The following is a 72,089-nucleotide window of genomic DNA, read 5'->3' as shown; positions in this document are numbered from 1 at the left end:
TGCCCGACATTAGAAGAAACTTAGTCTCTGGTTCACTCCTCAATAAGGCTGGTGTCAAGTTAGTATTTGATTCAGATAAGCTTGTAATGACTAAGAATGAAACTTTTGTTGGTAAGGAATACTGTAACGATGGTTTATTCATTATAAATGTATCCAATGACAATAATAAGAAGACATTCAGTTTTGTTTATATCGTTGAACCTTTTTATCTATGGCATAGTAGATTAGGTCATGTGAATATAGCATCTTTGAAGAAAATGAAAAGATTATGTTTATTACCTAATATATCTAATGAAGAATTCGACAAATGTGAAACATGTGTCGAATCAAAATTTATTAGAAAACTCTTTAAATAAATACAAAGATCATCTGTTCTATTAGAGTTAATACACAGTGACTTAAGTGATTTTAGAAATCACATGTCTAGAGGTGGAAAAAGCTATTATATAACTTTTGTAGATGACTACTATAGGTTCACTAGAGTATATTTGTTAAGCAATAGAGATGAAGCTTTAGATGCTTTTTCTAAATACAAAATTGAAGTTGAAAATCAGTTAAATATAAAAATTAAAAGACTTAGAACAGATAGAGGAGGTGAATATGAATCTTCTCAATTTAAAGAATTATGTGAAAAGAATGGAATAGTTCACGAAACTACAGCTCCTTATACACCAGAACAGAATGGAATAGCAGAACGTAAAAATAGAACTCTAAAAGAGATGATGAATGCTATGTTAAATAGTTCAGGCTTACCCTCAAATATGTGGAGAGAAGCAATTCTATCTGCTTGTTATATTCTAAATAGGATTCCTTCTAAATCTTCTGAACAAACACCATATAAACTATGGAAGAATCATGTTCCTAGTTACAAATATATTAAAGTGTGGGGGTGTCTTGCTAAAGTAGGATTACCTGAAACTAAGAAAAGAAAGTTAGGTCCTAAAACGACCAACCGTGTATTTATAGGTTACGCACAAAATAGTGCGGCCTATAGGTTTTTAGTTTTAAAAACTAAGGATAATATTCTAGATCCTAATACAATTATAGAAGCTAGGGATGCAGAGTTCTTTGAGAACATATTTCCTATGAAATCTAAATCTATAGGAATGAAGGAAGTAAATGAATCAGATATTACATCTACTAGTAAAAATGCATACGAGAAAGTAGTAGAAGAGATACAACTAAGAAAAAGTACTAGGGTTAGAAGAGAAACTAACCTAGGAGATGGTTTTTTCACTTTCTTAGTAGAAGATGATCCTACAACCTATATAGAAGCAATTAACTCTCCAGATGCAACCTTTTGGAAGGAAGCAATAAATGATGAGTTAGAATCTATTATATCTAATAACACTTGGGAAATTGTAGACCTACCACCTGGAAATAAACCAATAGGTTGTAAATGGGTGTTTAGAAAGAAACTAAAACCAGATGGGACTATTGATAAGTTTAAGGCTAAGTTGGTAGCGAAAGACTTTAAACAAAAAGAAGGAATAGATTACTTTGATACATACTCTCCCGTAACTAGAATTACAACTATCAGGGTTTTAATAGCGATAGCCTCCATATATAAACTGGTGGTACACCAGATGGACGTTAAGACAGCTTTTCTAAATGGAGACTTAGAAGAAGAAATATATATGGAACAACCTGAGGGTTATAAGATATCAGGAAAAGAAAATAAAGTATGTAGACTAATTAAATCATTATATGGTTTAAAACAGGCTCCTAAACAATGGCATGAAAAATTTGATGGTGTTTTAAAATCAAATGGTTATCATATAAATGATGTAGATAGATGTGTATATAGTAAAATTTCTGAAAATGATTATGTTATTATATGCCTTTATGTTGATGACATGCTTATTTTTGGAACTAATATTAAATTAGTTAATACAACTAAGAAATTCTTGTCATCTAAGTTTGACATGAAAGACTTAGGAGAGGCTAGTGTAATCTTGGGTATTGAAGTAACCAGAAAAAATGGTGTTATTATATTATCTCAATCTCATTACATTGAGAAGATATTGAGAAAGTTTAACCATTTTGATTGTTTACCTTACTTCTTATGATTATAGTGTGACTCTCATGAAGAATACAGAAAATAGTGTGTCTCAATTGGAGTATTCCAGAATAATTGGTAGCCTTATGTATCTAACAAACTGCACTAGACCAGACATAGCTTTTGCAGTAGGAAGGCTAAGTAGATATACACATAACCCTGGAAAAGAGCATTGGAATGCTTTGTCTAGGATTTTGAGATACCTAAAAGGCAGTATAGCCTATGGTTTACATTATAGTGGTTTTCCTGCTGTATTAGAAGGATACAGTGATGCTAACTGGATTAGTGATTCAGATGAGACAAAATCCACGAGTGGATATGTCTTCACTTTAGGTGGAGGAGCATCTCTTGGAAGTCTACCAAGCGAACATGTATGGCTCGGTCTACTATGGAATCCGAGTTTATTGCCTTAGAAAAGGTTGATCAGGAGTGGCTTAGAAATCTCTTAATGATATACCATTGTGGCCAAAACCTATATCGGCCGTATCTATTCATCGTGACTGTCAAGCTATAGCCAAAGCAAAGAGTAAAATATATAATGGAAAGGGCAGACATATTAGACTCAGACACAACATAGTGAAACATATGTTGCGTGATGGAGTCATATCTATTGACTTTGTGAGGTCAGAAAAGAATCTAGCAGATCCTCTGACCAAAGGACTATCTAAAAGGTTAGTCAATGATACATCGAAGGGAATGGGGCTGAGCCTAATATATGAGCTGCCAGTGTCGGCAACCCAACCTATACAAGTGGAGATCCCATGAGATAGGTTCAATGGGTAAACAACAAGACACGAGGTAGACGATTGCACTGAGTTGTATGAGCCCCTTCTATGGTGTACAGTGCGAGCAGCAACGTAGAAGGATGAGTTGTTAGAACTCTTAATGAATCCATAGCCATATATTTGGTGGTGTATACAGTTGCTACATACACTTGATGGAATTCACCTATATGGGTGTGGAGGTGGAGGCCGCTTCCTATGAGAATCTAGGCGAATTCTCTAGAGCACTCATGAAATCCAGGTAATGGTGTATGGCCGAAACGCACCGAACCGCAGAATCACTTGCAGAGGAAGAGTTGTGTGAGTGGCATGTACTTGCGATTTACATTAAAAGGATTCATGTTCAAGACTATGGTGTCACCTGATTCCTGTAGACCTGTCTTGCTTACTCTAATGTCGGTTCAAGTCTATAGTGACACCGGCACCATTGCACAACTATTACGCTTTAATCCGAAAGGGTTTTATTTTAAAACATGTAGGGGATTGTTATATTTTGTTTTAAAATAGTAGTAAAATTTGAATTTTCAAATTTTCGGTAATTTCCCTCCAATTTTGAAATTGTAGTACTTTTGAGTTTGGGGTTTTGTCCCACATCGGATTTCACAAAGTTAACTATCTTGTATATAAGATAGTATTTTTGCTTAGGGCTTGAGCCCCTTTCAGGGGGCATGTGAATTTGGTCCTGTGGGGGGGCTATGCCAATAGCTCTAATCTATGCCATTGACCACACACGCGCGCGCGCGCCGAGCCGAGCCGTGCCGTGCCGAGCCGAGCCGAGCCCGCGTGCGCGACGCGACGGGACGGGACGGGCTGGGCTGGGCGCGGGCGCGGGTGCGGGTGCGGGTGCGGGTGCGGTGTGTGTGTACTCGCGTGGGTGTGTGTATGGGTACTCGCAGGACTGTATATGCGGGAGTGTACTCGCACTTGCGCCTTTTCGTTTTAAACCAGAGAGATGCGTCCCTTCCGGTTGGTCGCCTCGGTTGGGTTTAAACCCAACGGACCTAACCTTTTGAAAAGGGTGCTTATGCACCACTTCGGAGTCTATAAAAAGACATCCGATTCCAGTTTCAAATATATGAAAAATCCTTCTCTTATAAAACACTCTCTGATATTCGGTTTTAAGCATTTTCTACTGAGTTCATCGCCGAGTCAACTCAACACTTTCGGATTAAACCGCAAGTGGTTCGAGCCCGTGTACAAGTGAGTGCACCGGGACCGGGTCATAGTCGTTGTATCCTGGAGGTCGATTGCTCGAAACTGTTGCACTTGGGACGCTGCCCAAGGGGAGCAAATTCGATTTCAAGCCGAGTGACTCACCACGCCTCGACTCATTCAATAAGTTCTTCTTTCTCAAAATTATTTTCCTTTTTGGTTCTCGATTTTTAATAGTCTATTTAATTCAACTAAATATTCCAACACAAACAAGAAAGAAGTGGCCGGTGACTGGTAACCGAGATTGGTCTTTACCCATTTCTGATCTTTAAGCTTCCTTGTGATCTTGTTGGACGATCTTGAATTTCGAATGCACTCGAATATCAAAAGAACACTATCTGCTGACAGAGAAGTTAAAGACATAGGCAAGTCAAAGTGCTTGACTACTATGTGGTAATTCGCATCAAAGCCAACTACAACACCAAGCAACTGAAGCTCTGTTTTATAGCACAGTATATCTTCGCCGTAGTATTCTTCATCGATGAAGGGCAGATTGCTGATCTCTGATGCAGCTTTCCATTCGGGGCCATATAAAATAGACCCCACCGGAGATCTGTCACCATGAATAGTCCGTAGCCAATGCCCGTCTTTGACACTTTTGATGAATTCCTCCCGTAACAAATAATTCTCCTGCATGAACCTTATCATCTGCAACATCGATATCACGTTCCCTCTCGTTAGCCTCGTGGAATTGGCTAGCTTTGTGAGCCAGTCGCCGATGAACTGACACACTTCCCCATTCTCGAACATTACCCCCATTATTCTCAGCTCTTCCTTGTAGTAATTGATCCTGTAGCCATAGAATCCCTGGTCGATCAAGGGGATATCGACCAGCACAGACTCCATCTGATGTAGGCTTCCCCAGTCAGAGCTCAATAGGAATGTTTCTGAGGGAGGCTTGTAACCGACAGACGTTTTCAGCCAACTCCCCTCCTTGATGCATTGCAAGAACCTGCCAGGAATCTCCACCCCCTTAGATATCAAATTCTGAATCCATTCCAAGAGCAGAAACGCATTTTCCTTTGTCAACAGAGATGATACAGTAGGGAAAGCAGCATCAGGAGGACAGAGATTGGGTATGTCAGAAGCTTCAACATAATCCTCCATGAACTTCATCAGCTGTTGCTTGGACGAATGTTGACCTGCAAAATAGCCCTCCTGGATATAATCTTCACTCAGTTCGACGTACTTCTCTCCTCTCCACGGGTTCGAACACAGCAATCCAACCCACTTGCTGCCATCGGCAGGGACGAGGACCCGTCTCCTTTGTGCAGTCACCTGGCTGTAATTATCTACAAGCGGCATGTTGGCGCACAGCTGAGAGACTTCCTGTTCCGAGAAGTATTTCTTTGAGAGGGAGTGATATAAGAAGTGGGTGAAAGCTATAACAAGCTGTCTATCATTCCTCACTGCATTGGCGAGAAGATTTCCGTATCTAAATACAGTCAGACTGCGCACTCTAGCATACTGAAGAAGCCATTTCCATATTGTTTTCTTCTTCGGAGACAATCTGAAAGCCTTGTCTGTGCTTTTTGGGATGAAGAAACAGTCTGTAGCACATCGGAATTCATGGTTCCAATTGATAAGCCACGAAACATGTTTGGCGTTGGATGAAAAACATATCCTATTGCTATGCGTCTTGGCTCCGTAGTTGATGCTTAACAAGGATTGCTTGCAGTTCCGATCAACGTATTTCAGTAGGGGTATGTTACTGATATCAGTCTTCCTGAAAATCTTCCAATTGTCTGCGAGAAAGGATAGCAGCTCCACATAAAGATCCTCGGAAACACCCATTACTAGATTCAAGCTCTTGATGCATGTTGCATACCATTCATTGTCGATTGGCCTCACACCCAAGAAACCCAGGACATCATTGTATTGAGCCTTATGGAATTCTGAGTTCAGAATGTAGGTCCCATGGGATGAAAGATTCTGCAAGCACATGCCTTGTGCCCTCGCCTCGATCAAGATATTCCAGAATGCGGGCATTAGCCGGCCCACTTCACTGGGCTTGCAGAATTGCTTTTGCTGTGTGTATGATTCTTATGGTATTATATTCTCCATCATCACCTTCGCTCTTATTTCCTCTCGCACAGTGTTCAGCTCCTTGAATGAAGAGCTTTTTACTGGCAAGAAATTGAAGATCCACAGGAGGGAAGATGTGGGTTCATTCTCTGTTTCTTTCACAAGAGAGATGAAAGCATTTACGAAAGCGGAGGCCACACAGTCAAGAATGCCTTTGTTCCACACATTATTCAAGGGTATGGTTTCTCTTGATGATGCTAGAATGAAATCTGCCTGAACTATAAATGGAAAGTTCGTGATCATCTCTGTCGGCAGAAATGCATAAATGCCAGGTGTTCTCGTCCCTCGATCCAGGCGTCCCCCGAAGGGAAATGCCAGTGTGATCACCCATTGCTCAACTTCCTTCCTCCTTTCAATTTGGTTTTCCAGTTTAACTGGGAACATTTGCTTCCACATATAGTACATGCATTTGCTCTCTTCACCTTTGTGGTGCTCTTCAGCTGAAAGATGGAGAGTGTAAGACTCTGCTTCCATGTTGTTGCTCCTCTTGAAGTTGATTTTGGTCGAAATAGAGATGGAATTAACTGTACTGAGCTGAGGATTGTCATTGTCTTCCCTGACACTAAGCTGCTTGATTTTTGAAAGAAACAACAGGACCTCAGGGGGCATGCTCAAGAGCTGTTGCTTCACAGCTTTTATCTTTTCGGATTTTAATGGCAGGACTATCGTTGTTGCTGGAAGGATTTTATCAGTGCCATAGATTTTTTGTATGTCACAGAGTGTTGGGTTCTCGTCCACCCATTCAGGGACGATGTACCCGAGTTTGCAGTCCGGATGTGGGTCTTCACTAAACCTTATATGATACCCACTGCTGAAAATATAAGGTTGGCTGGTTACGAGGAATACGCTTTTGAATCCAATACCTGCCAATCACCCAAAATGTCAATTTTGATCATACTAAAAGAAGTTGATAAAAAAAAAATCAGGCAGATAACAGTTAGGCAATTTATTTGAGCGAATTTTGGAATGATGAAAGAAACTGTATGTTTTCAACAGATGTATAGAAACATTCAATGGTTTTGAAAGTGGAAATGATGGCAGGGATCATGTTCAAAACTGCATATTACAAACATGTTTTCAAGGGATGAGGAATTCTCCACCAGTAAAAACACTCCACCCCGTCCTGAGCCTAGTTAAAGGAGGGTTGTGATATGTCTAACACATGTAGGGGTTGTTTGAATAAGTCGACGAACTTTCAATCAGGGCTGGAATCATCTCTTTTGGAAACGTTTGACCTTTTAAAAGTGGGCCCCTGATGGCATAACTTGTGTTGCTTGCACAGTCAGCACTGTGCAACTTTAGTTAACGGACCAGATCCCCTCGTCACACCTCGGATCTTAGTGAACTTAGGCCTGTTGAAAAGATAATTCGATAAACTTTCTAATGATCTATAAAAACAGCTCGATCAGGAACCGTTTAGTCTATCATCATCTAACTCAAAAGTTATGGAAAAATAAAGCGGGACTTGTGCTACGGAAGGTACAGACTAAACAATGCCCCAATCAAGGCAGTTTATGGTTCATTAAAAAGCTTATCGAATTACCTTTCCAACAAGCCCAAGATCACTCAGATTTGAGGTGTAACAAGAGAGATCTGGTCTGTTTGTCAAAGTCACGAAGTGCTGACTGTGTAAGTAACGTGATTTATGCCATTGGGGACTTTGGGCACCACTTTTGAAAGGCTAAACAATCTCCAAATGAGATGATTCCAATCATACTTGAAAGCTCATCAAATTATCTTTCAAAAGAGCTTAAGATCATTGTAATCCGACTTGTAATGAGGGAGTTATGACATTTTCCATGGAATTACATGATGCTAAAAAATATCTTAAGGGCTTTATAGAGTACAAGACATTTTGGTCCCAAAAAATATAATCCCACAAGTGAAGGTGTAGGAAAGAAATTTTTAGAAAGGTGCATGTTGGGGGTCCCATGATACGCTCGTTGTATATAGGGAAAACTAAAAGAAAATGAGCTTTTCATGTAAATACATTCAAGGTTCATGGGAGTCCAAAAATATTACTACTTTTCAAATCATTATTTTTTTACGCCTAAAATACTTTTTCAAAATTTTGGGATGAAAATGCCCCACCTCACTTTTTTTTTACACATGCACTCACACCATGGTGGTTTTTCACCACAATGAGTACTTGAACCGATGACCTCGTGTAAAAACTCTTGTGAGTCTACCACCAAGGCATGAGTAAGGACCCAATTTGCTATACTTTACCTTCATTTATTACAACTTTTCGACTAACTCTTCTTCTACTATTTCACGTCAACAATTTTTTATGCTTTTTGACTATTCTTTCTCGTAGAAGCTCTCACCTTAGAAAAACTACTCCCTCAGAATCTTTCGTGTTTTCTGACTGCTCTCTTCGGCCAAAACTCCTACATCAAAAAAATGGGTTCTTCTTTAAAATGGATAGAGGGAAAGAAAATAGATAGAAAAACTTCACTTTTAGAATATGGGTTCTTCTTCTTTTTGCAAAGATTCTGCTTATATAAGTTTTCTTAGAAAAAAAAAAACTGATGTAAGAAGAAGAAATATATCAAAAACTCCACTTTTAAAATATGCGCTCTTATTCTTTCTTCAAAAGATTATGATTACATTGTTGAAACTTGTGTAATATAACTGGAAATATTTGAGAGATAAATTTGTGTAAAGGAAACCCACACATGTTGAGTAGATGTTTGTTGTCAGCACATACAGATCATAAATAATATGAACAGGCACTGGGTTAAGGTGTATACATGTCGCTATCTTTGATATAGTTCGTGCCCCTCAGTGCAAAGAATAGGTGCAAAAAGTTGTCAACACGACTATCTCCGAGGATACAATTCCCTAATAATATTTCCGCACATCGTCCACTCGCTGCTAGAAAACCAACACCAATAGCACCCACACAACACTCTACCTTCTTTTGCTTTTGCTTATAAAAGATTAGATTTCGTACACACTCAAAAAAAATACCCTACCTCTTGCTTTTGTGTAGAAAAGATTAGATTTTGTACCAAAAAAAAAAAAAAAAAACACAGTCTACCTTCTTTTGCTTTTGCCTAGAAAAGATCGGATTTTGTACACAAAAAAAATAAAAGAGAGAATGGATTTTCTGTTTCGACGATGCTTGAAACCCTAACCCTATTTCCCTTATAACAAGACCCGTTAAAGAGAAACATTCACGAGTTAATACATAGACGCAATGTGCACATGCCCCCACAGATTGCACCCATGTGCGAGCATGCAACTTGGGCATAATTTAACACACTTCACAAGAGTATATGTTAGGCAAAGTTATATAAACCCTTTTACTTCTCATATTCCATCTGATATGGGACTAAAGAAAAGCACCAGAACACAAAAGCCAATCTAAAACATTTGCTTTTCAAACTATCAAAGTTTTGTTGAAATACACGTAACATATATTGGTCTTTTGCCAACGGTTGGACATTGGGCCCACTTTCGAAAAGCCAAACGGTGTCCTAACAATATGATGGGGCTGTACACGAGTCAAGCTAGCTCGAAAAGCTCGCTCGACTCGGCTCGATTCAGCTCGGATTGACTCGGCTTGAAAGGCCGACTCAAGGCGAGTCAAGCTTGTTTATGAAAGTTTGAGTTGAGTTCAAGCCAAGTTCAACCATGGTGTATTTCAACTCGACTTGACTTGAAGCTTGAGCTCGAGCTCGACTTAGCTCGAGTAATATATTTTAATAATATATATATTATATATATTATATTAATATTAAATATATATAATATCTATATTTAAGTTAAAAAAAGAAGTTAAAACTTAAAAGTTTTTACTAAAAAACCCTACCTGACCTTACCTATCCCCATTCCCTCTTTTTCTTTCCCTTACCCTACTAAGGTAAACTCGACTTGACTTGACTCGAACCACTAGCTAGACAAGAACTCGACTCGAAAGCTTTGGCAAACAAGCCAAGCTTCAATGTTGAACTTGAGGGCGAGCTCGAACTTGAGTATAGCATGGACGAGTCAAGCCGAGCTTGGCCAACTCAACTCGACTCGGCTCGATGTACAGCCCTACAATATGATTCGAAAGTCAAATGGAGACAGATTTCATACTTTAAAAGCCATAGTTTTCTACATACACAAATATGGAGTTGTTTTGTGCAATTTTACATTTCTAAAAACATGGAATTATTAAAATGGGAATTCATTAACGTTAATCTTAAAATTTAAACTTTTTAAAACTCGTTTTATTCTGTTATGTTTCCAAAAATTAAGCAGTTGACTCGTGTGAACGCATTGTAAGTAAACACCCCTTTGTTTTATCATAATTATCTGAGTCCTGGAGTTTCCGGAATCGATCTAATCGGGTCCAGGTCTTGCTGGTCCGACTCACGTTTTTAAGGACTTGGAGTCGAGACTAAACACATTAGAAGATGGACCCGAAACCCGACAAGTTTTCTAAACAGGTCCGTCCAAGAAATCGGAAGAGATCTCTGCTTCCGGTACATGGCCCATTTAAACGTGGGCCCGACCATCTACTATCCCTCGCCGTAGGATTTCTATAGAAACTTCAGAACTAGGATGGCCCAATAAATCTGACTTTGGGGTATATGCCCTCATTTAAAATGAAGCCCAAGATTTGCACGGTTTGGATTTAAGTGGTCCAGGCAGGGGCTCTGTGGGGCCCGCTGTGATGTATGAATTTTATCCACACCGTCCATTCATTTTTTCAGATCATTTAAGGTATAAGCCTAAAAATTAGGGAGGTCCAACGCTAAAGTGCAACGCACCACAGGAAGAAATGAAATTCACTGTTGAAACCTTGTCAGGGGCCACCTTGATGTTTATGTGCCATCCAACCTGTTCATAAGGTTATATAGACATGGATGAAGGGAAAACATAAATATAGATTGATCTAAAACTTCTAAAGCTCATAAGAAGTTTTTAATGGTGAGAATTCAATCCCCACTGTGTGGTCCACTTGAGCATTGGATCTGTCTCATTTTTGGGTTCGTATCTTAAAAAGATCTGAAAAAATAGATGGATGCATAAACAAATCCCAAACATCATGGTGGATCCCACAGGGTCCGTCGGTTCCCAAACAAACCCGATTCAGAGTTCATCAAAATAGGCCGACCAATTGTCATGTTATCCGGTTGAAACCTCATCCGGATCATTGACGTGGAGATTAAACACCAACCGGACTGAAATTGAGTAGGAAAAATCAAACCCGAGCCAACCGAGTTAAAATCGGGTCCCGGTTTGAGAACAGCCCAACTAAAAGAGTGTTCAAGAAGTAAGGCGAGTCCGGGTTCATATTCGCAGGCCCACCATCTGGCCTTATCCTATTTTCAACATATATCGCCGAAATTTAAAAAATATCAACGGCTCTGACTATTTCACGATTTTTTCCATGAGTTTCATCTACAATTATTTGTGTGTGGCCCACCACAGTGTTTGTACAACATCCAACTCGTCTAGCAAGGTAATCACACCGTAATAATGGAATACCCCAAAAATCAGGTGGATTCATCCATCAGGTGGGCCACACCACAGTTTATGAACAACCACCCAAAAACCTCCACATTCATGTGAGTTTGATGGATGAGCATGATGTCTGGGGCATCCTATTTTCATTGTGGAGAGGTTAGATGCCATGCAAACACCACAGCTGGGTCCCACACACTTAATTAGTTGGACATACAACTACAAATGCAAGAGAAGTGCTTGTCGAGCATTGCAAATCCCATAATGCTCGCAGCAATGTTTTCTTTTTTTATTTTTTAAGTGATAAAGTGGAGAATTGTTGACGTGGTTTGGGTGGATCTTTGTCAGTGGATACCTGTGGGGCCCACTATGATATATGTTCCATACATCCACACCATCCATCCATTTAAAAAGATTATTTTAGGACATGATTCCAAAAACGATGTTGATTTAAATCTTAGGTGGACCATAGCACAGGAAACAATAGTGATTGAGTCCCCCCCATTAAAAACTTCATGGGCAATAGGAATATTTATTCCCCATCTTATATGTTGGTAAGGCCACAAAGATTAATACGAAGAGATCATACAAACATCATATTGATTTTTTTTTTTTTTAAAAAAAAAAACTCTTATGGCTCATAAGAAGTTTCTAATGATCAATTACCCCTATTTACTGTGTTATGGTCCACCCAAGATTTGGGTCTGCTTCAATTTTGGGATCATGCCTTAAAATGAGCTGTCAAAACGAAAGAATGACACGGATGTAAAACACATCACAGTAGATCTTATAATTAAGGATTCTACTCACCCGGACTCAGGTCTGTAATTCGCGTGATGTTTTTATGACATCTAACTTGTTTAATATATATAATTACATATATATTTAAAAATAATAATAAGGAAATTAGTTAAATCTTAATATAAGGCTAGATAGGCCACTTAAAAATATCTAAATGTACATACAGCTCATTTGGTGTTTTAATCACAAAGACTTTTGGCCTACATGCATGGTTGTTATGTTTGAGTGCATATGTTTGATCAACTTGATGCCATACACATAAAATGTGGGCTCCAAATTTTTTGACTTTATTACTTTTTAAGCATTTACTAGTAACATTTGTTAATGTATACTAATTTTTATTTTTAGTAAGATTTTCCCAAGAAAACCCACAAAATTTGAAAAATCCTCAGAAATTTATAGCTTTGGATTAGGCCCCGCCCAATAAGTTACGGGCCTCGAACTCATACAGGCCCAACAGCCAGACCTTGAGGCCTACCCAGCCGGTCCATGTAGGCCCGGCCCAGCCTAATTGCCAATTCTATAAGAGAGAGAGAGAGAGAGAGAGAGAGAGAGAGCTGAATGAGTTCCATGAGGAATTGTACGTCTTTAGTATACCGCTCGGCGGACAGATAATTAACGGCCCCCGCTAGAGAATTTGGTTTTCCTCCAATCGATAATGTCTCTCTCCTAATATACTCAATGTGCTCTCTTGGCGTTCTCGTCTCCATCCTTTCTCTCAGTCGCGAAATAATAGAATCCTATTTCTTATGCACGAAATCAAAAACCCGGAATGCTATTTCTCTGCATTTCATCTCACTCCATCTCTTTCTCTCTCTTCTTACATAGGAGAAGAGATACTTAAGGAAGAAGGAAAGAACATGGAAAAGCCCAAAAGACGAACGAGAGAAGACCTGAAAAGGGACAGCCGAAGCAGAGAGGGAAATGCTAATCACACTCACTCGAGCGCACTTTGAAGTTCTACTCGCTCGCACGTGGAAATTAGGAATACGTGTGAGAAACTGGGGACTTAGATTCAAAGCTAAAGTCGGGAGATGTATCGTATTAGATGATGGACGCCGATTGCCTACTGACACGGTGCTCTGTGGGCCCACCATAATGCATGTGTTTTATCCACGCCGGCCATCCATTTTGCAAGCTCATGCTCAAACATGAGGCAGACAAAAATCTCTGGTGGACAAGACTACAGTGGTGATTGAACGCCCACCGTTGAAAAAATTCATGGGGTTACACAAGTTTTGGATAAAGCTGATATTTATGTTTTCTCTTCATCAAGATCTCTGTGATCCAATCAATGGGTTGGATGGAAAATTAAAATTAATCTGGGCCCTAGGAAGTTTTCATTGGTAACCATTCAATGAGCACTGTTTTCTTGTGGTGTGGTCCACCTGATATCTAGATCTGCATCAATTTTGGATTCATGTACTAAAATAATGATCCAACATATATGTACGGCATGGATTAAAAAAATATTCATCATTGTGGGCCTACAAAGCACCGTCGAGTAACCATATCGCTACTTACAGGGGCTGTACGCAATCCGCGTCCCATATTGGGACCACTCGTTTACACGTGGAGACGACGCATACGTGGATGATTTCGGGGCCGTTGTCCTTCGATCCTAACTTCGTAGATGGAATGGCCGAAAAAAATCCCGATCGGACGATCATCTTGTTGGGAAAAGATGTTCCTCGAATTTGGACCGTTGGTAGATTTGTACACTTGCTGTCCCCCGTTCGGCCCATATGGTGACCATCTGAGCCTGAATTTTCAGATAACGAACCTTGACGGTGAAGATTAGCGGATTACCTGCTCTGTTTTCTCATACGTGTGCCTTCTTTCACGTGCGAGGCGAGTACACTTGAGCGTTTCCTGACAGGGAGAGAGAGGATAGGAAAGGGATATCTGATTCCGACTCTGTACGGTCTCGTCCTATAAAGGGGACGCGAGTCGAATTGCCACTTACAGAGAATCGCGCGAGGATATTTTGAAGATGTGGATTTCGTCACACGTACCAAATCAAGATATTTCTAAGAGATCATGTCCATTCATTTAGGATAATCTAACGTTATTATCAAAATAAGAATGTATTAATTTATTATGAGGAAAATTGACGGTTAAAATAAAAATTTTGCAATGCAGTGCATCCAGCGTGTGACAGTAGACAGATTGATGACCGTACATTTCTGGATTCTTTTATTGGAAATTTCACACCATTACCCGCCATTTCAATGGTTCGGATCTTTAATATGTGTGCTACGTTAGCTTGTGTTGAGAGATTCACTTCTTCAACCTTTCCTCGCTTGAATCGCTCTAGTAATCTTTCTTTCAGGAATATGCATTTACGCGACCTCATCATTAGCAGTATGCGCGGGTTTCAATTATGACAAGCGGGACCCACCAATCAGTAATCCGGACCATTGGTATGTTGGTTCTAGCTATGATTGAACGGTTCACTTGATATATCTTCCGCAAAACGGTTCACTTGAGAAGCTAGTCCAAGCACGGTTGTAAAACGAACAGTGTCACAAGGCATGGAGAGTAGGCTCCTGGGGGGGCAAAAATCATCCGATTCAACATCATCATCAGCTGGATTAGGTGTTACACGTACATCGGGGCTCACCTTGATGATGTGTTGTATATCCATACTATCCATCTATTTTTCAAGCTTATTTAATGATGTGGTACAAAAATTTAACCATATCCAAATCACAGGTGGACCACACCGCGGGAAATAAGGGTGATTGAATGCTTGCCATTAAAAACTACTCAAGGCCCACTATAAGCAATTCATAATGTTTATTTATCATCCAACTTGTTTACAGGTCAATTAGACCTTGATGAAGGAAAAATACAAAGATGAGCATGATATATAACTTTTTTGGCCTAATTTTGTTTTTTAATTGTCATTTACCATTTTCTTGATTGGTTTACAAGAAATTTGTATCAGCAAAAGTTTTGGATTACATACTAAAATGAGCTGAAGAAATGGATGGGCGGTGTGGATATACAACACATTCATCAAGGTGGCCCCACATAGTAAGGGTAACATGCACCTACTAAGGTGGTACCTGGGTAACAACATGAATAATGTGAAGTAAAAAATATCAACTTGATCCAAAACTTATGTGCGTATAAGAAGTTTCTAACGATGGGCATTCAATCTCCATTGTTTTCTGTTGTGTGGCCTAGCTAGCTAACTAAACTAAAACTTATTATAAATAGTAAAAATGAAATTAAAACAAAATTTCAACCATTGATCTTATGGTATTTCACAAATTCGGCGTAGAAAACCCAACAAAGAGGGGTTGGGTGGCTAAAGTAGCTCGACTTACCTCAAAATCATATACGGGACGTTTGATAGCTCATTTCGGTTTGTGAAATACGTCTGTTTTAAATTTTGATGGTCCGGATTACTTCTATTGTCAACCGGGCCTTTTCTGATCCATCTTAGCCATCAAACTATCCGCGACCCCCTAAACATCACAAAGGATGCCGAGCAGTACATGTGGCAGAGGAGGAGATTCGTAACCACTTGAAAATCAACATACTTTAATGATAATTTGACATTGAAGTAATATAAAAATATCATCATATTACAATTTTACCATCGAAAAATTAAACGCAAGAACCATAGTCAATTGGGCGGCTGCTACTTACGCTGTGACCTTGGACTAGCAATGTGGGTGGTACCTTGATTGTAAAGCTTAGTTCTATGAATGCATTATATGTCTAGACCATCCATTTATTTTGTCAGCTCATTTTATGAGCTAACCCCAAAAATGAAACAAATACAAATTTTAGGTGGACCACACCACAGTGGTGAATGAATAGACATTTATAATCAGGCCCAAGCTCATCCAGGGAGACTCAAAAGTGTGTCAAACCCCGCCTAAGTAATTACCAACCCAAAAGCCCAGGAACCACTGCCCATCAGCAATAATAGAAATTACAATGGTCCAGCACAAACTTGCACTTATGGACCCCTTCATCCCAATGGTCCACTGCTATAAGTGGGCCCCACATGGACTTGCACCTTAACAAGGTAGGAAGAATTTGTACCGGAATACTACTCATCTTTGTCCTGGCCAAACAGAAGAAATTCCAACAGCAAGCAACTAACTTCCACTAACATAAAAACTAACTCCCAAAAGCTTCAAAATCCAAACAAGAAACAAAACAGAGAAACACAAATTTCAAATGATCAAAATCAAAAACAGAGTTTCAGTATGAACCATGATTCATAAGTCTCTATGCAGATAAGAATTCTGACTTGAGGAACTCCTCATCCTCCATGAAAACCTGCAGATTCTTAGTCTTCAGCAAGAAGTCGACCGCCGCCTCCTTGAATTCCAACAAGCACCCAATCTTGATAAGCTTGCGGAGGCCTGCAATTCGATCAGGCTCCTCCCATAACAGCCCTTCAGCTATCACTTCAGAGAAATACGTCGCGAATTCCATGCGGGATTTGTTACCGGACGATTTATCTGTCTTCTGAATGAACAGCTTTGAATCCTCTCTGTCCCAACGAATCATTCGTGCAGCTTTTGTTTTGATGATCTTTCCTGAAGACAGTGTCAGATTGTAGCTTACTGTAATGGGTTCGTCCGAAACAAACAGTTTGACGCCGAGAAGGTTTTTCACTGTATGATGCCTCGCCTCCAAGGGCATCTCAAATGAAGGATTCGAGAGAAACCCGAGTGCAATTCGGAACAAACCGTTCTGGAGCATCTGATATTTCGGATCTAACTTCTCAAATTTGATATTGTTTGAAGCTGAAGATTCATCCTTTCGAACGGATCCAGAAATGGTTTGGACACCGATGCTGCTGTAGATCTTATTGAACATATAGCGAGACAGATAAGGCAAGCTCTGTTGTGGATACCAGACAAATATTGGTTCTTGAGAAGCCTTCTCGAAAAGATCTTTCAATTGCAGGTCGTCAGGGATGAAAACATCTCGCTTGTCAACTAGTCGGAATCCTTCGGAAGCCATCTTCACGGGCACCTTCGAGATACTGCTCAAGAGAAGCTTCTCCACCTTTGAATTCCAATGCTTCGCCACAAATTCCCAGAAAGAATAGCACTCCTCATACACCATTTTGTGGTCAGTTTTTTCCCAATCACTCCACAGACTGCAGTAATCTTCGATAGTTGGATTTGAGCTTACTCCGAGCGTCATGGAGAAGAAGCCAAGTATATCTTTTTTGTAATACTTGTCCAAAACCTTCAACTGTGAGCCGAAGAGATTATCCTTGTCATGAATGACACAGCCTTTCGGATCCACCCATTCGCCCTTAGCGCTTCCGTTCGGTATCCAAATCCAGCTAGCTTCCTTATTGTCTGGGACCCAGTTGAATCTGCTCAAATACTCATAGACTCTAGTTATGACTGTAGATTGAGAATGGCAACTGAGGTGGCCTGCGAGCAATGGGCAACAACTTTCAGCATCCACAGTCACTCCAATCGCATTGAGCTCTTTTCGATATGATGCAATTTCAGTCCCATAAAAAGCTTCATCAATGAATGGCCCATCTTCGCGTTCTAGAGAACCCCAATTCGAATCGAACAGCATACATTTGCTCAGCGATTGATAACCCATATGCGTCTTCAGCCACTCCTTCTTGATCTGTCGCATGAATTCCTCTGGTAAGGCATTGCTCTGCTTCTGTAAGTATTGAATGCATTTCAGCTGTGACAGCATGCTTGCTGAAGTTACTCTGCTCGGGTTTTGAATACTAAGATAGGCAGCTACAAACCTCGACCCGTCTTCGAATTTGACTACAGCGCCAAAATCCTCCAACTCATTTCTGTATCCATGGATGTCTTTTCCATAGCATGCCTTGCTGTCATCGATGAAAGGGAGGTTCGTGATCGGACAGATAGATTCCCATTCTGAATCAAACAGTATCGTTTCCTTTGGAGATCGGAAGCCAAGGGAACGGGTCTGCAGCCATTTTTCTTTGAGTATGCAGTTGAATAGCTCTTCAGGGAATCTACATTTTGCTTCCTTTAGGTGTCGGTAACATGCTAGCAATGCAAGCACATTTTCTTTTTTAACAGAAGACGTCTTAGCAAGCTTTTTGAAACGAAGAGTGACTGCCTTAGACACTTCTTGTAGCGTTACAAATACCCCAACTGCTTTCAACTCATCCTTGTATGAGTGGATCCCGCTCCCATAGAATTGTTCATCAATCAATGGCATTCCATTGACAACCTTCATAAGGCATCCCCATTCGGGATCAAACAAGAAAGAGTTGGCTGGTGACTGGTAACCGAGATTGGTCTTTACCCATCTCTGATTTTTAAGCTTCTTTGTGATCTGTTTGGACAATCCCGAATTTCGAATGCACTCCAATATCAAAAGAACGCTATCCGCTGACAGAGAAGTTAAAGAGACAGGCAATTTGAAGTGGTTGACCACAATGTTGATGCGGCAATTCACATCAAAGCCAACTACAACACCAAGCAGCTGAAGCTCTGCTTTATACAAGAGTATGTCCTCGCCATAGTATTCTTTGTCGATGAAGGGTGGATTGCTGATCTCCAACACGGCTTTCCACTCAGGCCCATATAAAATGGACCCTACTGGAGATCTGTTGCCATGAGTGGTCCTTAGCCAACTCCTGCATTTGACACTCTTGATGAATTCCTCCATTAACAGGTACTTCTCCTGCATGAATTTTATCAACTGCAACATCGATAGCATGTTCAGTCTATTTAGCCTCATGGAATTGGCAAGCTTCATGAGCCGGTTGCTGATGAACTGGCATGCTGCCCCATACTCGAACATCACCCCCATTGTTTTCAGCTCTTCCTTGTAGAAACTGATCCTGTAGTCGTAGAATTCCTGGTCGATCAAGGGGATATCTACCATCATGGACCCCATCTGAAGTAGGCTTCCCCAGTCAGAGCTTGAGAGGAATGTCTCCGAGGGAGGCTTGTAACCGACAGATGTCTTCAGCCATCTCCCTTTCTTGATGCATCGCAAGAACCTGCCAGGAATCTGCACCCCCTTAGATCTCAAATTCTGAATCCATTCCAAGAGAAGAAACGTATTTTCCTTCGTCAATGAAGATGACAGAGTTGGAAAGGCAGCATTAGGAGGAAATAGACTGGGTACATCAGAAGCTTCAATGTAAACCTCCATGAACTTCATCAGCTGTTTCTTGGATGAATGCAAACCCACGAAATAGCCCTCCTGGAGATAATCTTCACTCAGTTCGACATAGTTCTCTCCTCTCCATGGGTTCGAACCCAACAATCCTGCCCACTTGCTGCCATTGGCAGGGACGAGGACCCGTCTCCATTGTGTAGTCACCTGACCGTAGTTATCTACAAGCGGCATTTTATGGCACAGCTTAGAGACTTTACGATCTGACAAGTATTTCTCTGAGAGGGAGTGATATAAGAAGTGGGTGAAAGCTATGACAAGCTTTCTATCATTCTTCACTGCATTGGCAAGAAGATCACCGTATTCAAATAAAGTCAGAAATCCCACTCCAGCGTACTGACAAAGCCATTCCCCTATTGTTTCCCTCTTTGGAGACAATCTGCAAGCCTTCTGCGTGCCTTCCGGGAAGAAGAAGCGGTCTGTGGCACATCGGAATTCATGGTTCCAATTGATAAGCCACAAAACATGATTGGCATTGGATGAAAAGCATATCGTGTTACCATTCATATTGGTTGCATTGTTGATGCTTGACAAGGATTGATTGCAGTTCCGATCAATGTATTTCAAAAGGGGTATGTTCTTGATATCAGTCTTCCCAAAAATCTTCCAATTGTCCGCGAAAAAGGATAGCAGCTCCATATAAAGATCTTCGGAAACACCCAGTACTAAATTCGAGCTCTGGATGCATTTCGCATAACATTCATTGTCGATGGGCCCCACACCCAAGAAACCCAGGACATCGTCGAATTTGGCATCATCAAATGATGAATTTAGAATGTAGGTCCCATGGGATATAAGATTCTGGAAGCTCACACCTTGCTCCTTTGCCTTGATCAAGATATCCCAAAATTCAGGCATTAGCCGGCCCACATCACTGGGCTTGCAGAATAGCTTTTGCTCTGCGAACGACTCGCATAGTATGATATTCTCCGCGACAACCTTCACTCTTATTGCCTCTCGCACGATGTTCAGCTCCTTGAATGAAGAGGTTTTTACAGGCAAGAACTTGAACATTGGAGGGAGGGAGGATGTGGGTGCACTGCCTGTTTCTTTCACAAGAGAGACGAAAGCATTGATGAAAGCAGAGGACACGCAATCGAGAATGCCTTTGTTCCACACATTATCCAAGAGTATGGTTTCTCTTGATGATGCTAGAATGAAATCCGCCTGAATTATGAATGGAAAGCTCGTGATCATCTCTGTTGGCAGAAATGCATAAATTCCAGGTGTTCCCATTCCTCGATCAAGACGTTCCCCAAAGGGAAAAGCTAGTGTGATCACCCATTCCTCAACTTCCTTTCTCTTTTCTATTTGGTTTTCCAATTTAACTGGGAATCTTTGCTTCCACATATGGTAAATGCATTGGTTCTCTTCCCCTTTGCAGTGCTCTTCAGCTGATAGATGGAGAGTGTAGGACTCTGCATCGATGTTCTTCATCCTCTTGAAGTTGATTTCACTCGAAATAGAGATGGCACTAACTGTATTGAGCCGAGCATCGTCATTTTCTTCCCTGACACTAAGTTGCTTGATTTTCGAAAGAAACAACAGGACCTCAGGGTGCATGCTCGATAGTTGTTGCTTCACAGCTGTTACCTTTTCAGACTTCAATGGCAGGACTATAATCGTCGTCGGAAGGATTTTATCGGTGCCATAAATTTTTTGTATGTCAGAGAGAGTTGGGTTCTCGTCCACCCACTCAGGGACAATGTATCCGAGATTGCAGTCTGGATGTGCCTCTTCATTAAACCTTATCTGATACCCACTGCTGAAAATATAAGGCTGGCTCGTAATGAGGAATACGCTCTTGAATCCGATACCTGCCAATCACCCAAAATGTTAATTTTGATCATACTATAAGAAATTTGAACGAAAAAAAAAAGAAGGCAGATAATGGTAAGGAAATTTATTTGAGATAATTTTGGAATGATGAAAGAACCATATTTTTTCAAGAGATGAATAAAAAACATTTTACGGTTTTGAATGTGGAAATCATAACAAGGATCATGTCCAAGAACTGTGTATTATGAACATGTTTTCAAGGGAGGAGGAATTCTTCGTCAGTAAAAACACTCCACACCGTCCCGAGCCTAGTTAGAGGAGGGTTGATGCCAGGTGTTTTGCAAATAAATCATGACAATTCTTGTTTCAGATATTGAGATTGGTGTGTGACAAAGAAACAGGATTGCAGCAGCTGAGTCCAAATAACTCGTATAAGGCTATGATAATGGTTATGATAACGATGTTTTAAAGAGATGAAGAGAAGGTTTTGTGGTTTTGAAAGTGGATACAATGGTAAATGAAACCCTGTTCTTGTGGAGATTGAAATACATACAAAAATTTTCAGCAAATGCAATAAAGATTCTACTTGATTCACACTGGCTAATGGTATGGATTGTGTTGAATATGCAACTGTCTTACTCTCTTTGTTTGAATTCAATAATGAGTCATGATAAGGTGCTGCTTGTGATTTCATCCATTGGGTAGCTTCTTAGGTGATTTTTTGTGTTAGGCATTATATAGGTATTTTTTGTGCTTGTCGCCTGTGTTTTGTTTGTAAGACCCGTGTCCTAATCCGTACTATTCCGTTGGCTTCCGCGGTCCTTCCGGTCAAATTCCGGCAACCTTCGCACCGTATCCGGCATTTGCGCATGATCCTAAGCCAGGTTCCGCGCACCGACGTCGGCTCGATCCGAAAGTTGTATCATAGCGATCGCGTCGTCGCCGCGGTTCCAACGCCGTGACTTGCACACCGAACCGATACCCAGGCAAGAAGATGTCGATCTGTGTTTATTCCGAAAAAACACCGCGCATTACGGATTTCAAGGGAATCTCTACTATTAGTCCCATCAATCAATCATAAATGCAAGCCTTACCTCAAGTACATCAACCCATTCCCTCCTTTTTCAAAAGTCTACCCTCTTTCCACCTCACCACTCCTCTTTTTTTCATTTTCAACAACAACCATGCACCTTTTACAATTTTTCAACCCAACCCATCACTCCATCACCTCACCTCACCCATCCATATCTTCTCTCTCTCCCTCATTTCTCCAAAAAGAAAATCTCTCCCAAGCAACTCAACCCCCACACGTCCAAGCTTTCTCTCCCTCCCAAGTGTGGTCCACCTTCCCATCTTCCATCTCAACCATCAAAAGTCCATCAACCTCCATCAAAGTTGAAGCTAAGGAGCATTGGAGTCTTAGGAACCAAGAAGAAGGAAGATAAGGTGGGTGATTTGCCATTATTTTAAATTTTAGGGCCCACTTGTTGGTGGGACCCATTTGGATGTATGTGATTTAATCAAGAGGGCCCATAGTGGCGGGGTTCCTCTATCTCACCGTATATCCCTCTCTATCTCTCTCTCTCTCTTCCTTTGTAATGGTGTGGATCCCACCAATATGTGTTATATCTATCCGTCCATCTACATCAGACGGTGTAGCCCATCCTATTGTAGGTGATGATCCACACCATCCATTGTTTGGATGGGCCCAATGCATCTTTTTATATGTATATATATATATATATATATGTTATATTTTATATAATATATGTATATAATATATATTTATATATATATATAATATAAGATATATATTATATGTATATGTATATATATTGGTAGGCCACGTCCACGTGGGACCCACCACAATGTTGTGAATATGTAAGTCGTCCAGCGTCCCTGGACGCTGGACGTTGCAAATAGTGAAGTAACTGGCATGTGTGTGTATTTTATTAAAAAAAAAAAAGAGAGAGAGAAAGAAGTGGTGGGCCTCTCATGCAAGCCCCACCTTGATGTATAAGTCAAATCCAAGCCGTCCATTTTGTTCCCCATCTCATTTTAGGCGTTGAGCCGAAAAATGAAGTTGATCCCTTTCCTTGGCGGGCCATACCATAGGAAACAGTATTCCTACCTTCAATTTACTCCCTGATGCTCCTGTATATCAAAAATAGCCCAATATTGGACTCTATGGGCTTGTATCAAGCCACGGGGACCCATGGCTGGAGTGGATGTTGCTGATGTGGGCCCTACCATAGAGAATCCGTAGAAAAACGGTTTTCTTAAAAAAAAAAAAACAAAGGCAAGGGATGCAGCAGCGCTGACGCTGCTGCTGCCATCAGCGCTGGCCGCTGACGGACGGACGTGCTGGGGCTCACGGCCCCAGCTGTGGGCCCCACCTTGATGCCTTTCGACCATCAACACCGTGCATTTGATAGGTCCCCTCAGTCCACACGTCCACCCCAAAAATCAGCCTTATACGAAACTCAGGTGGGCCATACCATGTGAAATCGTGAGAAGACATGCTGAAATATATAAAATCAGTTGGTGGGGCCTACCTGAAATTTGGATGTGACCAAAACTTGGTCTGGATGTTCAGCCAAGTGGGACACGCATAATGGACGGGCTGGATCAGTGGACCACATCACAGTGGGCCCCCAAACCGTGACCCTATGAATGGTTTAGATGGCAAAAAAAAATAAAAAAATAAAAATAAAAATAAAAAATTCCAGCGTAACCCTATCAACCGTCCGATGTAAGTGAACATTATGGTGGACCCTGGTCCACTTGGCTTCGTGAACAGATAGGAGGTAAATAAACATTACAATGGGCTTACCCCCCAGTCCACGTGACCCTTTGACAGGTTGGATGGCAACAAACAGCATTGTAGGCCCTACCCTCCTATCCAGGCCCACGTGACCTTATGAAGAGATTGGATGATAAATAAATATTATAGTGGGCCCTACCCTGGTCCACATGACCATATGAACAGTTGGTTGGAAAATAAACATTATGTTGGCCCCTAGATGGCTTGGAAAATAAACACTACTGTGGGCCCCGGTCTGAATGACCTTATCAATGGGTTGGATGGGAAATAAACATTATGGTAGGCCCCGCATGGGACCCACTTATGTATGTATTATAAACCATACCCTCCATTAGAGTGGGCTCCATCATGATGCATATGTTTCATCAAACTGTCCAACTATTTTAGAGATGATTTAAGGCCCATTGCCGAGGCCTACCTTGATTTGTATAGGGCCCATATTATGAGGCCCATTGTGAAGCATATAAGAATCGTGTGTTTAAGCCCAGCTTGATGTATTGTGGCCTGCCCACTAAGGCCCACTTGAGATATATGAGCCATGGTTTGAGGCACATTTGGTGTATTTGGGCCTTGGGTCGAGGCTCCACAAGATTTATATAAAGTCCATTACAATGTGATTCTATCATGGTTCATGCCTTGGGAACAATGTTGGTTTGACGTCCACATTGCAAGTACAATGTTGGTTAAATGTCCGCATTGTCGCTCTCCCTAAGGCCCATTAATAGGTCCATACCTGTAGTATATAGGCCGTTTAGGCCCATCTTCATTTTGATCAGAGCCCATCACCACATAATATGCAGATCCATGATTCATGATCATACGCATCATATGTATGCCTGATGTGAGGAGTGACCGATCATAGCATATGCCTTCGGGCGGACTGTTTATGGGCTCCCTGATAGGCGAAGTTGCCCCATATGAGTGCATGGTACACGCAGGACTGTTGCATGACTGATAGTGTGATTCATGCACTTGCATTTGTGTGATTGTAGTTACTGTATGCCCTAGCCACATCAGGGTCACAGCCTCCACAGACACATCGTGGATGGCAGGATTGGATACCGAAAATGTTTGGTTCTAGCATACGGGCGCTATAGACGTCCCTGGGTGAAAATTCCTAAACCCGATGGTACCAGAGGATGACTCCAACGTCGAGACCGAGTGGATATATGAGCGCACGAGGGCTGAATACCAGGAGGCCGCGTCTCCCACTGTGTCGTGATCGGTTGGAAAGGAGTGTGGCCTTACTCGCCTGAGGGTAGGGGGCAATACTAGGCTGAGTTTGACCAGCTCGCGAATGGGTCCGCTATCGACGTGCCGGATAGGTATTGGTAGACTATTGGTCAGGCGGATAGTGAGGTTTCTTACCCTTACTTGGACTGTGCGGCTAGGAGAGCGACAGTGCCATTTGGAGTTTCTATCTTTTGCACTACATTGTATTTTTCCTTTCTGTTGTATTGTACAAAAAGTTTTTGATTATAGTGGATTTTGTGGTGGTGTTCTTGTGGTTATTGTTTGTGGGTTATGCTTTTTGTTATGCTCATTATGATTCAGACTGATGATTATAAATCCTCCTTGTAGTATCCCAGGATCGGAATCTGGTGAATGGGTGCCGGGATTCGAGAATGGGGTTCTACGGAGGCTGTCGGCGCCGGATTCGGCGATCGGAAATTTTGTGAGCCCGGTTTCTGAGTTTGGGGCGTGACATTGTTTCTCATATCACAGGTTAGATTGTTTTGCCACATTCACCCTATTGCACATTCCATCAATCCATCCAAGCATCCGTCTATTTTGCAATCTTAAGCATCTAACCTTGCTTTGCAAATTTGAAATGCAAATGAGCAAAGAGATTGGGGAACATAACTGATGTAGAAAGGGTCATGGACAGTTACATGGCTAAGATGGATCAGAAAAGGCCCGGTCGATGACAGAAGTGATCCAGGCCATCGGACCTTAAATCGGGTGTATCTCGCAATCTGGAATGAGTTATCTGACGTAAAATATATGATTTTGGGGTAGAACGAGCTACTTTAGCCAACCAACCCCACTACGCTAGGTTACCCAAGCTAGATTTGTGAAATACTGCCAGATCGACGGTCGTTTCCCTATTTTAATTTTGTTTTTACTATAAATAGTAATTTTTAGTTTGATTATAACTCTTCATCCGTCGGGCTTTAGGAGTTGCGTCCAACGTGAAAAGAGCTTAGAAAAATTAGGAGCGCGGTTTGGTGAAGCCAAATAGGACACTTACTATTTTTGGCCGAAAACCTTGTGCACGACCGTTTACTATTTATAGTAAGTCACGAATTCTAGGAGTTCTAGTTGTAGTTTGATTCTGATTTCTTTCCCATTGCTTGGTACCCCTATTTAAAGGGTTGTGAACTCGTTTTTATTCATTCATTAATCAATTTCGAATTTATTAAAATTTATTTCTATTTTCTGCTTTCTTTCCTCGTGGATTCGAGAAGTCTCTGTGAGGAGTCCAGAGAAGTTCCGTGGATTCAGAATAGTTATCCTCTTAAGGGAGACGGTGCTCGACCTCACGTCCTTCCCTGCGTCAATTTGGTATCAGAGAGGTTTTTCCTCGGATAGATGGCTTCTAACGACGGGTCGGGCAACAATCCCATGGGCGGTGCTCTAGGGAATTTACCTTTAATGGCGGCAGCTTTCGAAGCAGTGCAGTAAGAAAATCCGCAAGCCATGCAAGGGTTTTAGGCTTCCATCGACCGCATAGTGGGTCTTTTGGCGAAAACCCTAGGGCAACTCCGTGTTCCTTATGGTAATCCTCCACCGCCAATTGCTGAAACTCGTAATCGCCCTGATCGCAGGATAGTACCGGCAATGCATCCAACGGTCATTCCTGATGAAGGGGGATCCAGTGAGGAGGAGATCGATGACATAATCTTCCAACACCCCAGACAAGGCGTCGATCGAGTAGATTGAACCGATCGAGAATTCAAGATGTGGGTTGATATTCCTAACTTTAATGGTCAACTACACATTGAGGACTTCCTCGATTGGCTTTCTGAAGTTGAGCGGTTTTTCGATTATATGGACATCCCTAAAGCAAAGAAGGTCAAGCTTTTGGCCTACAAGTTGAAAGGCGGAGCTTCAGCTTGGTGGGAACAACTGCAACTCGCACGAACCAAGCAGATGAAAGCATTAATTCGCACATGGCAGTGGATGAAGCAGCTACTACGTGCCTGATTCCTCTTTAGAGATTATGATTAGGTATTATTCCAACAATACCAAAATTGTCGATAGGGTAGTTGGTTGGTGAGAGAATACGCAAAAGAATTTTACCGCCTGGCAGTGCGTAACGATTTGGTCGAGATTGAATCGCAGTAAGTCGCCCGATTTGACTGTGGATTGCGTATGACGATCCAGGATCGGGTCCAGATGCAGTTCGTCTGGACGATGAATGATGTGATCAAGTTGGCTACTCGAGCGGAAGCGCAACTTTAATGTCCTAACACACGGATCTATCCTACTGTTGAGGGTCAAATATTGCATATTAGACCCTAGTTGTTACTTAAATTACGAACATGATAATGTTTTAACGGGCTATTTTAACCGTGTTTGTGTTGCAAGGTGACTTTAAGAGCCTGGACTGAAAAAGGGTGCTAAATGCATGGAATGACGCTCCGAATTCACCAAAGCATGAGACGGACCCTGGGAGACCAAGATTGATGGATTTGCATGCCAGATATCTGAGAAAATCGAGAAACTGAAGCTCAAGTGGCCTGAAAGTCAACCAGAATGCAAGATCACAGGGTTCCCACCATCTTCTCGGCTTGAAACTTCATACATGGTCTGATAACCATACATTAACCGTATAAGTCGAATTTCATCCGTTGGATCCCTGTGAAAGTGACCCAACGGATAGATCAGACTATAAACCATTGATTTTGAGCTCACTTGCTATCTGGATATGCTTCAATCTTGGTTTCAACGCGTTAAATAGGATGAGGAAGGGAATGGACGGAACGGATTCCACATGTACATCACACTGGACCCCGCATGTACAGCGCGTGTACATGGGGTACACGCGCGCGCGCCGCACCAGACGATCGATACGGTCAACAGACGGTTGACCCATCTTCTTTCTGCACCAGCGTCTAGCGGACGGACGCAGGCTAGCCGTTTTTGGCTACTGGGCCCCACCCATCATCCGTTCAGATGATCTAGACCATCCATACTCTCTATAGTAGGGGCAAAACCGTCTCCTAGCTTTCCTTTTGGTACCATATACGTACAGACAGGCAGATCACCTTTCAAACCCAGGACGGACGGTAGAATAGAAAACGACGTGGGCTACACCGAATCTAATTAAAAGCTAGCCATTTCCATTTGGTTTTTCGAGTATAGTTCAATGATTGGTGTGGATTTCTCAACCGACGTCAATCATGGGTCCACCGACTACCACAGCGCGAATTCACGGGCTCTGTTGTGCAACAGAGGCTGCGGTTGATCGCTGTGGGCCCCAATCATCGTCCATATTGTCAATCAGAACCGTCCATTCGAATTATATGAGGATTTAGACCAAGATCTAGTTGATCTTGGTTTGAAACATGGTGGACAGAAGGTGAAAAAATGGATGGACAGCAGAACTATGTTACATGATAAGCCAGGTGGGCCGCATCAAAAGATGTCCAAACACCATCCATCCTATCGAAATTTCTCCATGAAGCTGATGGACGAAGTGGATGTCTCACGCAACTTTGATCATGGACCCCACCAAGCACCACAGCGTAAATAGCGTGCGCAAGCTTGGTTTCAACGTCCGAAACCGACGCTGTTTGGTCGATTGTATGATCATGGTCGTTGATCATATGGCAGATCTGGACCGTCCATCGTAAAGATCAGTCAAAAACATCCCAGAAGACGTTGATTTCACGGACGAAGTGCAAGGAAATCAGGAGTTTTGAGTCCCCGAGTTTAGCTGCGTAAAGGAGTTACGCGGCTGTTGCTGCGAAAGCCGTTTCAGCACCGACTCCAACACTAGTCCCTTGTGCGTAATAAGGTCGGTTCTTCTAGTCGACTTGCTGCTATTATAAAAGGAAAAGAGAGAGAGAAGAGATGGGATGGAATTTTCTATCTAATTGGAAGCTGGAGGCTGCGAACGTGAGAGAGACAGGGGATAGAGAGTTTGTTTCTTTTTCTTTTTTCCTATTATTTTTATTTTAATTTGTTTATTTTATTTTTAAGAGATCTAGCCATTCATGTCTGGCTGAACCTCTTAGCTAGGGCTAAGAGGTGAAGCCTGTAGTCTGATGGGAGAGACTTTGCTTGTGCCTCTTGTTTAGACTGACTGATGTTGATTTTAGTTCAATTAAAGGAATACTTTCAGTTTTTTTTAATGGTTTGCTGTGACTGAAATTACAATAGATCTGCGATGGCTTTGAGTATTTCTTCCTCCTTTTGATGTTTATGACGTCAGGAAGCCCTGTTGTTCACCATCATCTCATGGGCATGGTCGGATGACAGTATCCTTCCTAACCTTCATGTATTGTTGATTGGTTGGTAATTAGTTTAATTCTGTTGTTTGCTTTGTCTCCTGGGCATAGTTTGGTGATGGAATCCATTCTAATTCATATACCTTTCATCTTGTGAAAACTAGATCAAGTAAGTTCAGTTTAATTTCCATGATTCTTGATGCAGGCATAAGATCTCCCTGACCTCTACAAGTGGATCCTCTGAATCCCTAGTTTCCTTCCTCTGAATTTCTTAAGTTTTACATTAATTTCTCACCATCATTCATCAATTTATATTTGATTTATATTTCATTTTAGGCTTGTTCTATTTCTATCTAGTTTCAGGTAACATACAAGTATCAGTCTCTTGGGATTCGACCTCGGTCTTACCGAGTTTATTACTACATCACAACCCTATACTTGGGGAGTGAACACCTACCGTAAGGATCGCTGCTGCAGGTCCGCCCCAGGGAGCTCCACAGCCCAAGGGGAAGGAACCCGTAGGAGCATGCACTCAACCTCCTATGTCTGAGAGTCGAGATCAGGGAAGCGGGCAAGCTAGACCCTAAAGGGGCATATCGACTACTGATGGTCCAAGTAGAATCTTAAACCCCTATGCTCGACCAAGGCCCGACAACTGTTATCGTTGTGGCCAATCAGGGCACCTATCAAATACTTGTCCCTAGCAAAAAGTGGCGAACCTCGCCATCAATGATGGTAGTACTGATAACGCATATGAAGATCCAAATATTGAAGAACAGGATCATACCACAGAGGATGAGGCAGATGATTCAAGTTGGGTTTAGCAAGATCGCAGCGAGTCGTTCATCTTGAGGCGGCTATTATATGCGCTAAGAAAAAAAGTGCATCCACAACGGCATAACATCTTCCGCACTAGGTGTACGGTGAATCGAAAGGTTTGTGACGTGATCATTGACAGTGGAAGCAGCGAGAACATCATCTCCAAGGTCATAGTGAAAAAATTACAATTGAAAACGGAGCATCATCCCCTCCCATATATAATCGGTTGTTGGATCAAGAAGGTCACAGAAATAAAGGCAACTGAACAGTGCACTATATCCTTTCAATTGGCAAACATTATAAGGATGAAGTAGTATGTGATGTGGTTGATATGGAAACATGTCACATACTAGTTGGTTGACCCTAGCAATCTGACCGTGACGCTACTCATAAAGGGCGAGTTAACATATATATCTTCATCAAGGATGACTAGAAGACCATATTGGCCCCTATAGATATAGAGGGACCACCTGAAACTTCTAAAGTGGAGGGCCGTTTTCTCTTAACCATATGGGACTTCGTGGAAGAATCCAAAGAAACAGGATAGGCTTATGCATTAATTGTAAAAGGGGAAGAACTCGAGCCTACCATCATCCCTGAAAGACTAAGGCCCTTGTTACATGAATTCAAAAAAATCTAGCTCGATGACCTTCCTGATGGGTTACCCCCCATGCGGGATATCCGACACTATATCGACTTTGTCCCCGGGTCTAGTTTACCCAATCGTCCTCATTTTCGAATGAGTCCGAATGAGTACGAGATTCTGCAAGGGCAAGTGGAGGAGCTGATCCGTAAGGGTCTTATTCGAGAAAGCATGAGCCCATATGCCGTACAAGTTCTATTAACTCCAAAGAAAGATGGTAGTTAGCGCATGTATGTCAATAGCCAGGCCATCAACAAAATCACTATAAAATACAGGTTTCCTGTACCTCTGTTGGATGATATGCTGGACATGTTAGAGGGCACAAAAATATTCTCTAAATTGGACCTAAGGAGCGGCTACCATCAAATTCGAATGCGGTCGGGTGATGAGTGGAAAATGGCCTTTAAGACCAAGGAAGGGTTGTACGAATGGATGGTCATGCCCTTCGGTCTTTCGAATGCTCCTAGCACATTCATGAGATTGATGAACCAAGTTTTGAAACCTTTCATTGGGCGGTTCGTTGTGGTTTATTTCGATGATATTTTGATATACAATGAAGACGAAACCACCCATATGGAATACCTCAAGAAGGTCCTTCAGGTGCTCACTGAAAATAAATTGTATCTCAATTTAAAGAAGTGCAGCTTCATGACTGATAGCCTATTGTTTCTAGGTTTTGTCATAACATCCACGGGCATTCAGGTGGATGAGGAAAAGGTGAAGGCAATCAAAGAATGGCCGGTTCCCACAAATATTCATGGACTGGCGACATTCTATCGTCAGTTTGTGAAAAATTTCAGTACCATTATGTCACCAATCACAGATTGCATAAAAAAAGGCAGTTTCAGTGGACTGACGAAGCAGACAGGAGCTTTACCGAAATCAAGCGCAGATTATCCACGACCCCGGTTCTTGTACTTCTCAACTTCAACAAACTGTTTAAAGTCGAATGTGATGCCTCATATGTTGGGGTTGGGAGAGTTTTGTCTCAAGAAGGCAGGTCGGTAGCTTTCTACAGTGAGAAACTTAGCAATGCACGTAAGAAGTGGTCTGCATATGAGATCGAGTTGTACGCAGTGGTCCAGGCATTGCGACACTGGCGACATTATTTGATTCAAAGGGAATTCATATTTTACACAGACCATCAAGCTCTCAAATTCATTAATAGCCAAGCTAATATTAACCGTGTGCATGCTAGATGGATCTCGTTTTTGCAGGAATTCACGTTCATGCTAAAACATAAGTCAGGGCAACAGAACAAAGTAGCTGATGCACTGAGTCACCGTGCAACTTTGTTAATCACTATGAGCAATGAGGTTGTTGGGTTCGAGCGCTTCAAAGACATATATGCCGACGACGACGACTTCAAGGACGCATGGGTTAGATGCCAAGAAGGCCACCCCGGTGACTTACATATGCAAGACGGGTTCCTTTTCAAGGGAAATCGATTGTGCATCCCCAAGAGTTCGCTAAGGGAACGGATAATCCAAGAGCTATATGGAGGTGGCCTTAGTGGACACCTTGGTCGAGACAAGACGCGAGCTCTTGTGGAAGAATGGTATTACTGGCCGCAATTGGTACGTGATGTAGGAAAGACAGTCTAATGTTGTTATATTTGTCGCACTTTCAAGGGGTAATCTCATAATATGGGCCTCTATACCCCGTTACCTATGCCTGATGGCCCTTGGGAGGATTTATCTATGGACTTCATGCTTGGTCTCCCACGAACACAACGCGATATGGATTCGGTGTTCGTGGTAGTAGATCGTTTCTCCTAGATGGCGCACTTTATTCCATGCAAGAAGACTCTTGATGTAACACACATAACGAATATATTCTTCAGAAAAATTGTGCGGCTACATAGGGTTCCCAAGACTATTACTTCTGACCGTGACACGAAGTTCATAAGCTACTTTTGACGAACTTTGTGGACTCGATTCGATACACGACTTTAGTTCAGCAGCGCCTACCACCCACAGACTGACGGGCAAACCGAGATTGTGAATCGCACATTCGGAAATCTCCTTCGATGTATTTCAGGAGAAAAACCGAAGCAATGAGAATTGGCCTTGTCTCAAGTGGAGTTTGCATTCAACAACATGGTGAGCCGCTCGACAGGAAAATCTCCGTTCCAAGTTATTTATGGACGAGTACCTCGCTACACACTAGACTTGGTCTATCTGCTCAAGCTCCCAGGCATGAGCATCACAGCAAAACATATGGCAGACAGGATCATGGGCATTCATGTGGGGGTATAGACCAAGCTACATGCATGGAACGGAAAGTACAAGGAGTAAGCGGACAAGCATCGGCGAAAAAGAATGGTTGAGGTGGGTGACCAAGTAATGGTCCATTTGCGCAAAGAAAGATTTCTGACCGGAACATACAATAAGTTAAAGAATAAAAAGATTGGACTGGTACCAATCATCCAAAAGATCAATGACAACACTTATGTTGTTGATCTTCCAGATGACATGGCGATCTCACAGACTTTCAACGTCGTGGACTTGACTGAGTATCATGAACCAGAGCCAGACGAGAACTCGAGGACAAGTTCTTTTAAGGTAGATGAGATTGATGTAGAGTGGGTCGCGGACAGTTACATGGCCAAGATGGATCAGAAAAGGCCCGGTCGATGACAGAAGTGATCCAGACCATCAGACCTTAAATCGGGCATATCTCGCAATCCGGAATGAGTTATTTGACGTAAAATAAATGATTTTGGGGTAGAACGAGCTACTTTAGCCAACCAACCCTGCTATGCTGGGTTACCCAAACCGGATTTGTGAAATACCACCAGATCGACAGTCGTTTCCCTATTTTAATTTCGTTTTTACTATAAATAGTAAGTTTTAGTTTGATTATAACTCTTCATCCATCGGGCTTTAGGAGTTGTGTCCAACGTGAAAAGAGCTTAGAAATATTAGGACAACGGTTTGGTGAAGCCAAATAAGACACTTACTATTTTTGACTGAAAACCTTGCGCACTAGTAGACATCGTGACTGTCTATAAATAGTAAGTTTACTATTTATAGTAAGTCGCGAATTCTAGGAGTTCTAGTTGTAGTTTGATTCTGATTTCTTTCTCATTGCTTGGTACCCCTATTTAATGGGTTATGAACTCATTTTTATTCATTCGTTAATTAATTTCAAATTTATTAGAATTTATTTCTATTTCTTGCTTTCTTTCCTCGTAGATTTGAGAAGTCTTTGTGAGGAGTCCAAAGAAGTTCCGTGGATTCGGAATAGTTATCCTCTTGAGGAAGACGGTGCTCAACCTCACGTCCTTCTCTGCGTCAATAACTCTCTTTCTCTCATTTTGCATCTTAAAAAAGAAAAAGAAAAAGAAAAACCACCACTTATAGAGAAAAACAACATGAGGGTCATTTTTGCAATGAGCTTATATTGCTTTTCTTGTTTTTTCTATTCCCTTTATATTATGGTTCTTTCTTCTTTTTTTTTTTCCTCTCAATGTTTTAAATAGAAAATAGCGTGTAGCATAGTGTTCACTTCTGTGAAGCGTAAGGCGTAAGCTACATAGTGTATAGTGTAAGCTACAAATTACATCTAGATTGTTAATCAAGGTTGCATGTGGTTGCAATAATTCATGATATTCTACGCCAAATGAGACTGATTAATAATGAAATCAACATAATTTCATCATATTTGGTGCAATCAAACGCAGTCTAAAGTAATAGGAAAGGGCAATAATTAAATATAAAGGTAAAGAAAGAGCAATGAAATAGATTTGATATTGTTACTTGTATTATTTTACTAAAAGCGTTGAAAAGATTTAAGTAATTTTTATTGAAAATAGGATTTCATAACCAATTATTGAAAACATTCACTTTCATGTAATAGTGAAAATTAACATCCAATGTGAGCTACGTGGCATGCAGCGTAGTCTTATGTATCATGTAGCTTACATAAATTATCATGTAGTGTAGGCTACACATGACTTGAGCTATTTTCATGAGCTACATAGCATTAAGGCTAAGCTACGCTACGTAGTGTAAGCTACACGCTATATGGCGTAGCTATTTAAAACACTGTTTCCTCTCATTAGAGATCAATAAAAGAGTTGACAATGTTGTCATCCATGGGAGATATTCAGATTCTTGTTCTTTCTGATAAGATTCATCTGTGTGTGTGTGTGTGTGTGTGTGAATTGATTAGATGACCAATCCCAACACCCCGGAAGAGACCCCTCTTATCAAAGCTATTCACAATACTTACATTTGGTCTAATATTAGACTCGGTTTGGGTAATTCTCTTTGTTGCAAAAAATAAAGGTAGGTGTAAGACCCGTATCCTAGTCCGTCCTGTTCCGTCGAATCCCGCGATCCTTCCTATCGAATTTCGGCAACCTGTGACGTATAATCGACGTTGCGATCGACCCTAAGCCATATACTGTACATTTGAGTCGGCTTAAATCAAGACTTGTACCATTGCGACCGCACCGTCGCCGCGGTTCCGACGCCGCGTCTCTCGCACCGATCCGATACCCTGGTAGGAAGATGTGAGCCGGTGTTTATTTCGAAGAAAACGCCGTGCGTTTGCAATCCCAAGAGAATCTCTACAATATCTCAAATCAATCCCATCCATCACCTCATGTCAAGTACAAGCAACCCATGCTTTCTCTCTCCAAAGTCAACCCTTTCTCACCCTCTCTCTTACACACCCATGCTAGTCAAGTACACATCACCTCACCCATCACTCACATCCATCACTCTCTCTCTTTACATCCCATCTCTCCCTCTCTCTCTCTCTCTCATTTCTCAACTTTATCCCAAGCAACAAGAGAGCTTACGTCCAAGCTCTCTTCCATGTGAGAGAGTGCATGTGTGTGGCCCACTTTCCCATCTCAAATCCTCCATCCTAGCCTTTCACTTCTCATCTTCCACCATCAAAGTGAAGCTTAAGGAGACCGGCATTTCAACGGACCGAGAAGATCGACCGGTGGGTGCTTTTATAGGCTAGATTTTCATGTTCTTATGATGGGCCAAGTGAGGCCTACCGATCAATGGTATGGATCTCACTTTGAACCCTTAATGTGGCTAATGGCCTACCTTGATGCTTAAGATCATTCCATGATGGGGCCATTCTCCATGGACCCCATCATGATGTTTATTTTCATGCATGAATATGGTCATCTAGACCTTCTAGTTTGGTGAAGAAAGGATCTCCACCGTTGATTTTCAATTTGGTGGGCCCATATGCAATGGGACCCACTAGATGTATGATTGGATGCTTGAAACGGAGGGCCCATAGTGCCGGGGTCCCTCCATCACACGTGTATATCTCTCTCTCTCTCTCCCTCCCTTTCTTTTATTCTTCTTTTCTTGTGATGTTGGTGTGATTGTGTGGCCCACCCGAATAGACCCCACCATAAGGCTTGTATTTTATCCTAAACCATCTATAGGTGGGACCCACCTTATATGTATTGTATCCACAACACTCATCATTGGTGGCCCACCTAAACTGGGCCCACCTTATCCGTGTGAAAGGCCCAGACCATCCAGCGTCCAGGGACGCTGGACGTCCACGTGAAACACAAATATCAGCTTGGTTAACAAGCCTTTTGGTGGCCCACTTGTTTAGGCCCCACCTTGATGAATGGATTTAATCCACGCCGTCCATCCTATTAACCATCTCATTTTAGGCGTTGAGCCGAAAAATGAGGTCAATCTGAGATTCTGGCGAGCCATTGCTTAGCAAACACTACATCACAACCCTATACTTGGGGTGTGAACAACAGGCCCAATATTGGACTTGATAAACTTGTTATGAACCGTGAAATCTAATGGTTAGAGTGGATTATCTTGAAGCGGGCCCCACACGTGAAAAACCATAAAAAATACCGTTTTTTTCAAAAAAAAAAAAAATTAAAAACAAAGAAGGTCAGTGGCTGCTGCCACTGACACAGCAGCAGCAGCGTGCTGCGTTTGACCCACGGCTCCAGCCGTGGGCCCCACCACGATGCACATTTGTCATCCAATCCGTTCATTCGATGGGTCACCTCCTGAGGCGGGCCTCCTTCGAATTTCAGCCACATCCAAGACTCAGGTGGCCCACATTATAGGAAACAGTGGGATTGAATGTATACCATTAAAACCTTTTTGGGCCACGGAAGTTTTGGATCAATCTGAAATTTATTTTCACCATTCATCCAGGTCCATGCGACCTTATCAACGGCCTAGATGGAAAATAAATGTTATGGTGAGCCCCACGTAGGACCCACAGTGATATATGTTATTCACACCGTGCTGACGGTGGAACCCACCCTGTGTTTGTGTTATCTCCACGCCGTCCACGGCAGTGGATGGTGGACTCCACCATGATTCATGTATTTATCCACACTGTCCACTGTCTGGACAGTGGACCCCACCATGATGCTTGCGTTGCACCCCAACCGTCAATCCATTTTTGCAAGCTCATTTTAAGGCATGAGTTAAAGAATGAGTCGGATCCGTGGTTCAAGTGGGTCCTACCACTATTATTTGAGGTGAGGATCGGTTGATCCTTTGCCATGATTTTATATATATATATATATATATATATATGTATTTGTGGCCATTTTTAAGGCCCATCTTGGCATTTATAAGGCCCGTGTTATGAGGCCCATTTGATCTACATATGGGGCCCAATTGGTGTGGTCCATTTGAGATACATAAAGCCCATGTGATTAGGCCCATTCTGATATATTCTAAGGCACATGGGTTATAGCCCATTGCAATGTACATAAGGCTCGTTGGTAAGGCCCATTAATGTGGCTCATTTGATGGATGTAAGGCCCATGTGATACGGCCCATTTGATATACCTAAGGCCCATGGATCGAGGCCCAACGGGTTGTCCTTAGGGTCCATTGCAATGTGTGATTTCTCCATGGTTTGTGGCAAGCTATGCCTTGGGAGCAATGTTGGTTTGACATCCACATTGCAAGTATAATGTTGGTTAAATGTCCGCATTACGACTCTCCCTAGGGCCCATTGAAAGGCCGTACTTGTGGTGTGTAGGCCTTCTAGGCCCATCTGCATTGTAGGGATAATTCATCACTTTATAATATGCTTAGTATAGCTCCATGATACATGCCCATACGTATCATATGTATGCTTAATATGAGGAATGTTTGATCATAGTATAAGCCGTTGGGCTGTGACATTTACGGGACTCCTTATGAGACGGAGTGCCCCCACATGAGTGCGTGGTACGCACAGGATTACTGCATGATTTGACGATGTGACTCATGTATTCCGCATATGTGTGACTTGATCACTGCATGCCCTAGCGACATCAGGGCCGTGACCTCCACAGGCACATCGTGGATGGTTGTATCGGATACCGAAAATATTGGCTCTAGCATTGTGGGCACTTAGGATGTCCTTGGGTGAAAGTCCCAGAACCTTTTTGGTACCAGGATATGCTCCAACGTCTAGACCGAGTGGATACATGAGCGCCCGAGTGCCGAATACCAGTAGGCCGCGTCTCCCACTGTGTCGTGGTCGGTTGGAAGGGGGTGTGGCCTTATCCGCCCTAGTGAGGGGGCTATAAGCTAGGCTGAGTTTGACCAGCTCGTAAATGAGTTCGCTATCGACGAGCCGGGTAGGTATTGGCAGACTACTGGTTAGGCGGATAGTGAGGTCTATTCCACTTGCTCGACTGTGCAGCTAGGGAGGAGGCAGTCTGTGTGGAGTGTATTAGACCCCGGTGATATCCAGAGAGGAACTGTACTGATATGTGTACTTGATGAGGACTGACATGCTTGATTTGCATCTTGCATATGACATTTGGCTACATAGGCCTCGCATCACATGGCCTTGGTATGGCCGATAGCATTCATGTCTTGCATCATATAGCTTTGGTACAGCTGATAGCATTCATGGACTTATCGCATATTTCCGCATTACTCTGATACTGTACACTTGGCGCTGGCCTTGCTCACACACTTACACCACCCTCTAAGCTTTTGTAAGCTTATGCACAACCGTTGCGTGCAGGTAGTGTTGGACACCAGCAGTGCTGAGGCAGGAGTGCACATCAGTTTATTTTGAAGCTTTTGATCACCCTGTATTTCCCTTTCCACATTGTACTTAAAGTTTTTGATTTAGTGGATATGTGGTGATGTTGTTTTGTGACTTGGTTATGCTTATAGTTATGCTCCATTACAAAAAAAATTTCATACTGAAAATCCTCCTTGTAGGATCCCAGGATCGGAATCTGGTATGTGAGTGCCGGAATCCGAGAATGGGGCACTACGGAGGCTGTCGGTACCGGATTCGGCGATCGGGAATTTTGTGAGCCCGTTTTCCGAGTTTGGGGCGTGACAATAGGAGTCTAAATCAACAAGGTGTAAAATAATAATAATAATAACAGTAAAAATCCTTTTCACATGAAGATCTATAGATGGCCTATATGTGCCACCTACATTAACTATTCGCAATGAGGAAGGAAAGGTTTGTCAGTTAGAATATTGGTTGTATAAATTAAAACAATCTCCTAGAGCATGTCTTTAGAGGGTTTATCAGAGCATCAATGGAGTATGATTTTGAAGAAGCAATTCAATTCATTGTGTTTAGAAGGTACTGGGTGTTATTATATTGATTATGAATGTAGATGAGATTTGTTGAGTTTAAAGTTACTTGGATTGATTATTTGAAATAAATGATATTTGGTCAGTAAGATCTTTTCTTAAAGCAACAGTTACCCCATTGATGCGGGATATAAAAATTAAATATGATATGCAAGAGTTCAGACTTTATATCATACTAATTTAGAAACAATCACAAAAATTTCACATCCCACGTAAGGTCAAGCATTCAACAAGGACAATCTACGAGGGTCCAAGCCTATACATGTTAGGGCTAAATCAATTAAAATTATAGACCAAACAATGCTCAAAGGAGAATAGATTCATCCACACATGCAAAGGATTACTTCTCAATCCAAGGGATTCACATATTTCAAATCGGGAAAACCTAGAGTTTCCAAAAGTGGAATAGGACTTATGATTTAGGATTATCTAGGGTTAGGGTTAAGGAAATAAGGTGAGAGAGGAGTGAAAGAGAGGAAAGAGAGAACCTGTAATTAGTCCATGCGTGTGGATAGCAGGCTGGCTTGATGCATGTGCGTGGATTACTGTCCACAGTGTGTGGGGCCCACGAACCCAAAAAGGGCCAACTAGGGGTTGGTCAGCTAGGGATGAGCCACCCACACACCAAGTTTCAGGGCAATCGGATGACTGGTTTGAGCAAGGTGTTCCGCTGAAGTTTTGGCCCTCCTGCAGTGCCTGATTCTAGAAATCTGTTGTAGAGAAGGATTGGCTGCAAAATAAAGGTGGATTTGAAGATTAGATGACTGTAGGAGAGGATAACTATTGAGGGTAGGAGGTGGGGGCGATTTGAGGTGGATGTGGCTTCGTACCACGGTAATTAGCCCTTCGAAGAAGGGAGGGTTTCGCACCCAATTAGATTTTCACAACTCTGAGAATTAGAGAGGCAAGAAAATGCAGAATTTTATTAATAATCTTAAATGAGAAAAACCCTATAAGGGGTTGCCTATTTATAAGAAAACCCTATACCCCAAAAGCCGCACCATGTGTGCACTTATTACTTAGATACGAAGTAACAAAAATAACAACTAATCGATGTAATATAAACCGTTCATGATGTTCCTAATAACAATAATAAGAAAACTTAAAATCGTAAATCATCTAGAGCAGTGGGCCACGATCATGAGATCCAATGGTGGGATCCACATGATGATCGGGTCCACTCCAAGGAACCAAAATACAGTCCTTTAACTAGGAGGCCCTCCATAGATGTCGTCATCGATCCAGATCGATGGTGGGGCTCTCCTCCTCCTTGCGTACGTGCGTAGGGGGGGCGTGCATGCGCACGAGATGTCCCCATCACCCATCAACAAAGGGATCTTTTTATCAAAACAGTTTTCAAGTTCCATGAGGTTTCTATGGAGTTTCCAAGATGAAACGGGAAAATCCACCTAGAAGTCAGCAGGTTGAAAGGCCAACATAAAGTAGAAGGAGAGCAGCCAGTCCTACTACTTTGCCTGTTATCTTGAAGATTCATATTTAGAATGCAATCAGCAAAAGAAGATTTGTACATCAACCCAGGGCATTATGATGATTGACACCAAATAGCTAATACAAGTCCATAAGAAAGATATGGCTGCAACTTTGATTGATCCAACTTGAGTTCAAGTCGGGTCGTCAAGGTCCTTGGGTCAGGTCTGGGTTGAAAAATGCCAACCCAATTTGAATTCAGGTTGGGTCACATGAACTTGGGATGGGTTAGGTTCAGTAAGGTTGGGTCCTGTTGGGTCTGGGCTTAAGGTTGGGCACCTCAGTTTGGAATTCAAGCTGGGTTGGGTCTGTTGGGTCCTCTTGAGGTCTGGTTGGACTCAGTTTACCCAAAACCCAAGCCAACAAGCCTGAGTTGCACCCCTAGATCAGATCAACCCTAAAAAGTTGGGATGTGGGTGCGATGAAGATCAACGACAAATAGTTGGGACATGGCTAAAATCAAGATGGACCTCCAAATAGCTAAGATAAGGATATGGATGATCAACCCCAAATAGCTAAGAGAAGGCTTTGGAGAAGATAGACCCCAATCACTGGAACAAGGCCATGATGAAGATCAACCCCAAAATAACTTGAACAAGATATGATGTTGATGAACCCCACATAGCTAGGTCAAGGCTATGATGATGATGAAGGCTCTCAAATTGAGCCCCTTATTCGCAAGAGCATGGTAAGAAGGAAAACAAAATCACTTTGATACTCTGGCAGACTGATGAAGGATACGCGAGCACTTGGTAATTATTTAGAAATTGAATATGTGGTATAAGAGTAATTCAAATCAAAATGTCCAATTACGGGTCCTAGTTTAGATGTATTATGAAAACGTTTATTTGATATCTAACCATTTCAAAAATACCTAATGGTACTATTTCAACAAACAAGTGTCCACATATCAAGGGTTAGGATTGTTCAACCAATTTGACTTTTGGGACTTGATGAATTTGAGCTACACAATATAGTCAGTGTTGTCAGAAGTCTTAAATCTTTTTTTTTTTTTTTTTTGGGTTGCTTGACTGGTCGTGGGTCAGCCTCGACTGGTCAAGGGAGCTGCTCAACTCAAAGTTCAGCGAGCTCACCTTTTGGTGTCCAGGCCGCTCGACCGGTCGTGGGGATAGCTCGACCAGTCGTAGGGGTCCCTCGACCGGTCGAGCAGTCTGCTTGACCAGTTGAGGTTACGCAGTTTCGTTTAAGGATTTGATGCGAACTGTGGAAATTTGAGTCGGTTTTCGCAAGGGTGCGAAAGGGAAGTTGCCTAAACTATAAGTAGGTGTCCCTAGGGCTTTTCTAGAATATGAGAAATAATTCTAAAGCTTTCTAAAGGGGTTCTAGGGTTATCAAAGAGTGTAACAAGGGTGAGATTCGAGGTTGTTCGAATCGGGTAAGTCCTCTCTTTTGTAATTTCTATTTCATAGTGAATTTCTGTCGCTTTGTGCCGTGGTTTTTTCTCACAAGGATTTTCCACGTTAAAACTTTGTGTTCTTCTGAGATTGCTTGTTACTATTGAATTGCTATCCTAGATCTAGATCTGTGTGATTCTGCAGCACAAATCCCCAACAAGTGGTATCAGAGCAATCGTTGGGGCACAGATCTGAATCTACAGGATTAGTAATAATGGAAAACGACAAATTTGATATTGAGAAGTATTCAAGCAAAAATAATTTTGAGTTATGGAAGGTTAAGATGATTAGCCTATTAACCAAGTAAGGCGAGATTAAGGCTCTTAAGGAGCGAAAATCTACCATGAAAGATGATGAATGAGAAAACCTTGATGTAATGCTTTAGCCTCTATCCATTTATGTCTCACGGAATGAGGTTCTCTATAATGTTTTGAGGGAGAAAACTGCGGCTAGTTTGTGGGCGAAGTTAGAGAACATTTATGCAAAGAAGTCGTCTGAAAATCGCCTACACTTGAAGCTACAGTGTTATACCTTCAAGATGGCAGATGGTAGAGATCTAGAAGCACATATCAGCAACTTTAATAAATTGATGTGCAATTTGCTGGATATGGAGGAAGTGGTCAAAGATGATGAACATGCATGTATATTGTTGAATTTTCTTCCTGCATCATATGAGTCTTTCAGGGACATGATGTGCACCGTAAATAAAACCCTAAGTGTTGACATCGTTATCTCAGCCCTTCAAGGGAAGGCTATGAGAAAGTTAAACGACAACATGGGGGCATCTTCCGATGCACTGATTACGAGGGGCAAAGATTTTGAGCAAGGTACAGGATCCTCAAGGCCTAGATCCAAATCCAAGGGCAAGGGCAAAGGAAAATTAAAGTGTTGAAATTGTGGGTTGTTTGGACACATGAAGAAAGATTGTAGAAATCCTAAAGCGAAGAAAGAAAATTCAGCGGTTTCTTCCAAGGAGGCCAATGTTGTTACATCTGATGAAGAGACAAGTGGTGGTGAAGTTCTGTCTGTGTCCATGATCGGACATGTTCACGACAATCATGCAGATGAGTGGATCCTAGACACAGGAGCGTCATATCATATGACTCTTCATCGGAGTTAGTTCGCCAGTTACAAGGAATACAATGGTGGACAGGTTTTTATGGGCAATGACAATGCCTGTAATGTTGTGGCTATTGGCACAGTGAGCATCAAGATGTTTGATGGGATGGAGCGTACCTTGACTGACGTCAGGCACGTTCCTGATATGAAGAAAAGTCTAATTTTTCTCGGTGCACTCGAGGCTATAGAGTGCAAGTTCACCAGTATTGATGGGTCCTTAAAGTTTCAAAAGAGGCGCTCGTGGTTATGAGAGCGCAGAGGCATGGAAACCTTTACAGGTTGATTGGGAGCACTTCAGCAGATGGAACGGCAGCAACTATTGCAGATTCCACATCTCTACTATGTGGCATGCTCGTTTGGGTCACATGAGCGAGCGAGGCATGAAGGTACTTTCTGATCGATGTTTGATTCCAGCTTTTAAAAATTCTGATTTAGATATATGTGAGCATTGTATATATAGTAAATAATCTAGACTGTCTTTTAAATCTGGAAAACATGTTTGTAAGTGAGTGCTTAATTATGTGCACTCTGACGTATGGGGGCTATCGCCAGAAGTTTCCATTGGGGGGTCGTCATGGTTTGTTTCATTCATTGACGACTACTCAAGGAAAGTTTGGGTTTACTTCATGAAACGTAAATCCAAAGTTTTCACCATATTCAAGCAATGGAAGGCAATGGTGGAAAAATAGTCAGGGCGAAATAAAGGTTTTAAGGACTGACAATGGTGGAGAATTTACTTTCACTAAGTTTAATGATTATTGCAAGGATGAAGGGATCATCAGGCACAACACAGTGCGCCACACCCCCGAGTAAAACGGTGTGGTTGAGCGAATGGATTGAACTTTCCTGGAGAGAGCTAGATGCATGTTAAGTAATGTTGCGTTGGGTAAGGACCTATAGACTGAGGCTGTTAACACAGCTTGTTATTTGGTGAATCGATCTCCTTCAACGGCAATTGAATGTAAAATCCCAGAGGAAGTATGGAGTGGTCAGAAAATCGACTACTCAGATCTACGCATATTTGGTTGTGAGGCTTACTCTCATGTACCGTCAGTTGAGAGAGATAAGCTAGACCATAAAGCCAAAAAGTATATCTTTGTTGGCTATGACATTGGTGTGAAAGGTTACAGGTTATTCAACAAAGTCACACACAAGGTCATCACTAGCCGTGATGTCAGATTCGATGAAAGCTCCTTATTTCGCAAGAATGATCAAAAGGAACAAGAGGAACTAGAAAGGGTGATCGTAGACATCCAGATTGAAACAGATGATACTCAGGCAGAGACAGATGCGAAGACAGAGGTACATGATCAGGTGGACCAGCCACCTGTGAGAATGAATCTATCGCGTAATCATAAGTTACCGGCAAGATACAGGGATGACTCTAATATTGCATATGCCCTCATTACAGATGAGGGGGGACCCTTCTACTATTCAGGAGGCTCTTGATGAGCCTGATGCAGAAAAGTGAAAAGAGGTTATGGACGATGAGATGAACTCGTTGCACAAAAATCACACATGGGAGCTGGTGGAGCTTCCTGTGGGCCGAAAAGCGATCAGATGCAAGTGGTTATTCAAAAGAAAACAGGATAGATACAAAGAAAGGTTGGTAGCGAAGGATTATGCTCAGAGAGAAGGAATCTACTTCACAAAGATATTCGTGCTGGTAGTTAAGCAGGTATCTATCAGATTTGTGTTGGCACTGGTTGCCCAATACGATCTCGAGCTAGAATAGATGGATGTGAAGACTGCATTCTTGCACGAGGAATTAGAAGAGCAAATCTACATGAAGCAACCAGAGGGCTACGGAGTTAAAGGGGAAGAAAAAAAGGTTTGCAAGTTAATGAGATCGTTGTACGGCATGAAACAGTCGCCTAAGCAGTGATATATAAAAAATTTGATTCTTTCATGGTGAGTCAGAAATTTACTCGGAGTGAATACGATCACTATGTCTATTACAAGACACTGAGTGATAGAAAATTTATCATCCTAGTACTTTATGTTGATGATATGTTGATCGCCTGTCATGATATGTCTGAAATCAATGTACTGAAGACTCAGTTATCAGGGACATTCGAGATGAAAGATCTGGGGGCTGCAAAGAGGGTTCTCGGCATAGATATTCATAGAGACAGGAAGAGGAGCAAGCTTTGGTTATCACAAGTAGAATACCTTGAAAAGGTATTGATCAAGTATGAGATGGATCAGGCAAAGCCGGTGAGCGTTCCCCACGCGGCTTACTTCAAGCTTTCCTCAGAACAATGTCCTAAATCCAATGAGAAAAAACAGATTATGTCTCATGTGCCCTATTCGAATGCGGTTGACAGTTTAATGTATGCCATGGTCTGTATGAGACCGGATATTTCACAGGCAGTCGGTGTTATGAGCAGATACATGTCAAACCCCGATAAGTAACATTGGAAAGTGGTAAAATGGCTACTTCGATACATTCGAGGTACAAAAGACTATGTCTTAACTTTTGAGAAAACATGGACAAAGTTGGTAGGCTATGTGGATTCCGACTAAGCAGACAGTATAGATTCCAGGAAGTCTACTTCAGGATACTCGTTTGTACTAGCTGGTGGAGCAATCAGTTGGATGTTGAAGCTTCAGTTTGTGGTGGCTCTTTCCACGATGGAAGCAGAATATATGGCAATGACGGAAGCATTTAAAAAAGGTGTTTAGCTCAAATGCATGATAAATCAATTGAGACTTTAGCAGGAGGTCGTGCCGGTTAACTGTGACAGTGAGAGAGCTATCAATTTGGCTAAAAATTCTGTTTATCACTCACGTACTAAACACATTGATGTTCGTCACTACTTTATCTGACAGGTGCTTGAGGAAGGAGGCATAACACTGGAGAAAATTCATACCAGCGTGAATCCAGAAGACATGCTCATCAAGGTCGTTCCTACAGAGAAGTTCAAGTTCTGTGCAACTTGTTTGGGCTTGGCAATGACATAAAAGAAGGACAGTGTGCACGAGAAGTGTTGATTGAAGCTATGATGCAATGAAGTGATAAGAGAAGAGGTCAAGGAGCTACACGGTTAAAGATTGAAGACTTGGTGGAGATTGTTGTCAGAAGTCTTAAATCTATTTTTTTTGGGTTGCTCGACCGGTCGTGGGTCAGGCTCGACCAGTCGAGGGAGCTACTCGACTCAAAGTCCACGAGCTCACCTTTTGGTGTCCGAGCCGCTCGACCGGTCGTGGGGATAGCTCGACCGGTCATAGGGGTCCCTCGACCGGTCGATCAGTCTGCTCCACCAGTCGAGGTTATGCAGTTTCGTTTCCGAATTTGATGCGGACTACAGAAATTTGAGTCAGTTTTTGCAAGGGTACGAAAGGGAAGTTGCCTAAACTATAAGTAGGTGTCCCTAGGGCTTTTCTAGAGTATGGGAAATAATTCTAAAGCTTTCTAAAGGGGTTCTAGGGTTATCAAAGAGTGTAGCAAGGGTGAGATTCGAGGTTGTTCGAATCGGGTAAGTCCTCTCTCTTGTAATCTCTATTTCATAGTGGATTTCTGTCGCTTTGTGCCATGGTTTTTTCCCGCAAAGGTTTTCCATGTTAAAACTTTGTGTTCTTTTGAGATTGCTTGTTACTACTGAATTGCTATCTTAGATCTAGATCTGTATGATTCCGCAGCACAAATCCCCAACAGTCAGCATATTGAGAGTCATATGCTGGAGTATAAAAAACCTCCCTATTCAGACCACAACCAAAATCAAGAACTCATTGAGTAAATAAGAAGCTTACAGTTAGATGAATGCAAGAGCATGTTACATATTATCATACATAACTTCAAGCTTGCAGCAAGAACAGAAAGCTTAATAACCGAAGACAACTTCCAAAATGCATTAGGATTTAAGAACACCTAAAAGAGGATGCATGATAAAAACAAAAACAAAAAAACAAAGACTCTAGAAAATTCAAATATTCAAACTTAAGTAACTCCGAATAGCTATGATTATGAAGATGAAATTGGGGAACTCAGCAAGTTCTTATCTGCTACACTGCTCTCAAGTTGGACAACTATCCATTGTCAAGATTCTTATCTGCTACACTGCTCTCAAGTTGGACAACTATCCATTGTCAAGACCATTCATCAGGTGGGTCCCACCATGCTGAAATTGGAGAGCTCAACAAGTTCTTATCCGATGCACTGCTCTCACATTGGACACGTGTCACAAACATCCATTGTGAAGAACCTTGATGAGGTGGTTCCCACCATAGATAAGGTATTGTTTGCCAATGACACAATCCGCAACCCCACCCGTCCAATTGGGGGACCTTTTCACATTCATCGCCAACAGTTGCCAAATGTCCTTTTCCATCTTCCTTCCGTATGTCTCAACATTGAACCGTTAAGGTTGTCTGAACAGTGGTATTTTTCCACCGTCGAAGATATATGGAAGGACCCACCCAAGTGGAAGGTCAATTACATGGGTCATCTAGGGGGCGTTTGGATCGTAAGTTACTTTAGCTTATCTAAGTTTCTTCAGCAGATAAGTATATTTGGTAAACAACGTATTTATTCATCCAAAAAGTAGAAAAATCATATTTAATTATTTAGTTCCAACATCGTAAGTAATTATCCTAAATGTTTATTTGGACCCACTTACATCCACCGTCCATCATGTGGGGCCAACCTTTGATGTGGATCCTTCATTTGTGTGGGCTCCACCTTTGATGTGGGTAGTCCATCATGTAGGGGCACACCTTTGATGTCAGTTGTCAATCATGCAGTGCCCACCTTGGTTGTGGGCCATTCATCATTATGGGCTGACCTTTAAAGCGCACAGTTTGTTAGGGCCCACTTTTGATGTTAGTTATGCATAATGTGGGGCCACCATCAATGTTATTGTCCATCATAGGGAGCCCCCATCTTCAATATCCACTGCTCACCATGTGGAGCCCACCTTTGGTGTGGATAGTCCATCATGTGGGCCCACCTCCAATGTGGGTTGTCCATCATGCAGGACCCGCATTGGATATGGGCCGCTCATCATTAGGTTGACCTTTGGTGTGGACTGTACATCATGTGGGACCCACCTTGATGTGGATAATCCATCATGTTGGCCGACCATTATTAATTGCCCATCCATCCATCATGTGGAACCCACCTTTGATGTGGGCTGCCCATCATGTGGGTCCCACCTTCAATGTGGGTTGCCCATCATGCGGGGCTCGCTTTGAATGTGGGCCATTCATTCTTAGAGGGGACCTTTGATGTAGATCATCCATCATGTGGGGCCCACTATACCATCTACCCATTAATTTACCTATTCATTGGATGATTTTCCAACACACATGAACTTAGAAGGGGTTGATGGCCATAGATCTGTCACAAATGAAAATGAAAAAAATAACTTATGTTTAGAAGTTGAAAAGTAATTAAAAATAAATTACTTTTTTGTAAAAAAACTACTTATATTTAATTTTAATAACCAAACTAATTTCTTTTCTTTTTTTCAAAAACTAACTTATTAACCTAGGCAAGAAAAAAAAAAAAACTACTTATTTGATAGTATCCAAACGGCCCGGCCCTAGCGACATTTCTAATTTCTAGTGGGAGATCTAGACAATGACGAAATTCATACACAACCACTTTAATTTTTGTTATCAACAAAAGAAATACTTGTTTCGATCCTGGGTCGGATTCACAAGTTTTCATGTTTCATTATACATTATATAATCCATCTCATCGTTTATAGTTTCTTTCCAAAAAGAAACATCTTAAGATCTAAGGGCATCATCTATTGTTACTGGATCATTTCAAGACGATATCATGGCCTCTTCTATTTATCATCCCGACTTTGTTCGAATAACACCGTAACCCCGTCGAAATTCTTGTAATGGAAACAATTAGAGATGTTGTAATTTATTCGCTCCGAAAAAAAAGAAAAAAGAAGGAAGAATCAAGTAAAGAAGTGGTGAGAAGAATAACTGTTACTGAATTGGAATACCTTTCTCTCCAATGTATCCACGTTGCCTCTTCCCTTTCTTTGTGGATCCTCCAACGTTGCATATGGAGTCGATGTTCTTCTCGGAGAAGCCTCTTTCATTGTTGAATAGAAGTAGAGTGGAGTCGGCGCCGGTTTCAGTGATGTCTTTTGATGTGATGACAAACTCCAGCGATGGATCCACGCCAGTCAAGTACTCATTATCTTCCGCATTCTGTAAAATTCATAATCCAAATTCATTTAATTGCATCAACCCCTCATGATTGAATCAGCCTGATTTTAAACCAAGAGATCTATGTGGTGGGGCCCGCCTATTGGACGGCTCATGCACATGTGGCATGTTGACACGTGTATAGAAGATGGGCCATAACTTATGGTCGAGTGAAGTGTATGTGAACATTCCTTTACAAGGATGAAATGGTGAAAGAAACAAGGAATAAATGTGTGACAGTTAAGTTAGTTAAAATGATGAAGTGGTTAATTTTTCATTATTGACTGATTCTTATCGCTTAAAGGTCAAGAAAAGAAAATGGTAAATGGTGGAATCTCCGTCAATCCAACGGTTAGGATCATCCCATATCCATATGATTCAAGGATAGCCGCACATGCATCGTGGGACCAGTCCAGTAAGTGGCGCCGATAATGGACCATTTATATGATACATGCCCAGTCACGGACGGCTTGAAAGAGCTTTCCTATATATAGCGTACTTGTGTATAGGCAGCTCATGGACAAACAAGCACGTAGTTATGAGATCCAATCCATCTATCAGGGGTCCCTACTAATAGATTCCCTGTTCCTCGAGTCTGATCAGTCAAAAAAAAAATATATATCAAGATGGCTACGGTTTATATAGAACAAATGTACAGCTATGGAAGCTTGGATGAAGTTTTCTAAGCCGTCCACTCATTTCTAACATCATGGCCCACCTGATGAGTGTACAAGCTTCATTTTCTAACCTAGAATATCTTTAAGTCTGACCCACCTGGTGACCGACTTTAATATTGTAACTGTCTGCCATGCTGGCACAGGTGGTTCCATGGAGTAGGACGCGGATTGGGTACTGCCCCGCCCATCTTTAGATAGGAACGGACAGGGCCGCTGAGGGGCTGTCGTGATGAATGGATTGTATCCAAGCCGTCCATACATTTTTTTCATATCATTGTAAGGTATATGCCCAAAATGGAGACAGATCCAAGGCTCAAGTGGACCACACCACAGGAAGCAGCGGTGAAACCTTCCTAGGCACCACCGTAACGGTTAATTACCATCCAACCTGTTCACAAGGTCACATAGACCTGGATGAAGGTGGCTTTTTGATAAGTCCTTTGAAAAAGATACCTGTATGTTAATTCTATATTAATTAAGTAATTTTTAAAATAAAATTTCCTATATTATACTTTAGCATTTTAAAATCTAATTTTGATGACAAAATTCCTAAGGAGTTGCTTTTTGAGTAAGGATATTAAAAAAAAATAATAAATAAATTAAAAAAAAAAAAAACTCATTTATATATCTCTTTAAAAATTAGTGAAAATCAAGACTACATGGTACGTGTACAACATCCAAGCCATCTAACATATGCACCCTATTATGGAGATTGTATGAACAAAAAACCAAGCCAATCAAATGATCAGATGGGCTACACTTGAATATGGATGTTTTGAGTGGTCTATATTAACTTTTATAAATTGGTCCACCTCATGATTGGATCCCTAATATTTATTGTGTGGGTTCATGGAGGCATTATTTGGTAAAAAAATCCGAATCATGGAGGAATTTTCGCCATGAAAATCCCATTTAAATTCATTTCTTAAATTAAAATATATTTTTTTATTTTTAGCAAGATTTTCCTGCGAAATCACACGAAATTTTAAAATTCCCCAAGAATGGAATTAGTCACTGTGGATTAAGCCCCGTCCATTACGTTATGGGCCTGGGCCCAACATCCGGGTGGTGAAGCCCATCCAATTTGCAATTTTGAGAGAATTTATGGACAGAGAAAGAGACCTGAATGAGCTCCATGAGGAAATGAACGTCTTTAGTATACAGCTCGGTGGACAGATAATTAACGGCCTGATGTAAAGCTCCCGCTAGAGGATTTGGCTTTCCTCCGATCGAGAATGTCTCTCTCCTAATATACTCAATATGCTCTCTTGGCGTTCTCGTCTCCATCGCTACTCTCAGTTACGAAATACCGGAATAATATTTCTTATGGGAATCCAATTGCAGGAAATAAAAAACCAGAAAACGTATTTCTCTGCATTTCATTTCACTTCTTATATAGGAGAAGATATGCTTAGCGAAGAAGTAAAAAACATGGAAAAGCCCAAAAAGCCACCGAAAGAGAATCACTGAGAGCGAGGGAAAAACTAATCGCACTCGCTCGAGTGCACTTTGAAATTCCGCACGCCTCGCACGTGGAAACTGGAATACGAGTAATTCATCAGGACTCGGATTGCGTACTTCTGTGGGCCCATCATGATGTATGTGTTTTATCCACACCGTCCATCTATTTTGTACCCTCATTTTAGTGCATTTCCTCAAAAATGTGATAGATCCAAAACTCATGTGGACCATACCATATGAAACAGTTTTTGATTAAACGCTAGACCTCTATATGGCCTACTCAATAGTTTTTTATTATTTTTTATTTTTTCTACACACCCCGACACGCGGATTTCACCTCTTATAGATGCCTGAACTCTTGACCAGGTGTTAAAACTCCTTAGAGCCTACCACTCGAGCAAGAGCAAGGATCCAGTGGGCCTTACAAAGGTTTTAATTGTAAGTGTTCAATTACCAATGTTTCCCGTGCTGTGATCCATCTGATATTTGGATTTGCCTGATTTTTGGGCTTGGGGTAATTCGCTAAAAATGAGTTAACAAAATGGAAAGATGATGTCGATAAAATTCATACATAATGGCAGGGCCCACGGAGCTATTCCAGCAGCACCGAGTTCCTACCTGGGTGCTGTGTGCTATACTACTCAATCCGTGTCTAATTCAGCATCCTATAACACTATGTAGGTGACACGTGTGGAGAAAACAGGCCCGTGTGATTATCAGGTTGGGCGTACCTGTAGAAAAAATGAACGGCTAGTAGAGATTTAACTATCGGTTCAACTTCTGTGAGCATGCGTGGCCCACCTGGTGATCATATTTGCGTGGTTTGAGGTCATGGAATACACACAATTAGGATCGACTAAGACATGCCTCAATTTAGTACACGTGTGACGCGAGTGCGATTAGTTCTCATCCAATGAGGTTCGCTTGAATACATCCGGACATTTGCAGTATCATACGGGGGACTTTGGCCATTGGAATCGAATTTTTCAATAATCCAGACCGTTTATGTGATAAGTATTTTCTTGGATGGCATATTTATGAAAATTTTATGAGATTAAATGTTTTAAACCTTTGACTGAACAAAGTTTATGGTAGACGTCCATATTCAAAGTAAAAGAGCCAAATTTCAATGTATTGAAATAATATAATTTGAAGTATTTTTTATTATCCACTGTAAAATGAGATAGTAATCATATAAACGGTTTGGATCATATTATAACGACCTATATTACAATACGTCAGGACGTATTTAAGGCTTCGAGAAAACCTGGGGAAGTTTTGAATAGAAAAAATTAGCATGCAGATAAGGTCTGGCTTTTTGTTTTTTTAGCTCGAATTTGATTCGGATATTTAGGGCATGGAATTTGATTTTTTTAATGAAATATTCCCTGCTTATTAGGATAAAGCAGTTGAAAAATATAGAAAGATTTTCATCTTCCTAATTTCGTTTATACAAATAGTATTGTACGGTGATAATTAAGGTTTTTTCGAATTGAAACAAAAAAACATACCTAGGAAGCGCACTTTTGAATACGTTAAGGGCAGGGATCTAAAGTGCACCTGTAAGTGTACTCAGCATTACAAGCGGAGACGACGCATGCGTGGAAAATATCGGGGCGCTCGTCCTTCGATCCCAACTTCATAGTTGAAATTATTGGAAAAAAATAAAAATCACGATGTTACGATAACATTGTTTGGAAAAGGTGTTCCTTGAATTTGGACCGTTGGTATATTTATAATATGCGTTGTGCTCGTTCGGCCCATATGGTGAACATTTCAGCCTGAGTTTGCAGATAATGGACCTTAACAATGAATATTAGCAGTTCAACTGCTTGGATATTTCATAAGTGTGACTCCTTTTCACGTATGATGCGAATACACTCGAGCGTTTTGTAACGGTGAGGAAGAGTGGGAAAGTAATTCAAAGGAACATTTGATTCAGACTATGTACGGTCTCGTGCTGTAAAAACATTGTGAGTCGGCGTTGACACTTTACTAGTAGGGACATTTCTCGGGAGAAATAGTAAGCTACGGAGAAACTCGCGAGGAGAGATTGAAGATGTGGATTTCGTCACACGTGCAACATCGGGACATTTCTACGAGATCATGTCCATTCATTTAGTATAAAATACGTTATTATCAAAATAGAAATATATTCATTTACTTGATAGATCCTATACGAGGAAAATAAACGGTTAGGATAAAAAGTTTACACTACATTATATATAGCGTGTGATATGTGGACCGATTGATAACCGTACCATCTTAGATTATTTTATTATAAATTTCACACTACTAACCAATAGTTTAACGGTTCAGATTTCTCAAACGTTTGCTGAGTTAGTTCGTTTCCCGAGATTCACTTCTTCAACCTTTCCTCGCTTGAATGGTTCAGGAACTTCTTTCTGGAGGAATTTGCCTTTACGCAAGCGCATCAACGACGAAGTGGACGCGGTTTGGCCAGTGACCGCAACATCAGCCAGCTAGCCGCTGTCAAAGCTCTGTGGGTCCCCCCATAATGTATGGGTTTTATCCATGCCGTCCTTCCAGGTTTCCAGCTCATTTTAGAGCATGATCCCAAAAATGAGATAGATCCAAGTCTCAGGTGGACCACATCAGGAAAGCAGTGTTGACTGAATGTCCACCATTAAAAACTCTCTAGGCCCACTGTAATGTTCATTTTCCATCCAGCCTGTTGATAAGGTCACGAAAACCTGGATGAAGGATAAAGATAAATATCAGCTTGATCCAAAACTTCTGGCCCCGCCAAAAAGTTTTTAACGGTTAGCATTCAATCCCCGATATTTCTTGTAATCTGGTCCACTTGATATTTGGGTCTAGATCTGCCTCATTTTGGGATCGTTTTCTAAAATGAGCTGAAAATTTTATCGGTGTGGATAAAACAGATACATATGGTATTCCACATTTTAATGATCAAGATTACAAAATTGTGGGTCCCAGTTGTTACCAGTATATACTTTGAAAAGAAAGAGGTCACGTAACATATAATCGCTTCACCGTTTCCTCACCTGCGAAGCTTTGAACCGTCGATATGCAAACGAAGCATCTTTTCACTTTGTACTTTTTCCAAAACTTTCGATACCGAGGCTGAGAATCTCGGGAAGGGACGCGGATTGGGTACTAAATCGGAGGTGTACACGAACCGAACTCGCTCGACTCAACTCTAGAAAGGTCGATACGAGTCGGTTCGAATACGAGTTCCAGACGAGCCGAGCTAATTGAAGTTGAGTTCGAGCTGGCCCTAGCTTGGTTCGACTCTCAACTCGAATCGAACTCAGATCAAACCAGTTCAGTGACTTGATTACTTTGATATTGATGTTGCTGACCAAATGTTAGATGAAATGACTCAACGAAGTGTGGCTTGTGGCAAGGAAGGTATGCATATGAAACCAATACCTGATTTTTATGTGGCTTAGAACATGTTTAATAAAATACCTGTAAAACCATTGCTGTTGTATTAAATACAATGAGATTTTGAAGGTGCGGTCTATATGTTTGTGAAAATGCTTCAAAGGTGAACTCGGCTTGAACTGGCCCAAGCTGCTAACCAAACCGAGCTGAGCTAGCCAGTTAGGCTCGAGGACCGAGCTGAGCCGAGTTTGAGCTGAGGTCAGCTAGTGGCCGAGCCGAGTCGAGCTAAGGCCAGCTCGACTCGGTTCGACTCAATGTACACCCTTAGGTACTATCCTTGCCTATCCCGAAATCGACACTGGCAGGGTCTGTAAGGGGCCATCGTGTTATGTGGCTTTTATCCATTTTTTTCTTATTATTCTATGGTATAAGCTCAAAATTGAGGTGTATTTAAAGTTCAAATAGACCACATAGTGGGGATTAAACGCCTACCATTGAAAACTTCTTAAGGGCCATTAAATCAAGCTGATTATTTGTGTTTTCCCACTACCCAAGTTAATTATGAACTGGTTGGAAGGCAAATAAACATCAAGATGGGCCCTAGAAAGGTTTTAATTGGTGGGCGTCGTTATCATCTAACATCGCTTCTTCTTGTGGTGTGGTGCACTTGAGCCTTGGATTTACTTTATTTTTAAGATTATATTGCAAAATGAATGGACATGAGAGATCATATATTTATCCTCTCAATTATACAAGTTCTTGTGCATTCAAAGGTTTAATTGATCTAATTACATATATCGTTTGGATGTGAGGTGACTAAGGAACTAAGGATGAATACATGCTTAAAGAGGAGGAATTAAAGCTCAAAAGAATTGATGATGAAGGATTGAAGGTTTAATGATTGATATTAAAGACTTAAAATGTTAAGGATAAAAGGAAACATAGTGAAGAACAACTAGAAATCAATTTGAAAAAGTAATAGAAGAAATTTGTAAACATTCGACCAATCAAACAATAGTTTCTACCGATTGAAGATGGTCAACCTATTGAGGAGATGGATCAAGCGGTGAAAAAACACAATAAAAATTCTCTGCATAGGTTTTAGCATTTTTGATTAGTTGATGGAAACGTTTGACTGATCGAATGGAAATCAAATTTAGGTAATATTTCATTGGACACTTTTTGCTAATTTCGATCGGTTGACATATATGCTCGACAAGTTGAAATGGAGAGGAATTTCAAAAGCTTGTTACTAGACAGTTTCATGCAGCTTCGACCTATGTTTTCGATGGGTTGATAAGACAGGTCGACGATGTGTGGAGTTGCCTAATTTAAGTTGGTTTTCATATTTTCTACATGGTTGTGAAAGTTGGAGTTTTAAACCTATTAAAAGGGGTTCTTTTGCACAACCCTAAACAGATCTTAGGGCTTGGGACACAGATTAAGGAGTGGTGGAGCTTTTTCGGAATCATCATCCATCCTTAATCTTTAGTTATAATTTGTTTTCTAGTTTCCTTTTTATTTTTATTTGAGATGCTAGTCATGTTTGGCTAATCTTTTAGCTAAGACTAATGAATGAACATTTTAATGGATATTTGACATTTAAATTCGTTTTCAATTAAGGTTTTAATTATTTATGTTGAATTATGATTAGAAGTGACTAAATTCTTAGATTGAAGAAGAAATTAATTTATAAAGTTGATTGATCTATCGTTGCCTCTGGGTACATTGGATGCTTTCAATTCCCTGCGATGTAATTGTCTATATCTTCATAAGAAATCAAATTTATTATGATTCTAATATAGTTTGGATGTTTATTATTGATTATATTATTTTATCTTCCGATTAGAATAGATCGAAATCCAGTTCTATTTGAGTTATTAACTCGAGAAGATGAATTAAGTTCAGATTCCATTGATTGAGGATTCTTGGATCCTTAGTCCATTTTATTAATTGTTTAAAACCCTTCTACTTCGCTGGATTAAAAATCTAGACAAAACCTGGTTGGTGCTAAGTGTATTCTCATCAAAGTTCTCATTAATCAACTTCAGTCTCATCGAGTTATTATTGCATCTCATCCCTACACTTGGGGTTGTCAACCCTTGGGTTCGATCAGTGAGGCATATACCAGAGTAAGATAGTGTGGCGGAACATGTGATCAAACTCTTTTGGAAAGATCCTGAAGTATATTGAGTAATGTTAGGTTGGGGAATGAGCTATGGGCTGAAGCCGTTAATACAACTTGCTATTTAGTGAACCGATTTATGTCTACACAAATTGATTATAAAATTTCTGAGGAGGTATAAAGTGGTTAGTAAGTTATCTACTCGGGGCTGCATAATTTTTGTTGTGATGCTTACTTTCATGTATTGTCAATTAAGAGAGATAAGCTATATGAAAGGGAGAAAAAGTGTACTTTTGTTGGTTATAGTAATGGTATAAAAGGATACAAATTGTATGACCAAATTTCGTGAAAAATCATATTTAGCCGGGACGTCAAGTTCGATGATGATTTCCTATTCCGTAAAGATGAGCATAAGGAAACCAAAAAAATCGATTGTTGACATTGAAACAGATGAAGTTGAAACACTTAAAGAAGTTGAACTGCATAAAGAGGTACATGAAGAGGTGTTTGCACTACCTATCAAGAGAAATCTACTAAGGAATCGTGAGGTACCATTATGATACATGAATGACTCAAATGTTACATTTGCTCTCATTACAGATAAAATGGATCCATTTACCTTACATGAAGCGTTAGATGACACAAATCTTGAGAAGTGGAAAGCAATGATGCATGATGAGATAAATTCTCTGTATAAGAACGAAACATGAGAGCTAGTGGAGCTACTCGTTTAGCGGAAAGTGATTGGGTGCAAATAAAATTTTCACAAGAAATTGAATATATAAAAGGTGAGACTGGTTGCAAAGAACTATGCTAAAAAAGAAGGCATCAACTTTAGTGAGATATTCATGCATGTGGTTAATCAAGTATCTATTAGATTTGTATTGGTGTTGGTTGCCCAATACAGTTTGAAATTTAAACAGCTGGAAATGAAGACTGTGTTTCTATATGAGTAACTAGAATAATATATATACATGAAACAACCTGAAGAATTCGAAGGGGGGCATGGAATAAGGTTTGCATGTTAAAGATGTCGTTGTACAGCTTGAAACAGTCGCCTAGGTAGTGGTACAAAAAAATTTATTCTTTCATGTCAAGCCAACCATTTATCAGAAATGAGTTAGATCATTGTGTCTACTTCATATCACTAAGTGATGGAAACTAATTATTTCGGTATTGTATGTTGATGATGTGCTTATTGCTAGCTATATCATATCTGAAATTAACATATTAAAGGCTCAGTTATCCATGACATTCGAGATGAAAGATTTGGGGTTGCAAAAAAGGATTTTCGGCATTGACTTGCATAAAGACAGGGAAATGAGTAGGTTGTGGTTGTCTTAGGAATAGTATCTTGAAAAGGTCTTGGTAAAGAAAATCAGTATGTCTCATGTGCCCTACTCGAGAGTGGTTGACAATCTTATGTATGTCATGATTCGTATTAAACTAGATATTTTACATGCAGTGAGTATTATGAGTGGATGCGTGTTAAACTCTGACAAGCAACACTATGAGGCAGTAAAATGACAACTTCGTTACATACGAGTTATGATGGACTATGTCTTGACATTCGAAAAATCTAATGAGAGACTTGTAAATTATGTGGATGCGGATTATACTGGTAATGTGGAAAATAGATTGTCAATTTTCAGTTATTCGTTCGTGTTGGCAGGTTGAGTGACCGGTTAGATGTCAAAACTTCAGTCTGTGGTTGCTCTTTTTACAACTGAAGCGAAAGAATTCAAGGAAGTTGTTTGGTTGAAAGGAATGATGAATGAATTAGGGCTTCAGCTTTAAAAAGAAGTTGTGCTTATGTATTGTGACAACGAAAGTGCGATCAATTTGGTAAATAAATCAGTGTACCATTCCCAGACTAAACACATTGATGTTCGTAATCATTTTTGGTAGAGGAATGCCATATTACTCTTAAGAAGATTCACACCAGTGAAAATCCTAAGGACGTTACGAAGGTTATTATTCAGGCAAAGAAGTTCAGGTTTTGCTCAACTTCTCAGGACTTGATAGGGAAGGAATGAAGATGGAGTGTGTACAAAAAGTGATGATGATAGTGCTACTATGAAGGAGAGTAGATATAGAGATAACAATGTCGAACAGTTGAGGTGGAGAATTAAAGCCATGGTGGAGATTATTGATAGAGTGCCTTTAATCGGGTGCAATGATGTTCAACGCCTGAGATCTATTTCAGTTGATCGAGAAACTTTGTTGATGTCTCATTTAACTGAATGTGCGATCAAGCGAAATGCGAAAGTGCAGGTTTTTGTTTCTAATTTTGTAAGTGTATAAATAGACTTTTAATTACATAATTAGGGTACGATGAAAGGAGCTTAGCAAGTTTTCAAGGGTTTTGAGTGATAAGTTAGGGTTTCTCATTTGTAAGTTGTTTTATCTCTTATAACTTTCTGTTCATAATGGATTGTTTGTCGCTTGGTGTTGTGGCTTTTTCCTATAAAAGTTTTTCTACGTAAAATTTGTATGTTCTCTGTGATTTTTTGAATTTTTATTTTCCTATTGCTTTGTATGATTCCATCCGAGGTTGCTTTCACGACAGACAAGTTGTGTTAAGGCTTGTCACGATCCCGACAGTAAAAAAAGAAAATATTTTATTAGTGCATATGAGATTTAAATCTCAACTAAATCCCATCAACCACTACATGCAAGTAAGCAATTGCGAATTTTTAATCTCAACCAATTCCCATCAACCACTACACAAATAAGCAATTAGAAAAAGGACATTCATTTAACTCTGCGGCTATAAATCCATCTCTATAATTCAAATCTCAATGAAACCATCTATTAAGAAGGAAATTCACCCTTTTGATCATGAAAACCACAATCACATTTGCAAATAAATCCATAAACCAGTCCAGCTCATGGGCATTGTGATGAATAGAAAGGGAGAAAAATCAAGTTGGACATCGTTTCTCAGATGTTGTTGTACTCGATGAACCAAAGGATACATATCAAATGGTGTACAAGCAACAGGTCATTCATAACTCATCATTTGCCAAAGAAAATCGAGCGTGACTTAGCTGTGACCCTTGAACATAGGGCCCACCTCGATGTATGCATTGTATATCCATATCATTCATTCGTTTTACCAGCTTATTTTAGTCTATGGTCCTGAAGCTAAAGCAGATATAAATTTTAAGTAGACTACACCATAGGAAAAGGAATAGGAGGTATTTCAAATTTACCCTTTAGATATGCTTTGAAATCTCAACAAAATGCAAAATGACATATGTAATAAAGGTGTTTCTAGGCTACTAATCCACTAGATACATGACACACTTATGATACCCAAAAAACAATCCAATTATCAGTACAACACTAAAATCACATCAATAAAAAATGATTTAAATAATTTAGGTTAAAAAAATTGAGTCATTTGTTTATAATCTTTGCATGAAGGCTTAAAATTTCTTCTTACAATCATTTTAACAAATATCATGAAGTCCTGTCAATATAATGAATAATTCCAATGCCCACCAAATACTAGTGCATTTCTCCGAATGTAAATGAGGATTCAGAATCAATGTAATTGTGATTTGGACTCTAATGCATTTCAAATCCAAGCTCCCAAACGGGCCCATACACTCTTTCCTGTGTAGGTATCTCTCTTTTAACTGTCGAAACTTCTTTCCAACCTAGGTCTCTCTCGAATAGACTCGAATCTGCTAGCTCCTGAATTAAATTGTAGAAGGTTTTGATTTTCAGCGTTTGGAACATTTCGTTGTTTGGTCGTTTGATCTGTGCAGATCGAACGGAGGTCGACGAAAGATGTGGGGATTATATGGCGAAAGTTCGGATACAGAGGCTTTTCTTCTTCGGTACAAGAAACAGAAACATCTTTTATATATTTAGCCACAAATCACTTTCATTGGATAATCTAGACTAATTATTTGATTACGGTGATTCTGGCCCAAATTTTGGTATGGCTTGGGCCCACTCTCCTCAAAAATTTGATATTTTCCTCGAACTTATGCGGTAAAGAATTCCTCCCCTGCCCTCTTTTTTAAAAAATAATAATAAATAAAATTTCGCCCTGAAAATGGGAAACAGATTTGGCTACTCCCCCTGCCAATAGCCTGATGGCTGGTGGTTGGTGTTATGTGGGACCCACCTTGATGTATGTATTTCATCCATTCCGTTAATCCATTTTTATAGATCATTTTAGGGCATTATCACAAAAATTAGAGGGATATAAATCTCAGGTGGACCACACCATAGGAAAACAATAGTGATTGGATATCCGCCATTAAAATCCTCATAAGGCCCACTCTACTGTTTATTTGACATCCAATATGTTGATTAGGTCAAACAGGCATGGATGAAGGGGAAAAACAAATATCATCTTGATCCAAAACTTTTATGGCCCCAAAATTTTTTTAGTGGTCTACGCTCAATCAACACTGTTTACGTTAATGTGGTCCACTTGAGATTGGGATATACCTCATTTTTGGTCTCATGCCATAAAATGATCTGGAAAAATAGATGGACAGCATGGATGAAACACATACATCATGTTGGGGCCCACAGAGCACTAACCACCAGCCATTAGCCGGTGGTAGGGAGTAGCCAATCCGTTTCCCTCAAAATGGGAGATCTGAGGGAAAAAGAGACAAGGCAAGAGGAAAGAGTCTGATCCGGTGTTTCCTAGAGTCAGGAACTCCGATCCAGTGTTTCTTAGAGTTAGGAACTCCCTGACTCCAGGAATTTCATTGGTCCAGCTCCACCCCAGTACCACGTAGGCAATTTTTTAACATATAAAAAAAAAAAATCCTACCAAAATATCTAACGGAGACTGACGGAGAGAGATGTGGATTGCGTCCTACCACCACCCAGACATTATGTTGAGGGTCAAATATTGTATATTAGACCCCAGTTATTACTTAGTTTTATGTACATGATAATGCTTAAATGTTCTATTTTAATCATGTTTTTGTTGCAAGGTGAATTTAAGAGCTTGGATTGAAAAATGGTACTAAAGGCATGGATTTGATGCTCAAGAATCACCAAGGCAAGGGACAGATCTTAGGGGACTGAGCTTGAAGAATTCACGCGCCAAATATCCGAGAAAACCCAGTGATTGAAGATAAAGAGGTCTGAAAATCATCCTGAATGCAAGATTACAGGGTTTCCACCATCTGCTGGACTCGAAACTTTATATTTAGTCTAAGGATTATAAAGTAATCGTACACGTAAAATTTCAGCCATTGGATCTTTTTTTAAGTGGCCCAACGAAAAGATCAGCCACAAAACCATTGATTTGGGGCCCACCTGATCTCTGGATATGCTTCAATTTTGGTCTCAAACCCTCAAATCATATGGGAAACAGAATGGACGGTGAAAATTTCTCATGAACATCACAGTGGACCCCACGTACATCGGTGCGTGTGCATGGAAGGTCCACACCCGCACTGCACCAGACTGGAGAGTGCGGTCAAGGGTCTTTGACCCGACTCCCATCGCCCTTTCGCACAGCGTCCGCATGAACGGATGTTGTGATGTGTGGTGGCCCACCACCGTTGATCAATTCGATGATTTGAACCGTCCATTCGATCCGAAAGGTGGGGCTGACCATAGCCATGGTGACCTTCTACGACCATGCACGTGCATGCATGAAGGCCATGTTCAAACGCAGGATGAACGGCAGGAAGATTTGATCCCCTGGGCCGCACAAAACTCGAGTAAAACCATCCATTCATGACTGAAATTTTTTAACAAATCCAATGGACGGGGTGGATTTCTCTGATGACATCGATCATGGCCCCACTGATAATGAAAAATCTGATTTTCGCATGTATTACGCACTAACGTGCGTCTGGAGAGACCTGGACGATCCGGGCCGTTCTGCGACTGTGGCCAGGATTGGACCAATGATCTTAGCAGTTCAAAACTCTCCCATGGGACTTCCGATCAATCCTAAGGAGCCTGAATGGAATGGATTCCGCAGCAGGTCTCTGTTTTGCTGAAAATCGGTTGCGTCAGACGATTTCGCTGCGAAAAGAGGTTCCGCAAGTTTCACTGTGAAAGGAATGCGTAAGTTTACGCACTCCACCACCGACTCTCTCCAGCTGACCTTCCTTTATCTATAAAAGGAGAAAAGAAGAGAGAGAGAGAGAGAGAGAGAGAGAGAGAGAGAGAGAGAGAGAGAGAGAGAGCGATCATCAGACCGGCAACCATGGAGGCAAGACGGATTAAAGAGAGAGAGAAGGACGGCTGGCCAAGCTCCATCATCAAGAGTTCTTCCTTCCTCTTCCTTTATTTTTATTTTTTTTTAGAGATTCTTAGTTAATCATGTCCATGGTTGGCTAAACCTCTTAGCTAGGGCTAAGAGGTGAAGCTTGTAGCTTGATTGGGATGTTGGCTCTGCTTTGATTCATATCTTGTTGAACCTTATAGATTCTAGTTTGATTATAAGGAATATTTTTAGTATTTAATGGTTTGTTATGACTCAAATTACAATGGATTTGCGATTGCTTTGAATATCTTCTTTTTCCTGAATTGAGATTATGAAATTATGCAGTCCTATTGTTCACCATCGTCCTTTGGGCATGGTAGGGTGATGGAATCATTCCTAACTTTCACAATTCTCTTATAATTGGTTGTGGGTTTGGTAAATTGTTATTGTTTGCCTTGTCTCCTGGGCATGATTAGGTGACGGAATCACTTCCAAATCTTCACCACTCTCATCTATTGATGATTAGATCCATGAGAAGTTCAGAGATCTAACAAATTTCTTCTTACCAATTGGATATGATATGACTATGATTCCAGTTGTGTCCTTGAATCAATGTAAGATAGCTTCCCAATTGTTACAAGTGGATCCTTGGCACCCTAGTTTCCTACCATTGAATTTTACAAGTTTTAGTTGCATATTTTACAATTATTCTCTTAACTTTTTCAGATTTAGATTACATCTTCTTCTAGTTCTATTTCTAGTTACTTTTAGATTACGTACAAGGTTTAGTCCCTGTGAATTCGATCTCGGTCTTACCGAGATTATTATTATATCGCGACCCTACACTTGGGGTTGTGAACACATTACTGTTCGGGCAGGGCTCTGTGGGGTCCACCTTGATGTAATAATCTTATCCACACCATTCATCATTTTGTTCGGATCATTTTAAGATATTATCTAAAAAACATAGCAGGTCCAAGGATTAAGTGGACCACAAAGTGGGGATTGAACGTCCACCATTAAAAACTTCCTGGGAGCTGGAGAAGTCTCAAATCAAGTTGATATTTGTTTTTTCACTTCATCCACGTCTAAATGACCTTATTAATAGGTTGGATGGTAAAAAAACATCACCAGCCCTTAGAAAGGTTTTAACGGTTGGTGTCATTACAACTGCATATTCTTTTTGTGTGGTCCACTGGAGCTGTGGACCAGCCTAATTTTTAGGATTATTACCTTAAAATGACCTGAGAAATGCGATGAACGGCATTGATAAAACTCTTACATTATGATGGACCCCACAGAGCCCTGCCCGGACGCATTACCGTCCGGGCGGGGGTAGACTCAGTCCGTGTTTGAAAGAGAGGGCTGCGGGGCTGCCCCCCAGGGGCATTGATAAAACTCTTACATCATGATGGGCCCCACAGAGCCCTGCCCGGACGCATTACGGTCCGGGCAGGGGTAGACTCAGTCCGCGTTTGAAAGAGAGGGCTGCCCCTCTCACGGCTCTTCCTACGTTGGGTTTTCTACTCTCGTTTTTTTCGCTGAAATCTTCCTTTTCTATGGCACTTGAGATGAATGTTGAAAGTCCTGAAATCTTCCTTTTCTATGGCACTTGAGATGAATGTTGAAAGTCAAATGCAGGCAGTTAGACTCCAAGGTTCTTCTTTGGAATCAATGAGTTCCATGGCAGTATGTTCAATACGTGAGGATTTCTCAAATGGTAAGATTCCATTCCGGTGAAGGTAGTTCCATTCAAGATCTTCATCATTTGAAATTGGTTAGATTCCTTTCTTTTTGATATTCATCATCTGAAACTGATAGGATTCCTTTCTTTAGCACATACCATAAAACACCCACAAAATTGGTCAAAAGAATGCAACAGTCATGACTCATTTGCAGTACTATGGATCTGATTGGTCCCAGTGAAGGTTGTTCCATTCCAGTTTTAACTTAGGCCTTGTTTGGGATGAAGGAAATGAGACTATGGATCTGATAAATCCATGAACTTATGAAATTTATGGATTTGCATTATATTTGGATTTGGCAAATCTCAAAGTCCACTGTTGACATGCAGCTTGTAGGAACAGATCATTGTCCATTCAACTCCGCACAGAAAGCTTTGGGCATTGATGATTTTCGGAAATTTGCAAATGGTGTCAATGGTATGTGTGATATTACTTCAATGCCCTGACTTGAAATGAACTTTGTGTCGTTCAACTTCTTAATTCTTGCATTATTTTTTATATTCCGAGATTTCAGGTATTGAATAGAGGATGCATATGGTTTGGGATACAATGGTGGTAAGCAGCCTTAATTTGATTCCAGTTTTTGATGTCTGTTTGCATACCACAATTTGAAAGGTTAGGATTCTGCTTTCCATGAGATTTTGGTCCTAGTATGTCGCAGTGGGGCCAACTAAGCAATGGTTTGAAATCTACATCATTGAACTATGAGGCCCACTTTTTGAACTGGAAAAGTTCAAGCATCATATTTCAATATGATGCGGTCCTGAATTCGAGTTTCTTAGACAAAAATAAAAAGGCTATAATGTAGATAACTGAAACATGGTGGATGTATAAGTTCATGATTTCTGTTTTTATGTGCGTATATATTAAATTGGAAATATTTCTTACGATGTGTTTAGACTGGGGCTATGTCCCAACTTTCTTGGATCATTCTGTTTTTTTTTTTTTTTTTCAATTAAAGAGGATTTGAATCCGAAAAAGTCAAAGTTTGGTTTCTCAGAAGTTTCACAGAGAGGATCCTCAAAATATTCAAAATCTGAATGATATTTGTCACACTGCTGACAGTGACGTACTACTAGGTTTAAACATAATCTGCTAGATTCTATGGATTCCTCAAAATATTGTGGGTTTTTATGATTATTTCATCTTGCTGATTCTTTCTTTATGCAGTTTTTGTCGCTACACTAACAAATGATTGAAAAAGGCTCCTACGCTTGTTTTTTCTTTGGGGTTTGATTGCAATTTTAGTTGAAACTCAGCCAGAGATAGCTCATAGGTTTGATTGAAAAAGGCTCCTGAGATGTCTGAATTCTAAATAGACTCGAATTGGTTTCCATTTCTTTTAAGCACTTGATTCAGTTTTTCAAGTTTAGGCTATGCTGTATTTTTGGGGCAAAAAAAATGTTAGGAAAAACTTGAGTTTTGATTAATGTTTAGTTGACTGGGCCAAGTTTTCTAACCAATCCTATTTACTACGTTTCCTTTTGCCTTTTTTGTCTTTTATTTACTTATGCATAAATGAAATTCTTGCATTTTGCTGGACTTAATTTTCCAGTTTGTTGATGAAATGGGTACGGAGTGATTGGAGTGAATGAATGAATGGAGACAGATTGCTGTGGAAGGTTGCTTCTGATAAGTGTCATAAATGGGTTTTCAAAGAACCTTCTGAATGTGAACCCAACATCTCTAACTACTGGACTTGAGACCACCTTTCTAGTTTATTTGATGAAATGTTTTAGGTATTGGCAGACTACTGGTCAAGCGGATAGTGTGGTCTCTTCCACTTGCTTGGCTGTACAGCTAGGGAGGAGGCAGTCAGTGTAAGTGTACTAGACCCCAGTGATATCCAGAGAGGAACTATACTGATATGTATACTTGATGAGTACTGACACGCTTGCTTTGCATCTCGCATACGACATTTGGCTACATAGGCCTCGCATTGCATGACCTTGGTATGGCCGATAGCATTTATGCCTTGCATTACATAGTTTTGATATAGTTGATAGCATTTATGGACTTACCCGCATATTTCCGCATTACTCTGTTATTGTACACTTGGCACTCGCTTTACACACACTTTCACCACCCTCTAATCTTTGTATAAGCTTATGCACGATAGATACTTGTAGGTGGCGTTAGGTTGCAGCAGCGTTGAGCTTGGAGCGTGCGGCCAAGCTTCTGAAGTTTCTTTTACTTTCATTATATTGTATTTCTCTTTCATACGCATTGTACTTAAAGTTTTTGATATAGTGGATATGTGGTGATGTTGTTTTGTGACTTGGTTGTGCTTGTGGTTATGCTCCATTACAAAAAAAAATTCATACTGAAAATCATCCTTGTAGGATCCCAGGATCGGAACTTGGCGTATGGGCGCTAGGAGCTGAGAATGGGGTATTATGGAGGTTGTCGGCACTGGATTCGGTGATCGAAGATTTTGTGAGCCCGATTTTCGAGTTTGGGGCGTGATACTATGTCTCTGCATTGCATAGTCGATCCGCATTGTATATTCTGATATTGAATGATTTATAGACTTGCAGTATTTCCACTTACTCTAATATCGTATGATTCGTGATCTTGACAACATTTCTGACATTGTATAATTATGGCATGATATTGAATACTTGGCACTTACCTTGTGCACATACTTTCACCACCCTCTAAGCTTTCTATAAGCTTATGCACGATAGATGCGTTCGGGTGGCGTTAGGTTGCAGTAGAGCAGAGCTTGGAGCATGCAGCGTTTTCTGGAGCTTTGATTTTTGATATATGTATTTCCCTTTCAGCATTGTATTCAAATGTTTATATTAGTGGATATGTGATGATGATATTGCCTTTGTGATTTGGGTATACTTGTGGTTATGCTTCTTATAAGACAAATGTACGTTGAAAAATCCTCCTTGTAGGATCCTAAGATCGGAACCTAGCGTATGGGCATTGGGAGCCGAGAATGGGGTACTACGGAGGCTGTCGGCACCGGATTCGATAATCGAAAAATTTGTGAGCCCGATTTCTGGGTTTGGGGCGTGACACCACCTAGGTTCCCAACGAAGTTCCTATGGAAGGCTTTCCCTCGACAATCGTGTACACAAGAGGGAAGTAGAGCGGATTAAGTGAAACCCCAGCCTCACCCAAGACTAAGAGGCCCTTAGCATGGAGCCCACCTTGATGTATGTATTCTATATCTTCGCTGCCCATTTGTTTTTCCAAATCATTTTGAGGCATTATCCCAAAAATGAAGTAGATCCAATTATCAGGTGGACCATGCCATGGGAAACAGTGGTGATTGACCACTAATGGGCCACCAAAGTTTTGGATCATGCTGATATTTATTTCTTCCCTTCATCTTGGCTTATGTGACATTATTAACAAATTGGATATCAAATAAACACTATGGAAACATTAAGGTGCCCCCCCTCCCCCCAAGAAATTTCTAATGGTACGACGTTCCATAACTATTGTTGCCTATGGTATGGTCCACTTGATTATTGGATCTGATTCATTTTTTGGAATATTGCCCTAAAATGATATGAAAAAACAAATAGATAGCGTGGATACAAAATACATACATCAAGTTGGGCCCACGATAAGGGTTGCACCGTCTTGGGTGAGGCTGGTCTCACCCCCTTCCCTTAGCGGATGGAAGCGGATTGTGTCCTACCCCTGCCCTGCTAGCAACCTAGATGGGGTCAACCACGAAATCTGCCTTGTCCATCCGTTTTGCAAGCTCATTTTAGGATATGAGATAAGAATGAGAGGAATCTAAGACTTAAGTGGGGCCCACTTTCTTTCTCCAATTTTATAGTAGGCATTTTTTTCCTCAGTTTTCCCTCTCGTAAGGTCCACTTGAGTCTTGGATCTGATTATTTCTTGTTGCATTTCTTAAAATAAGCTCAAATGACAAATAGACTGAGTGGATTTCTCACAAATATCAAGGTGGGTCCCACCTACATTGCCAGTGCAGGAACTTTATGCAAAGAAATCCACATCCAATTATGGTTGATCGGTGTGGCGCTCAAGGCAGGAGCAGTTTTGTCCCTTTAAAATTTTAAAAAAGTCTTCAAGGTCATACCATCAATATTTTTAAAAGACTTTTCTTTTAGAGCATTTGTTATACTGAAGCGCATAAAAGACCCTATCTATGTGAGCCCCACTACGTTGTCTATGACCTATAGATGAAATCCAGTCCGTCCATTAGGTGAGAACTCTCTTAAGTTGAGTGGACATGAAAAAAAAAAAATCATATGAGCAACACCGATGGGAGCAATGTAAAATATGCATCTAAAATCTCTAGGTTAATGGAGCGTGGCCCACCTGAGTTTTAGATCAGGCTAATTTTTGTATATTCACTTCATCCCTGTGAGTTACACCTGATGAAGGGGTTTGATGAAAGGTAAAAACCATTGTGACCCCACAACAAGCCTATGCTTGGCGTTCCATCCCTATTTCCTCTTATGGTGTGGTCCACTTGAGTTGTATCTGACTGACTTTTGGTTGCAAGGCCTAGTATCGCACAATCTCACAAAAACACTTATAACTCCCTTGTTACAGGTTGAATCCGAGCGATCTTGGGCACGTTGGAAAAATCCTTCAAAGAACTTTCAATAAGGGCTAGAATCATCTCTTTTGAAAACCGTTTGACTTTTTAAAAGTGGGCCCCTCATGGCATAACTTGTGTTGCTTGCACAATCAGCATCGTGCAACTTCAGTTAACGGACCAAATCCCCTCATCACACCTTTGATCTTAGTGAACTTAGGCCCGTTGGAAAGATAATTCAATAAAATTTCTAATGAGTTATAAAAATAGTTCGATTAGGAATTGTTTAGTCTATCATCATCTGACTTAAAAGTTACGGAAAAATGAAGTGGGACTTGTCAAATCATTATTTTTTTATACGTAAAATACTTTTTCAAAATTTTGGGATGAAAATGCCCCGCCTCACTCTTCTTTTATTTATTTATTATTTTTACACATGCACTCATACCATAGTGGTTTTTCACCACAATGAGTACTTGAACCCATGACCTCGTGTTGAAAGTCTTGTAAGTCTACCACCAAGGCATGAGTAAGGACCCAGTTTTCTATACTTTGCCTTCATTTATTACAACTCTTCGGCTAACTCTTCTTCTACCACTGCACTTCAACAAATTTTCATGCTTTCCGACTATTCTTTCTCGTGGAAACTCCCACCTCAGAAAAACTATTCTCCCGGAATCTTTCGTGTTTTCCGACTATTCTCTCCAGCAGAAACCCCCACCTTAGAAAAATGGGTTCTTCTTTAAAACAGATAAAAGGAAAGAAAAGAGATAGAAAACTTCACTTTTAGAATACGGGTGCTTCTTCTTTCTGCAAAGATTCCACTTATATAGGTTTTATGGGAAAAAAAAACTGATATAAGGAGAGGAAATATATCAAAAACTCCACTTTTAAAAGATGTGTCCTTCTTCTTTCTTTCTTCGAAAGATTATGATTACATTACTAGAAATATTCGATAGATAAATCTGTGTAAGAAAACCCCACACATGTTGAGTAGATGTTTGCTATTCGGCACGTACCGATCACAGATAATATGAACAGGCATTGGGTTGAAGTGTGTACGTGTCACTATCTTTGAGATAGTTTGCGCTCTTCGGTGTAAAAAGTCGTTGACGCGACTATCTCCCAGGATACAATTCCCTAGCAATGTTTCAACATGGTGTGCACTCGCTGCTAGAAAACCAACACCAATAATAGCACACCACACCGCACTCTTACCTTCTTTTGCATTTGCCTAGAAAAGATCAGATTTCATACCAAAAAAAAAAACACTACCTTATTTTGCTTTTGCCTAGAAAATATTATATTTGGTATTAAAAAAGAAAAAAAAAGTGAGAAAGGATTTTCGATCTATTTTGGCGACCTGTTAAAGAGAAACGGTCACAAATCAAGACATATACAAAATGTGCACATGCGCGCATACAAGATTGGGCATAATTCAACACACTCTATAAGATTTTATGTTTGGCCCATGTATATAAATCATTTTACTTTTCTGACATGGGATTAAAGAAAAGCATAAAAAGACAAAAGCCAAGATAAGATATTTGAATTTTCAAACTATCAAAGTTTTGTTGAAATACACATAACATTTGTTGGTCTTTTGCCAACAGTTGGACGTTGGGACCACTTTTGAAAGGCCAAATGGTGTCCTCCATATATATATATATATATATATATATATATGATTCTAAATTCAAATGGAGAGACATTTCATACTTCGAAAGATCAGATCGGCAACGACAAAAGTAAACAGTTTTCTACATACACAAATATGGAGTTGTTTTGTGCAATATTACATTTCTAAAAACATGGAATTATCAAAATGGGAATTCATTAACGTTGATCTTAAAATTTAAACCTTTCAAAACTCGTTTTATTCTATTATGTTTCCAAAAATCCAGCAGTTGACTCGTGTGAACGCATTGTTAAGTAATCACCCCTTTTGTTTTATCATAATTATATGAGATATGGAGTTTCAGGAATCGATCTCATCGGGTCCACGTCTTGCTTGTCCGACTCACGTTTTTAAGGACTTGGACTCGAGACTAAACACATTAGAAGATGGACCCGAACCCGACAAGTTTTCTAAACAG

At 40.7% G+C, this 72,089-nt stretch overlaps 2 protein-coding genes across 2 annotated transcripts in view; both read right to left on the bottom strand.

Moving 5' to 3' along the window:
- Window positions 1-6,042, bottom strand: part of LOC131247154 (uncharacterized) — an 8,811-nt gene extending 2,769 nt beyond the window's left edge. Inside the window, exon 1 of the mRNA XM_058247586.1 lies at window positions 4,309-6,042. Within this exon, the coding sequence (XP_058103569.1) occupies window positions 4,309-6,042 (1,734 nt within the window). The remainder of the gene's footprint in view (window positions 1-4,308) is intronic.
- Window positions 6,043-15,953: 9,911 nt separating this feature from the next.
- On the bottom strand, window positions 15,954-51,949 carry LOC131247153 (uncharacterized). Its single transcript, XM_058247585.1, has 4 exons — window positions 51,677-51,949; window positions 49,670-49,880; window positions 16,635-21,389; window positions 15,954-16,483 (listed from the first exon to the last, which is right to left on the bottom strand). The coding sequence occupies exons 1-3, from the start codon at window positions 51,839-51,841 to the stop codon at window positions 16,651-16,653; spliced, it is 5,115 nt and encodes a 1,704-aa protein (XP_058103568.1). The 5' UTR covers window positions 51,842-51,949; the 3' UTR covers window positions 15,954-16,483; window positions 16,635-16,650.
- Between the last annotated feature and the right edge of the window lie 20,140 nt (window positions 51,950-72,089).

This window comes from Magnolia sinica, chromosome 5, assembly GCF_029962835.1.
Source record: "Magnolia sinica isolate HGM2019 chromosome 5, MsV1, whole genome shotgun sequence".
NCBI lineage: Eukaryota > Viridiplantae > Streptophyta > Magnoliopsida > Magnoliales > Magnoliaceae > Magnolia > Magnolia sinica.
The sequence above is the reverse complement of the archived record's forward strand: the minus strand, read 5'-3'. Positions and strand labels throughout refer to the sequence as shown.

Bases quoted from the DNA above. Each gene is read 5' to 3' on its own strand.
- LOC131247153 (XM_058247585.1), bottom strand. From the start codon at position 51,841: ATGGAGACGAGAACGCCAAGAGAGCATATTGAGTATATTAGGAGAGAG. The intron at 49,881-51,676 runs GTCTCTTTCTCT...TGAATTTTACAG, and splicing joins TCCTCATGGAGCTCATTCAG to AATGCGGAAGATAATGAGTA. The intron at 21,390-49,669 runs GTATTCCAATTC...GGTGATTGGCAG, and splicing joins TGGATACATTGGAGAGAAAG to GTATCGGATTCAAGAGCGTA.